This window comes from Pinus tabuliformis, chromosome 6 (assembly GCF_031772625.1).
Source record: "Pinus tabuliformis cultivar Carrire ecotype Pingquan chromosome 6, CPIR1, whole genome shotgun sequence".
Lineage (NCBI taxonomy): Eukaryota > Viridiplantae > Streptophyta > Pinopsida > Pinales > Pinaceae > Pinus > Pinus tabuliformis.
Window position 1 is genome coordinate 105,446,360 of NC_142292.1, and position 58,019 is coordinate 105,504,378.

At 39.4% G+C, this 58,019-nt stretch overlaps 4 non-coding genes across 4 annotated transcripts; all 4 read left to right on the forward strand.

Annotated features, from left to right (window-relative positions):
- Positions 1 to 34,160: 34,160 nt before the first annotated feature.
- On the forward strand, positions 34,161 to 34,232 carry TRNAP-UGG (transfer RNA proline (anticodon UGG)). Its single transcript has one exon. It is a non-coding gene; the product is annotated as a tRNA-Pro (tRNA).
- A 448-nt stretch (positions 34,233 to 34,680) lies between these two features.
- On the forward strand, positions 34,681 to 34,761 carry TRNAL-AAG (transfer RNA leucine (anticodon AAG)). Its single transcript has one exon. It is a non-coding gene; the product is annotated as a tRNA-Leu (tRNA).
- An 81-nt stretch (positions 34,762 to 34,842) lies between these two features.
- On the forward strand, positions 34,843 to 34,923 carry TRNAL-AAG (transfer RNA leucine (anticodon AAG)). Its single transcript has one exon. It is a non-coding gene; the product is annotated as a tRNA-Leu (tRNA).
- Positions 34,924 to 35,004: 81 nt separating this feature from the next.
- Positions 35,005 to 35,085, forward strand: TRNAL-AAG (transfer RNA leucine (anticodon AAG)). The gene has a single exon. It is a non-coding gene; the product is annotated as a tRNA-Leu (tRNA).
- Positions 35,086 to 58,019: the final 22,934 nt, after the last annotated feature.

Below are 58,019 nucleotides of genomic sequence, written 5' to 3' on the forward strand. Positions count from 1 at the left end.
AAATGTTGAATTTTACATTATGTGATTACCTTTTTTCAGTATGTAATAAAATGTTGAATTTTACATTATGTGATTATTAAGATGGTGTTGTTAGATTTTCACACTCAATTAGTTAATAGATCAAGTGGATTAACTGTCACTTTTGGATTCATTCTCACACTACACAAAAGGTAATGATAATGGTTTGGAAGTTTATTAATGTCTTCGGGTTTTGGTGTAATGGAAGACATAACATGGTATCAGAGCCTTGGTCGAGGTTCAATTTTCGATTTACGTTTGAGGGAGGGTGTTGGATTTTCACACTCACCAGGTTGGGAATGATCATGTGGACTAACTCTGGGATCCACCCTGGGACCACTCATAAAGATAATAATAATCGTTTGGAAGTTTACCTATGTATCCACCTTGGGACCACTCAAATAATAATGATAATGGTTTGGAAGGGATACGCCTTGGGACCACTCATAAAGATAATAATACCTATGGATCAACCGTGGGACCACTCAAATAATAATGATAATGGTTTGGAAGGCATCCACCCTAGGACCATTCATAAAGATAATAATAATCGTTTGGAAGTTTACATATGGATCCACCTTGGGACAACTCAAATAATAATGATAATGGTTTGGAAGTTTGCTAATGCTTAATGATTTAGAAGTTTACTAATACTTGCGGATTTTGATGTAATATAAAACCTAATAGTTGTAGAAATAGAATCCAAGCGATTAAGAAATATAAAACCTAACAGTTATAGAATAGAATCCAAACAACAACAAAAAATCATAATATCTGTGTTGTCGCAATAGAACTCAAGCGAGAAAAAAATCATAATATCTTTAAACAAAATAATTTATGCTATTATAGAGACTACTCATCAACATCCATATATTCATGGGATATAACCAAAAGCAATGATCAGATAAAACTTTGCAATTTTATATATTTAAAAAAATGTGTTTTCCATGAAAAATGAGTGAAAAATTAAAAAAAAAAAAACAATAAGTAAAAAAAAAAAAAAATATATATATATATATATATATATAAACATTTTCATTGTAGTTTAATGGATGATTTTTTTTTATTGTTAAATTTTAGTAATATAAATTTTTGAAATTAAATTGAAAAATTTTTAAATATAAATAATTGAAATTATATGTTTTTGTCTATAATTAATACATTTTAATATTAAAATTACAATTTAATTATATCATATTATTGTAATTAAAAATCTAAAATATTATTTTCTTAAACTAAATAAATTTTAAACAAATTTTTATGTGCTAATAACATGAAAGCAACAATTTAATTATATTCCATTATTCCAATTAAAAACCCAAAACGTTACCTCCCTACGCCAAATCACTATTATGTGCCAATTTATATAATACTTGTTACATAAAGAATCTACTTTTTAGTTGTTATTGGTGTCACTGAGTCAGTGAAAAGCTTATATCGAGATAGGCGGGACAGGCTTTTGGCATTTCTAATATATGAATATTTTCCATTTAATAATAATCTCAAAATACTTTTCATTTTATACAAAATCAAGGATTATGTGCTGAGTTTATTCAATAGTATTAATTTTTACACCGATAATCATTCTTAGATTCTAAGTCAAATGTAAAAATTAATAATCTAATAAGCCTCCCCTACAACAATATGGGCCATAAAATTAATAATCTTTGGATATCAAGTTCAATCATGAAGCAAAGGTTAAGAATACTTGGTATCAAAATATGAGATTTAAATAAAATATAATTACAATCTTAAATGAATAAGTATTTTTAACTAAATATTTTTATTATTATTGATAGATTAATAAATTAATTAATTTATATATATATATATTAAATTACAATATATAGGAATTTAATTCTATTATGTAGTGGAAAAGTGTAACAAAAAAAATTCACTATAAAGAAATTTGAATAATATGAATGGTTCATGAAGCACAATACTTGTTAAGGTTTTGTAAATGGGGTAGCAAGTTAAGTGAGTTTGATTGTGGGGAAAACTCCACAGTTAAGCGTGCTTGAGCCAAAGGCAATCTGGGATGGGTGACTTCCCTGGAAGTCCTGGTTACAGGGTGCATGCCCCGGAAGTGATGATTGACACTATGTGATTCATTTCACTAGTTTCAATCTCACTTCTTCACCTCTGTGAGCATCACCCGATGCAATGAGTGCTAATTGGACTATTCAAAAATCATGAGAAATTAGTCAGTTACGACTACCTCTCATGGAAATGGTCATAGATGAATTACTTTAAATGATATCTAATATAATGCACTAAGACCCTCAATACTTAAATATTATTATTCTCGTATATTTTGTTAAAGTCTACACAATAACATCTTAAAAAAATATATTTTTTGTTATTAAATATATATTTCCTATGCTAAAAAATTTAATGGAAATATAATTACATATACCTAAATATCTATATCAAAATTATTTATATAAGTAGAAGGTATCACTACTTCAATCCATCTTAATACATCATGATTCACAATACTATATACTAAATAATAGAATACTTATGTCAATTTATGCTTATGTTGAGAACATATTCTATGTATCAAGTACACATAGTCATTTATTACATTCAATCTATCATAAGATTCTAGCTATATTCAATTTTAGATAATTTGTGTATAAATTTTAAGTTACCTTCGCTTATTGTTTAATAAATTGATATGTACATCTAAGTAGTTTAAATTCATTCAAAGTATTCAAACTATCATCCCAAAACACATTAATAATATTGGGTTTTATAATATTAAAATATTGATGTTATGGATTATAATACTAATCTTAGGATTTAATATATTAAACTTAGGGTTTATGTAACACGCCCCTCCAAATCTCACCACAAACATAGGTTAGAAGGTGGTGGTTATTATGTTGACCCGGGATCCAAGCTAGCATTATGGAAATGTGATCTACATATTTTGATCTTTATCAACTTCCTCAAAACCTCAAATGCATGAGATCTTGTCATTCGTCTCATCAAGACAATTTTGGCGATATAAATTTTGTTGCAATCCGACTTTCGAATCAAAAGATATGGCCATTTGAAAATCAGCCTATCAAGTGGTGCCATGTTGTCTTAACTTGCCATGTGGCATCCAAGTGGCAACCATGTGGCTATCCACGTCATGTGCCGCGTCACACCACTTGGCAGCATTTGACCAATTCATATCGGTCACTCAATATCTCATTATATATACGACTTTTCCCATCCAACGACCCACGCCAAATCGATTATATATATATATATATATATATATATATATATATACACGACTTTTCCCATCCAATGACCCATGACGAATCAATTGATCCACCTTGATCTCAATATTCAATTTGTTGCAATGCGTCCAATGGCAGGAATAAAGCAAAGGTACTCCCTCCCCTTTGTTGACGTCGCCAAGGAGCCCTACTAACATACTGACCATCATTCTCGCAAACAACTCTCAGTCGTCTATTCAAACCTACACACGATCTATCATCTAAATATGTGCAGACCCCTAGAAGCCACGTCATCATAGATATATATGATCTCAGGAGAAACCCATGGCCACAAGAACCATTTCCTCCGAGGACCCATTTTCACCGAGAATCCCTTCCTCACCTACTTATTTTTGTTCAAGGGCCAATTCTCACCCAAAATCCCTTTATTGTCGAAATTGTTTACTCTAAGGGATTTCTTTTGCGGTGTTTCCTTCAAGAAGAGTTATCTCCAAGAACTAATACCACTGAGAATCCCCCCTATCTCAAGCCATTTCCTATGAGGGGTTTCTTCTGAGGTCCATTTCTTCCGAGAAGAGTTCTTGCTGAGAACTGGTACCACTGAGAATCCCTCCTAACTCAAGTAATTTTCTTTGAGGGGCACTCCCAAGTCAATTACAATGACAGACTTTAGAGCACGACAACTGATGGGAACCTTACCATATAGAGGTAGAATTCGGAGGTTGTTTCTCGGATAAAATAACATCAAAATTTTGGGGAAGTGGCACCACCAGGTCTTACAAGGTCTGAGTTTCCAAGGTCTCGATCACCAGGAAAAGATCATATGAACTATAGTTTAAAGGCGCTGAGGGTTAATGATAGTTTGTTCGTGCCTATTATCATGCATACGCTGCACTTGTAGAATTTTAACATATGTCTTGCCCATGGTGGATCTGTGAACATCTAAGTCTAACTCCAGGACTCAACCCGTCACCATAAACGTGTTTACGTGGCTCACTTTGGAGATACCTCTCCTAAGCTTCAACAAGAGTTATCCCCCCTAAGATTTAAATAGGAATTTTCTCGACCCATTCAACCCTTTCATATATATATAGAGACACACACACACACACCTTACGTTATCCAACTTGAGCTTAGTGATAATGAAACAATGCCAACATAATAGATAAGGCAAGGACTTTTCCATTCAATTTCAATGAGACCATTGAGAAAATATCAAACCAATATTCTTGAGCCTAAATCTACCAAGGTTAACGTAACCTAGATTTTACTATCCTCACAGTACCCATAACATATAGAGTGAAATACTTACACTAGGGGAAGAGATATCATTTAGTGTGTGGCCAATATAATGCTCGGTCCAAGGAACATAAAATCAAATTAAAAAGGCTTATGAGATAGTCTCATCAACAACACAAAACTGCAAGGCTTATTTATTCCTAAGCTTTGAGAAAGTGAAAATGCAAACCCAAGAACCTGGGCATGCTTCATTGTAAGACCTTGGAAAGCAACCATACAAAGTAAACAAAACAATATGGCTAATGTGAGGAATCACCATTATTCCTACTCAAAGATATATACAAGAGCTAGTAAGAGCTCACGGTAAAATCAATATTATGTCACTATGAGTGTGATAGGCTTTCATGCTGGTTGTATTGAAATATAACCAATGCACACACACATTGTTGGAATGTGGTCTAAGCTAAGCACCAAAACTATAACCAACGCCTTAAACTGAACTTACCACATCTTCCTGACATGATCTGAATTTAAACAAGACAGCAACAAATTATGGATATAACCATAAATACAGAGATATAAAAGGAATAACACTTCATTTCATTAATATCAGAATATTGAAATATGCTTACAAACAGAATGGAAATAAACTAGCTTGGGCAATGGTAGCTTATCTCTAAGAAGAGATGTGATGTCTAAATGCCTCTGAATTATGTTACAATGAGGCTCAAGGGCCTATTTATTATTAAACAATAATAGAAAACCCTAAACAACCAAAACCCTAACCCCAGGAGATGTAACGCCAAGAGTTTGTGGACCTCGTTGAGGTTAGTTGGGCATCCACTTCCCAGGGTCATAACTTAATCATATTATCTATGTTTGGCACGTATGATACCTTGTTGGAAAGTTCTCTCTAAGTAGTACAAGATTTGTGGTAGGCCATGCCTTTGGCTACAAGTTTTCTTATGGCTATGGGCCTACAACAGACCTCAAAAAAAGGTCGTTTAGGGGGTCAAAACCGCTCCAAAAGTTTAGGACCCAAAAAAATGCTAAAAATAGTAAATTCTAAAATAAGAAAGAAAACAGATGAAACAAACTAGAGGTCTAGGTGGAATAGGCGGGTGGGCACCAATATCCACCTTGATCAGTCCTCCCCCCTTAGGAAGCAATGGTCCCCATTGTGTTCAGAGCCTCCATGAGGTGAGGATATTTCTGTTGAACCTGGTCCCTGGTGAACCACTTGCCCTGGTGAACCACTTTGCCTTCTTTGACAACTCGATATACTTGGATACTTTGTTGGCGAGTGTTCTTGATTTTCATGTCCATGAGCTGATCAGTTGTGGCATGTTCCATGCAGTTTGGGTTGAGCTCTGTTAGTGTGAGTTGTTCTGCAATGTCGGATGTGTCCAACAAAGGTGGAAAGTATGGCCAAAGGCAGTCTACATTGAACACTGGGGGCAGACGAAGGAATGATGGTATGTTGAGCTCGAAGGCATTGTCACCAAAATCCTTGGTAATGGTGTGTGGCCCATATCGGAGCGGGCAAAGCTTACGGTGGGATCCAGTGAGGCACTCCTTCTACAAATGTAGCCAAACTTTGTCGCCCACCTAGAGCTTGTGCGACACTCGATGTTGATCATGGAATTGCTTGTACTTAGCATTAGATTTGCCCAATATATCATGGACCATCTTGTGGATGTGTTGAATGTGCTCAATGAAGATGTTAGCCCTGTCGTCTTCGGACTGGACATGAGTTGAATCTGTCTGAGTAGTTGCAAATGGTATGGCCACATCAATGGGACATAATGGCTGAAATCCTAGCCCTACCTGAAAGGGGATGTGGCCCATTGAGTTGTGGAGAGATTTGTTATAGTTATGCTAGACATAGAGGAGGCTTTCATCCCATGTGCATGGATGCTTCGAGCTGTACATGCACATAATGTGTAGGATCATCCTATAGACAACCTCTGTTTGAATATCAATTTGAGGATGGAAATTCGTGGACTTAGTAAGTTTTGTATCTAGCATCGACTAGAGACTTGACCAAAATGGACTCGGGAATCTTTTGTCCCAATCTAAGACAATGGACTATGGGATCCCAAAGTGTATCCATGCTCGCTCAAAGAAGAGGTTAGCAGTGGCCTATGTTGTGATACTCTTCTTGTAGACTGCCATGATGGTCATCTTAGAGAATCTATCGATGACCACAAAAATGAAATCATTGTCATTCTTAGTAGAAGGAAGGCCCAACATGTAATCCATGGAGATAGATTCCCAAGGTCGACTAGGAGTAGGTAGATGAGTATATAATCCTTACGTCTTGATGGTTGGTTTGGAAATGGTTCAGAAGTGTAGGATCTAATGTACTTCCCAACATCCTGACGAAGCTTTAGCCAATAAAAATACTTCTGCAATACCGCCATTGTTTTCTCTACTCTGAAATGTCCAGCGACCCAACTATAGTGCACCTCCCAAATCATCTTGGCACGTTCACTTGAAGGAACATAGATGTGTCCCATGTGGCATAACAGTGCATCCTAAAGGTGAACATTTGGAACTTGCTTCCCTTCTAGGAGTGTCTGGTATGCGTTATCAAATTCTAGATCGCTCTAGTAAAGATGCAGCCACCTCGAAGTCTCGTTCCCACAGGAGTCAAGCACATTGATCATCGCCATGGCTGGTGGTTAGCTGAGGTAGTGGGCGACATTATTGATGTTGCCCTTATTACACTTAATGTTCAAATGGAACTGTTGTAGTAGGAGGACCATTTATGATGGTGATCATTCTGCAACTTCCCTTGTTTCTGTATGAACTGCATGGATCAGTGGTCTATGTTGATGATTGTTTCCTTCCCCAGAATGTAATGCTTCCAATGATGGCAGGCTTGCACAATGGAATACATTTCTTTGTTGTAAGTGGGATATTTTTAGATTGTGTCTCACTATGGTAAGCCATTGTATGCCCCTACTAAGTAAAAATTGCACCAAGAGCATAGTCGGAGGCGTCTGTCTCAATCTCAAATGGTTGTTGCAGGTCTGGTAATGTGAGCACTAGTACAAAGCACAGGCGATGCTTCAACTCGGAAAATTCCTTTTGTTGGGTTTCAGACCAAAAAAAAAAAAAAAAAAAAAAAAAACTCTCCACCCTTGGTGACTTGACTTAAAGGCCAAGTGATATGAGAGAACCCCAACACAAACATGCGATAGCAACTGGCAAGACCCAAAAAGTTGTGGAGCTCTATTAGAGTGGTTGGGGTTGTCCAATCTCGAATGACTTGTATCTTGGTTGGGTCCACATGCACCCCCTGCTCATTAATGATGTACCCTAGATATTGAACCTGGGTCATGCCAAAAGTGCATTTCTCCAAATTGGTACACAACTTGTGTTATCGCAGGGCTTAAAGGACCTATCAAACATGGTGGAGGTGATCTTCCCAACTTTAGTTGAATATCAAGATGTCATCTAAATACACCAACATGAATGCATTGGTGAAGGGTCACAAGATGTCATCTATCAATCTCATGAAGGCTGTGTAGGTATTCGTCAACCCGAAAGGCATGACCAACCATTCGAAAAGGCCCTCCTTAGATTTGAAGGCAATCTTCCACACATTAGAGGATTCGATAGGCACCTAGTGATAACCAGACTTCAAGTCAATGTTGCTGAAATATTTTCCCCCCTTGAGTTGGTCCAGAAGGTCATCAATCCATGGGATTGGGTACCTATTCCAGACATTGATATTCTTTAGTGGTCGATAGTCAATACAAAGTCTCCACGTCTTGTCCTTCTTCTGAACCAATACAATCGGGCTCCCACAGGGTGATGAGCTTGGCATGATGTTCCCTTTCTGCAATAGCTCATGAATCTACCTCTTGATCTCATCGTTCTCCATAACAGAGTGACGATATATCGGTCCATTGGGCAGTGTCACGCCTGGTGTCATATCAATGGAGTGCTTGACCTGACAGTGCAGAGGTACCCTTGTAGGTAAGGTGAAAATGTCCCTGTACTCCTCCACGACCTTGTCCATCTACTACCGTTGTGTAGAGGATCCCTATCTATAAGTTGTGGCCGCAACCTTCTTCTTTCCCTTAGGGAAAATCATAAGGAAAACAAATTTCCTAATATGTAAAATGATCTTACTGCATTTCTTTGCAGTGATCAAAGAGATTGCAGTAAGCGGGGCTACCTTCGGTATCCTGTACAACTCATTGCCCAAAGTAATAATCACAGAGTGGGTTCTAAACTCATATACAACATGTCTCTTCCACAAGTATAGTTGTCCTAATAATACATCACAAAATTCAAAATTCAAAATTCAAGAGGAGCAACATCACATAGTACCTCATATGTGAAGGGTTTGATGTTGTAGGGAAGGCGACATTGCTAGCTGACGCAGAGATCTCGTCCTTGGTGAAGCCACCTGATGGTGTACAGTTACAGATGTGTTGTCATCAGTAGTCCCAGTTGCTTCATGACCTATGTTGAAATGAGGTTTTTTTGGCTCTCGCTATTGACAATGAACTGCAGCAGAGAACCCTTCACCCACATTTGTGAGTGGAAGAGGCGTTCCCCCTCCTCTGTATCTTTGAGCTCATTCTTCTAGATTTTGGTGGTGACCACGATGGCACTAGGCTTCACATCAATGATATGCTTCCCTTTGTCATTCCCCTTGTCAGGTTCTGACTTAGAGTCGGAACATGGGTCTGAATCGAAAGAGTTCAGCTCAGCCACCAGTGATTGTTTGGCCCGACACTCACTTGTGTTGTGATTGGAGCTCCTATGGAACTCACACCATTTTCCCGTGTCCTTCTTTATCTTTGTGGTGTTTTTCTTTGCTTGTGGCTTCAGTGGGTTGTCCAGGGTTTCCCCTCCTTGGATTTGGCCTTTGCTCTATGGTTTGAGGGCACCTTTTCCTTGCTTCTGATTCACAGATCCAAATTCTCACTTCTATTGTTTAAACTTATGCTCAATCTTGACAACGTATCGGTATGCCGTGCTGAGCAAGGATATGTCCAAGAACTCCATATTTTCGTGGATGTACTTGTGCAGATAGTCGGAATACTTGTGTACCAAATGTCGCTCAAAATCCTTGATACCCAACTTCATGCGGAGGGTATGGAAAACATTTGTGAACTCAAGCACATCTTGGTCCCTTCCCCGCCACAGTGTGGTCCACTTTATGTATTTATCTTCATATATCTCGACCGGGTAACATTGTTCTTTGATGGCATCTCGAAAATAATCCTAAGTGGGTGTGGTTGAAAAACAATTAGGATTCTCTCTCGTCGTTTTGTTCGTAGAACGTTTCCCACCAGTCCTTGGCATGTAGGGCGGCTTTGAGAAGTGAAAAAGTAATATTTTCCTAATTGGAAAAGTCATGAACTAAAAAATGTCCTTTCAATAGATTCAACCATTTATCTACGACGTTTGCATCTATATTGCCCTCAAATATGGGAATATCAAAGGTAACTTGAACCTTAAAAGGAGTGGCGCCTCCAAAGTGGCTACTGGATGAAGATGTGTCACCTGTGGATAACCATCGAAGGATTTGGGCAAAGTTGTTCATCATTGCGTTCCTCTGTCTCTCGAGGGCTTCCTCGAGATTTTTTTTGAAAATATCTCTTGCCCCCTCATCTTTCTTTTCTTTCACCATGAGAGGTCTTCAGGGTTTGCGAGGTTGGTCTTGCAAAAATTCAACCAGATCAAGCCCTAACTTCTTATACCCTGACCTCATTGGGGACATACAAAGAAAAACAGAGAAAGAGCAGATAGATCTAATACCACTGATCTGAACTTAAACAGGAATGCAACAAATTACAGATATAACCATAAACGCAGGGATACAACATAAATAACACGTCATTTCATCAATATTAGAATACATAAATATGCTTACAAACATAATGGAAATAAACTAGCTTGGGTGATGGTAGCTTATCTCTAAGAAGAGATGTGGTGGCTACATGCCTCTGAATTGTGTTACAATGAGGCTCAAGGGCCTATTTATTATTGAATAAGATAAAACCCTAAACAACCAAAACCCTAACCCTAGGAGATGTAACGCCAAGAGTTTGTGGGCCCTATTTGGGTTAGTTGGGAAACTAACTTCCCAGGGTCATAACTTGGTCATATTATCTCTGTTTGGCACCTACGATACCTTATTGGAAAGGTATCTTCGATTACTATAGGATTTGTGGAAGGCCTCAAAAAAACATCGTTTAAGGGGTCAAAACTGCTCTAGAATTTGGAGACCTGAAAAAACTACTAAAAATAGTAAATGCTGAAATAAACAAGGAAACATATGAAACTAATTGGAGGTCTAGGTGGAATAGGTGGGTGGCCACCAATATCCACCTGGATCATGACACCTCTTAAGACAAATGTCAACAACATAATAATCATTTGAGTAAATAATAAAATTACATATTATGTCTCATACAATAATGACTACATTTCAAATAAGTGATGTAAATATATTTCAATGTAAATAAAGAGCATAAGAAACACTTATCTTATATATTGCATAAGTGTTCCAATAAGAGTGGGACTTCAACTCCCTCCCCCAACCATAGTAAGTTATAACAACTATTACTTGTAGTTGTCACCCCTGAGCCAAATTTCAAAGCTTGAGGTAGAGTGCTTCTGAGGCTTTAAAATAGCTGGGGAAAGATGCCACTAGGCCACACTACCTTCATCCACTAGAGGAAAACCTCTGCTCTTTGTATGTTTTTTATGCTTACCAAGCCTTTAAGAGGATTCTTCAATTATTTTTAACTCTCTCCATCTCTTGGTAATACAACTCAAGATGCTACCTTTTCTGACTCCTCCACATCTTTTGCATGCCCAAATAGATCCTCCTCTTTGTGTATGTCTCACGTGTGTCTCTTCGAGAGAGATAGAGCTCATGTATCCCCCTAATGGCCTTCTCTCCCACTCCTCCTTTTCTTTTCTTTCCAGCCAACTAAATACTAATTCTCCCCTACGATTACACAATAGTCTCCCTATTGTATTGCTCAACCCATGCTTCGTTCAATGCTTTGTCCTAGTTTTGCTTGTGGTTAGAGCTAAAGGCCACCTAGACCTGTCTGTATTTTTTCAGTTAATTTATGGCATAGCCATCCGACTCAACCAACTAGGAGTGATATTTAAAATATAAACTCCCTCAATAAATCTCCTACCTCAAGCAATGAATTTGTGTCCCTCTCTTAGCCATTTAAAATAACTTCAATTATTTACAAGATAGAAATATTAACCAAGGGATGTCATAATCCCCTCCTTGTTGGGTGTGTGTTATATTCTTTCCACGACTAATCGCATGCGTGGGGGGGTCACAGGGGGGGCATATCACCTCCCCTGTTCGTTGTGTCGGGCACAATAGGTGGGTCACAAGGAGGGCACAGCCCCCCCTGTCGGGGGGTTTAAGGGGGGCAGTAGCTCCCCTGCACAGGGTCCAGCGCAACACCCCAAGAAATTGTTTTTGGACCCTATATTAGGTGGGAAGCCCTACCTATGGTTTTGTGCATGGATTTTTCACATGGTTTTGGGCATGATGGTTTTCTTCCCATGGTATTTTGTAAATCCAGTCAAGGGAACTATGGTTATGTTCTAATCCAGTGTTAATGGATTGAGTTTTATGAATACTTTGGCATGTATATATATTCATGGAATAGTCTGGTTGTTGCAATTGGTAGTAATAGAATTATCTTAAAGTTTGATGAAATAGTCTCATCCTTGTTGTCAGAGGAGATGAGACGGATAAATATGGAGGGCCATAATGGATATTCCTTTTCTGTATGAGGATAGTCCTAGAATAGAAACAAAAATGAGTCCTCGAGTGGGAGATCTAAATCTAGAGGGATATCTAAATCTCTAGGAAAACTTATAAAGGTGTGTTGGAAATGTGGAAAGGAGAGGAACTTCAAAAACTACTGTAGATCTAAAGCTCGTGAGAAAGTAAATGGATCTAATGATGCTCCTTCTGCAGAGGAAAAAACAACCTCAAATGAAAGTGAGGATGTGTATTTGGCTTCTTCTTCAAGTACACATGTAGGTCATGAGGCATGGTTGATTGACTCAGGCACATCCTTTCAGTTCACTCCCCATAGGGAGTGGTTCAATGAGTATGAGAAATATGATGGTGGTTATGTCTTCTTAGGGGATTACAGGAAGAATAGAATCATCAGACGCGGAAAAGTCAAGTTGAAGCTGCAAGGTGGAAGTATTAGATTACTTTCGAGTGTTCTATGTATGCCTGCATTGGCTAGAAATTTAATTTTTATAAGAAATATGGATGATGCAAGTGCAAAAACAGTGTTTGAGAAAGATACCTCCAAGATGATTCAGGGAGCACTAATATTGATGCGAAGATTTCGGATTGGAACTCTATACAAGATTTTGGGTAGTATTGTTATTGATGGGTACAACAGTTCTGTGGTTCCTGGAAGTGGAGCATAAAATCTAGTGGTCTCTGGAGAAAAGGCCATGCTATGGCATCAAAGGCTTGGATATATTGGATAGAAGGGTCTCCGAAGACTTCATGGTAATGGTATGGTAGAAGGTATGTCGAATTGATCTCTATATTTTGATTTTGTGAACATTGTGTATATCGGAAGCTGAATCAGGTCAATTTCCCCTCTAGTGCTAAGAGGGTGAAATAGATATTAGAGCTTGTGCACAGTGATGCGTTTGGATCTGTGTAGGTTCCATCACTGGGTAAGTCTGTGTATTATGTATCATTTATAGATGACTTCTGAAGGAATACATGGATATATTTCATCAAGAAGAAATTTGAAGTCTTTGATAGGTTTAAATAATTTAAGGCTCTAGTGGAAAACTAGATAGAGAAAGTGATAAAGGTGTTGAGGACAGATAATGGTGGAGAATTCTGCAAGAAGGAATTTGAAGAGTTTTGTAAGAAGTGTGGTATAACACAGCAAAAGACTACTCCGTACACACCTCAACAAAATGGAGTTGCAGAAAGAATAAACAAGGTGTTGATGGAAAAGGAAAGAAGCATGCTCAGTGGTGTCGATTTAGGACAAGAATTATGGGCATAGGTGGTGGAGACTGTGTGTTACTTGGTTAATAAACAACCTTCATCGGCGTTACAGGATAAGACTCCACATGAGGTATGGACTAGTAAGAAACACTCTCTTTCACATCTGAGGGTATTTGGATGTGATGCATATGTACATGTTCCAAAGGAGAAAAGAACCAAGTTGGATAGTAAATCTAAAAGGTGCATCTTTATTGGGTATAAGGATGGTTTAAAAGGTTAAAGCTTTAGAACCTAGAAACGAGGAAGATTGTGTAAAACTGAGATGTGGTGTTTAGAGAGGTGATATATGTTATTAAACATGAAGTCCTACTAAAGGAACCTAAGAATATAAACTTTGAGCTAAAGGAGGAAGAATCAGAAACCTACGTCAGAACAGGAATTAGAAGATGAAGAGCCATAAACTCCAACTGTGAGAAGAACAGTTCGAGAAAGAAGGAAGTAGGAAAGGTATAATCCATCTTCTTTCTGTTCAAAATTTTCTTTATCTATTACTGATGATGATCCCAAAACTATCAAGGAGGTAGTGGATTCAGAGGATGAAAAACTCTAGAAAGAGGCCATTGTTGATGAAATGACATCTTTGGAAAAAAATGAGGCTTGGGATCTGGTGGAGTTGTCAATTGGAAGGAAGCCCATTGGAAGAAAATGGGTGTTTAAGAAGAAGATCAATGCATAGGGAAAGGTGGAAAAATACAAAGCTCGGTTGGTAGCAAAATGTTACTGCCAGGTGTTGGGAATTGATTTTGGTGATATTTTTTCTCCTGACACCAAGGTAGCTTCGATTAGATTAATTTTATTTGTTGTTGTTGATTTTGATTTTGAGTTAGAATAGATGGACGTGAAGACAACATTTCTTCATAGGGATCTAGAAGAAGAGATCTACATGAAGCAACCTGAAGGCTTTGCAGTGAAAGGAAAGAAAGAACTGGCATGCAAGTTAAAAAAGTCTATGTATGGGTTAACAAAAATCACCAAGGATGTGGTATCAAAAATTTGATACATATATACGAGGACTTGGCTTCACCAAAAGAAAAGCGGATAACTGTGTGTATTTTAGATTAATTGGTGACTATGTTATTTATCTGGTCTTGTATGTGGATGATATGTTGTTGATTAGAAATCACAAAGAAATTATCCAGGATTTGAAGACCCAATTTTCCTCCAAATTCGACATGGAGGATATTGGTGCTACAAACTATATTTTGGGAATGGAAATTAAATGAGATCGGGGAAAGAGGAATCTCTCGTTAAACCAAAGGAAGTATGTCAAGATAATATTGTAGAGGTTTAATATGTAGGATAATAAACATGTGAAGGTTCATATTCCTGTAGGTGTAAAGTTATATGTTGAATAGTTTCACAAGACAAAAGAAGAGGAAGAGGACATGTCCGGTGTTCCATATGCAAGTTCAATCGGTAGCCTGTATGTAATGGTTTGTACTAGACCAAACATTGCACATGCAATGAGCGTATTGAGCAGTTTTTTGTCAAAACCAGGGAACTTGGATCATTGGACAACAGTGAAGCATGTTTTTAGTTATTTGCATGGCACCAATGATTATGGTCTGTGATACCAAGGAAGACCAGGATTGGACAATGTTTTGAACATCTTTGTCTTTTTTGATGTAGACTGGGCTGGAGATCTGGATTGAATAATATCTACAAGTGGGTATGTGTTTAACCTATTTGGAGGTGTAGTTAGTTGGATGAGAAAGAGACAATCTGTAGTGGCACTTTCAACTACAGAGGCAGAATACATGGCAGCCACTCATGCAAGCAAGGAAGCAGTTTGGTTGCAGAGATTTTGTTCAAGTATGTAGTTAGTACACCGAAATATAAGGATAGACTCTGATAGCTAAAGTGGAATTTTCTTGGGAAAGAGCCCTTCTTATCATTCAAAGTCAAAGCACATTGATGGTCAATATCACTTTGTGAGGGATATGGTTGAGGACAAAAAGGTGTTGTTGGTAAAGGTGGACACTTTGAAGAATGTTCCAGATGCATTGACGAAGTCAGTGAACACTGAGAAGTTTTCTTGGTGTAGAAAAAAATGGGTGTTGCAAGGATGGACCAATGACTAAGATCTCCTATGACCCCTTGTGTGGAAAAGAAAACAACAAGTGGGAGAATGTTGGGTGTGTGTTATATTCTTTCCCCAAAGAGTCGCACGTGTGGGGGGGTCACGGGGGAGGTGACAACCCCCCTTGTTCATTGCATCAGGGTGCAATAGGGGGGATACAGTGGGGGTGCAACACCCCCCCTTTCGAGGGGTTTCATGGGGGCGGTATCTCCCCTACACGGAGTTCAGGGAAGCACCCCGTGAAAAAAAAAAAAAAACCCTAAATTAGATGGGCGAAACTACCTATGGTTTTGTGCATGGATTTTGCACATGGTTTTGGCCATGATGGTTATATTCCCATGGTATTTTTTAGATACGGTCAACGGAACTATGATTATGTACTAATCCAAGTTTAATGGATTTTGGTTTATGAATGCTTTGGCATGTATATATATGTATTGTAACACTGAAAGGAATATAATGAAAAGTCAATCTAGTAGTCCTGGTTTTGGGATGCAAGGGAAAATATTCGTGTATTTGTTTTATATTCTTGTCATTTTTATTTTCTATTTTTAGAATTCATCTGCATGTAATATATGTATAAGACACTCCCCCTTGAGGGGAACACCATCCTCGGTGTTCAATAACCATATATGACAAAACATGTTGTTAGAACAAGCCTTATTAATTAGGGAGCTTTATATATACAACTCATTTCACCTCTTACAACACATCTTATATGCATATCAGCTTACCAGTCACTCCATAATCATTAATTTATAAACTTAGCCATCTTCCAATGGCCCTTTTTTGAAGTCTTTTGATGCTTTGGAGGTGTTCAATCCAACTTGGATTGTTCTCTTTCGTTGGAATGTTGCATGCCTCCAAGATTCAGTGCTACCATCTTGTACTCCTTGTTCCTTCAGTAAACAATTCTCAACTCATTGTTTCCAAGGCACACCCCAATGTTCTTTTGATTTCCAACCAACTATGCTAATGACCAAAACAAATTTGTTTCCTGAAATTACCTTCTCTGCTTCCTAGTCCCTCAGAAAATTTGGGAACCCCCCCTTCCATGCAGCCACTCACCTTCCAAGTTGTGGCTTCCTATTCCATTTGGAATTAATACCTTGGCAAGGTTTACTTGCATCGAAAGATTCTCAAAACCAGGGCATACCCCTGCCTAAAAACTATCATATCGAGCATAACATGTTTTATGGAAATCAATTCACACCATTGGTTTTAGTGTCACACAATGGCCCCATCCTTGAATTTTTTTCTATTGTATTGTTGCATGGTTAATTATTTTGTTGCTACTATTATTTCTCTTGCAACTAGCTCCAACCGCCCAACCCAGGTAACTTCCATGCTCTCGTACACCATGTCACTCAAGTTTTCATTAGAAGCATCATAAATGGATTAACAATTTAATTTGTACCTCATTTTTAGCTTATCCATGAGGTGAACTTGGAATTTTGCTCGGATTCCTATCACAACAAAACTAGAACAACTCATAATTTAAACCATCATAAATTAAAACATGGGATTAGATTCATAATGTATAAATTCCAAACTAAATAATATATTGATACTTATCTTTAAATTTTTCTCTGCTTTTGTCTTTATACACACCAGATTGGTTACCAAACCCAACAAGCACCCAATGCCTTCTCTTCTCTTTGACCTCATACACACACTCAATCTATCACCAAACCGGACAAGCACCCAATACCTTCTCTTCTCTTTGATTTCAAATTTACTAAGTGGTTCATCAAGCCCAAGGCGGCCACTTAGTAAAAAATAAATACAAATAAGCCCAATCGCTACCACATGAATATGCACTACCAACCTAGGTAGTTACTGCCAACCAGGTAGTCTTCTATCGATAGAATTATAGGTGTATTCAACACCTTCACAGGCCCATGCAACCCCCAATTTGGGTAGTCTATTTGTCCTAATCAACACAAGCCCAGAGAGTCCCATACCTTCCTGTCCTAAACACATTACACAACACAACGGCCCAAACAGTCCTATACCTGCATGCCCCAAAACATTACTAACACATGCACAAATACACAGTGTACAACACAACACATACACATACACACATGATACAACACAACAAATACACTTGTATAACAAAACACATACACAATACACTTGGAACAGTATGATATTTATACAACAACATTGAAATTCAAAAGACCACATCGTCTCTATCCACAAACACCAGGAAACATTGCCTCTAGTGTCTTTCTTTGCATGTCACATATCACATTAATTATTTTCTACTGATATATCATTCAAAATTCCCTATTCATAATATAACATGGGGATACTTTAAGAATCATATTCACATGAAAATGAAATCATACATCAATCAAGGATACTTTTTTCCACTTGATTCCTTGTTAATGAGGAATATTTTTATGCCATTCACATATACATTAAATAAGTTTAAGCAGTCCCTCTTGCATAAGAAGGGCCCCTGACAAAACCCTGTCAAACAAAAAGGCATTTTCATATTTGTATACAAATATTGGCATGATCATGGGCATATAACAAATATATATATATATATATATATATATATATATATATATATATATATATATATATATATAAGGTCAAAGAGCTTCCCTTGTGTCATTCTCATTCCTACCATGCCATTGTCCATTATTTCCCATGGACTAACCAACCACTTGGGCGTCATGTTTTTTCTCACTCAATCCTAATCGTAACAATTACTCACTTATGTAAAATAATACCAGGGTTTAGAGAACTCCTTGCATGCGCACACATTAGTTACTGGAATTATCTTCTAGAATTCCTCCTTTTTACCTTTTTTTCACATTGTTGTTATGTGGAAATTTATATACAGTTATGGTTCCACCTATGTATGTTGTCATTTCCAAGAGTAACTCTCCATTATGTTCCAATATTGGCCTTTTTTCTAGCCCATCTTCCTAGTTTGAAGGTCCTTGTTACCTGAAACTCACTCAGCTAGTCATTATTCATGTCAATTACATGCGACCGTCTTCAACTCTGTCACTAAAGCTTCGTGGCCTCCCTTCCACCTTCAATTTATTTTGACTCAAAACCCTAATCCCCAAGTATGTAAATTAAAGGCTCGTCATAACATCAATAGGAAACACAAAAGTAAAAATAAGAGGTAATGCCACAAAAGAGAATAAAATCCATGATTGCAATCATAGAGGAAAACCACACACAAAAAAGAATAGCATGACCATGCACAAATCTAAAATAAAAATGATTTCAATCATGAAAGCGATAAATTAAAGCCACCTCCTATAGGCGTTAAAATAAAATAGTCCCCAAAATCAATTTTTATGCCCATGAGTTCAACATTCATGGCACTTCCAATCATCATACAGGTGTGCATATTTATACATGTTAAAGACTTCTTTACATGGGACACAACAACCTTGAAGTCTTACATTCACAAAAAGTTCACAGGAGATCTCTTCGATACATATATGTATATATCAAGGAGCTTGAACGGATGCCCCCTCCTCCTTTATGGCAACCTTCATCACTGATTCATGTCCTTGTGTCTCATAAGGGCTATTTTAATTCTTCTTCTGCTTGTAGGGAAAATCTTTTCTCAAATGTTTTTATCCATAGTACTAGAAAGAAAATTTCATCTTCTCCTTTTCAACCTCACGAGGCCTCTTCCTACCAATGCCATCTTTAATTTTTGAGGATTTTGTTTGATATTTCATTTCTTGTAGCTATTTTTGTAGTTCAACATTCCACTCAATAGGTTCTTGTTGTTTCTTGGTGAGCTTTCTAAGTTCTACCATGCATATCTTTAGCTCACCTTCCAAGTCCTTGAGCTTAACCTCCAAATTCCTAAAGGTTTTCTTCATTTGGAGGGATGTCCCTCTTTCTCATTATTGATGGACTTGGTCCATATCCTACTGCACCATGCCTCGATACATGTTTCTTTTCACTGCCACTATGTCTTTCTATGTGCTGCCATATACACTCAGCTATTAGTGCATTAATAGATATAAACAAATATACCAGTTTCCTTGCACTAATGTACCAATCATGCTGCCCTACAACTGCACACATATCTCAATTTGCATATTAGTCACATGTCTCAAAATCCAGAACATAAATATCTCAACATAATTTTTCAAAAAACAGAATTTCTACATGCACATGCACATATCAACTCATTTATACCCATCGTGTTAGAAGATTCCAATTTTTTTGTCAAGTTCAACTATAATTGGAAACCAAATACTATGAAAAAATCATCATCATTAATCTTATTCAGTCTCTGTACCAATACCAAAGCAACAATATTCTCGCTTCCTAGTAGTTAGTCGATACAACTTGTCCACCAAATTAGTGGATTCAACATCATCCACATGTTCGCTAATCTTGGACCTTGATAAGGATCAAGAGATTGTATAACACACATACCATAAACTTCAAAAGTCATAGTCTCTTGCTTCAAATCAATGACTGCATATTTCTCGAAATCCCAGTCAATGCCCAATAAATCTAGGTATGGATCTTTATCCCCAAACATTTCACTCTCGCTTTGATTTTCCAGTGCTTTGTTTCCAATAACTTTGTCCAAAATGTCCTTTGCAATTGTTATTCCTTAAAAAAAGAAGGACCCAACAGAGGTTGAAACTTGTTTTTAGTATCTTGGGCAGCAGAGATCCGATATTGAACTCGTTGCATATCTAACACTTGTTGGCATCGCAAAATCAGTCACAAAGCGTCGAATGGTTAAAGGATTTTTTGACAATCTTGTGTGTCAGATATTCAACATCAATCTCGTCGAATATTGGACACTTTATGAAGTGTTGACTATTTTACACAATAATAGCGACAAAAATTATGACTCTAATGTGTCGGATAGCCCGTGATAATAAGTCGAATATCCGATGAATGTACGTTGGATTTTCTCCCCATTTGGCCTAGTTTTTTATGGTGATTCCTACATAATGCTTAAATCTTATACCATAGATATTTTAGTTGATTAATATGGATTTGTAATGACCTTTTATTTTTTAAAATATGCACATATTATATAGAATAATATCTGGATATATGCAAAAATAATGCTTATATAGAAACACTTATGCATAACATATATACAAAATCACTTCCTTTAATCAAATGAAAATTGATTAGGCCACCCTCAAACTTCAAGATGTCACTTCAAACATTTTGCATCTTAAAAGTAAGTCTATCTCACTCATTATTAAAACCCCAAGTTCTTCGTTTTCTAGCTTTATTTCTCCTTTTCAATGGCATGGGAAAGGATGTTGGTGTTTTGTGGAAGTTAATGAACCTCATCAAAATAACATATTAAAAATTATTTTGCACCAACAAGATTATGTTTCAAATTATTGAGCCACCAACATATTATATCTATCTATGGAATAGATGCCCCTTACTTCCTTAGTTTAGTTGTTTATTTTTTTTGAAGGAAAAGGGATATGAAACCAGGATCAGACAGAGTTTTGGAAATCCATGGATTTGTTGATGCAGACCGAGTTGGAGATATAGATTGAAGAATATCTACAAGTGGGTATGTGTTTAACCTATTTGGAGGTGTAGTCAGTTGGATGAGAAAGAGACAGTCTATAGTGACACTTTCAACTACAGAGGCAAAATACATGGCAGCCACTCATGCAAGCAAGGAAGAAGTTTGGTTGCAGAGTTTTTGTTCAAGTATGGGGTTAGTACAACGATCTATAAGGATAGACTATGACAGACAAAGTGAAATTTTCTTGGCAAAGAACCATTCTTATCATTCAAAGACAAAGCACATTGATGTTCAGTATCACTTTGTGAGGGATATTGTTGAGGACAAAAAGGTGTTGCTAGTAAAGGTGGACACTTTAAAGAATGTTGCAAATGCATTGAAGAAGTCAGTGAGAATTGAGAAGTTTTTTGGGTGTAGAAAAACAATGGGAATTGTAAGGCTGGACCAATGACTAATATCTCCTGTGACCCCTTGTGTGGAAAATAAAACAACAAGTGGTAGAATGTTGGGTGTGTGTTATATTCTTTCCACAACTAGTCGCAGGTGCGGGGGGGAACCTCCCTTATTCGTTTTGACGGGGCACAACAGGCAGGTTACAGTGGGGGCGGTAGCCCCCTACATAAGGGACCTACCTCTGGTTTTGTGCATGGATTTTGCACATGTTTTTGGGCATGATGGTTTTCTACGCATGGTATTTTTTAGATCTCGTCAAAGGAACTACAACTGTGTTCTAATATAAGGTTAATGGATTGGTGTTTATGAATTCTTCGACATGTATATATATGTACTGTAACATTGAAAGGGATATAATCAAAAATCAATCTAGTAGTCCCAGTTTTGAGATCCAGGGGAAAATATTTGTGTATTTGTTTTATATTCTTGTCATTATTTATTTTTTGTTTTTAGAATTCATCTACATGTAATATATGTACAGGGATAAAACCTACACTCCCCCTTGAGGGAAACACCATCCTCGTTGTTCAATAACCATATACGACAAAACATGTTGTTAGACCAAGCCTTTAATTATGGAGCTTTATATATACAACTTGTTTCAGCTTTTACAACACATCTTAAATGCATATTGGCTTACCAGTCACTCCATCATCATTAATTTATAAAATTTTCCATCTTCCAATGATCCTTTTTTGAATTCTTTTGATGCTTTAGAGGCGTTCAATCTAACTTGGATTGTTCTCTTTCTCTGGGGTGTTGCAGGCCTTCAAGATTCAGTGCTACCATCTTGTGTTCCTTCTTCCTTCAGCAAATAATTCCCAACTCATTGTTTCCAAGGCACACCCCAATGTGCTTACGATTTCTGACCAACTATGCTAATGACCAAAAAAAAATTGTTTCCTGAACTTCCCTTCTCTTATTCTTAGTCCCTCAGGAAATCCGGGCACCCCGCTTTCCATGCAGCCACTCACCTTCCATGATTAGGTTTCCTAGTCCATTTGGAAATCCATTCCTTGCATCAAAAGGTTCTCAAAACCAAGGCATACCCCTGCTTAAAAACTATCATACCGAGCATAACATTTTTTATGGAAATCAATTGAAACTATTGGTTTTAGTGTCCCATAATGAGCCTGTCCTTGAATTTTTTTCTATTTTATTGTTGCATGGTTAATTCTTTTGTTGCTACTACTATTTCTCTTGCAACTAGCTCCAACTGCCCAACTCGGTTAACGTCCATGCTCTCCTACATCATGCCACTCAAGTTTTCATTAGACTCATCATAAATGGATTAATAATTTAATTTGTACCTCATTGGTAGCTTATCCATGAGGTGAACATGGAATTTTACTATGATTCCTATCACAACAAAACTAGAATAGCTCATAATTTAACCCATCGTAAATTAGAACATGGGATTAGATTCATAATGTATCAATTCAAAACTAAAAAATATATGGATGAATAGTTATCTTTAAATTGTTCTCTGCTTCTGTCTTTATACAAACTAGATTTGTTACCAAACCTAACAAGCACCCAATGCCTTCTCTTCTCTTTGACCTCATACACACACTCGATCGATCACCAAATCTGGAAAGCACCCAATGCCTTCTCTTTTTTTTTTTCAAATTTACTAAGTGAGTCATCAACCCCAAGGCGATCACTTAGTAAATAAATAAATACAAATAAGCCCAATCACTACCACATGAATATGTACTACCAAACCAGGTAGTCACCGCTAACCAGGCAGTCTTCTATCGATATAATTATAGGTGTATTCCACACCTTCACAGGCCTAGGCAACCCCAAATTTGGGTAGTCTATCCATTCTAATCAACACAACCCCATAAAGTCCCATACCTTCCTGTCCTAAACACATTACACAACACAAGGGTGTGATGTAGGCAAGTTCCCTCTACGGACAGAGGCAACCCCTCTAGCCCTAGAGTGGTTCTAGTCACAACAAGAACAATATCAAAGAAAATTCCCTTAGATAGTTAATGTCATTAAGGCCTACCTTCAAATCCTCGTTTGATGAAGTTCCCATTGTGTTTCCCCAGCTATCGTTCCAATCATTTTTGTACCTAAAACAACATACATAGAACAACAACAAACATAATAGAATATGATAAAAACGATCTACTTAAAGGGTCAAGGAACTTCAAGCTATCAATATGCAATTTGACATAAGATATAAGAAATAAACCGTTGATTTGTATTAATATGAACTGAAGTAAAACTTACAACCATGCCTTGATGTTGTAGGTCTCCTTGAAGGGTCTTGTTAGCATGTCTTTGTAAGCATTCACCCATGAATTATCTCCCAAGAGGATGAATAACTCTCTCTCCTACCCAAAAGGAAAAATTATGATGCTAGAACACTCATACAATCAAGCCAAATCCACACAAAACTATCCCAAGCTAAGTTACATTAGAAGCTACTTCCAAACTCCACTCAAACTCTCTACAAACCAACTGAACTAGCTGATCTTAGCCATGAAGGAGATATTTATAGGAGGAGGAGACTCTATAAGGAATGGGAGAAAGAGCTTATCACTTTGGGAGGTTGTGCAAAAGGTGGAACAACCATCCCAAAGGAGAGAGTCGAGCTCATTTGATCCAACAACCAACCCTAGGACCGTCCATTGACAATTTGTTAAAACAAACTCACCAAAAGTAGCTCGTCGCGAGTGAAACACAGGGACAGAGTGACGATGTCACTAGGCTTAGTTCAATATCGACCATCTTCGCAGGTGGAATAACTGATGACCCACAACAACCCAAAAACATAGGTTAAAAAGGGTCTGCTCTAGGAGTAATGAACTGAGGTATTCTTCCTGATATGACAAGGAAGACATTGACACATATTTTGTAACATGACACATAAAATATGTCAATAACACGGATCGACAGTGTCCGGGATCAGGGAATGTGGGGTCGGTGACAAAATATTGTGTAATAAATGCCCCCTAGTGGGCGGGGTGAAATGCTTTACGAATCCATAATTGAAACAGAACACCATCGCAGAGAACTTGCAAATGCAAGTACAACTGATATCTCTAATACATGAGTACATAGTGAAAGGAAATACATGTGCATAAGGCATGGGTGTAGCCATCTGGAAGATAAACATAAATGATTTGTGGTATGGACACAACCATCCAATCAAAAGGACCATATAAACTCGGGTATGGTCATAGCCATCTAATCAAAAGAGTCATGTATACAATCATGAACCAATCCACACAACCTGGACTTGTGTAATATGAGCCCAGGGTCTTGAATCCCAACCCGATCAAGGTACAAATTCTAATGTGCGAATAGATGTGCTAAAGTCGAGCATACTAGAAAATCGCTTGATTATTGGTCAATGATGTAAACCGTTAACAAGTGTAAGAGAGACCACCACTAATGTTAATGGTTCTCAAGGTATTGCTAGTACAATCCATGAAGTGTGAAGAATGAGCTGAAGTCGAACACCCGTGAAATCACTCAATCAAAGGCTAATAATGAAAGCTTCTCATCGAATGCGAAGAACTTGCCATTAAGGCATACAAGCTCCAAGGTACTAGAAAGGAGTCTCTAGATCAACTTCCCGGATAATGAGCTGAAGTCGACAGGAAGCGATCGGTCGAAGGAGGGCCATAATGTTTCCCACATCATCGACATGAGACAAAGTAACAAGATGAATGTGGATGAGACAGAGATTCTAAAGAAGGTGTAAGGATACAAACTGTAGAAGGATTAAGCTCTTGAACTTATCGGCGACACGACTTCGGAGTTTGACAGCATTTTGGTACCAAGTGATCAAAGGTCGTGATGATGCAACAAGGATCAAATGGAATGAGGCAAAATGGATAACCTAAAACCCTAAAGGCCAATGATAAATTGAGGATATCCGAACCCGGCACGAAGCAGAAAGAGTGTCGATGTTCAAGAGTGACAAGCTGCCATAATACAACCAATGGAATAATTCCAACTTTTCCCCCACCATTTTTGCCGAGTACCCCAATTATTTTTGAAACACAAGCTTGAAGGGGATAGCATATGCTTGTAATATAAGTTTGTCCTTCGAAAAAATCCGACCTAGTAAATTTTAATGAGCCCTAGGAAGGCGAAGCTCGGTCTCGTCATGATGACAAGTCCAATGTCGTCAAGTTTTAACGAGTTTGACATAGGTAAAACTCAAAGTCTTTTTCATATTTACAGAGTTTGAAAAAGACATGGAAAAGAAAACTCCAAAGGGCCCTTTTCGTACATTTGTCCCTTGAATCTGAAAAGGTAGAAAACAATACCCAAGGGAACTGCTTGACCATTTCAGCCAAGGAGTACCTTTTTTGTAAATAGTGCCTCCCAGCCCGAAAAAGGGGTAAACATATATTGGGCACACGACGTTTCACATTTGTTAACGAGTTCGAAACAACAAGGGCTCGACGATCTTTTCGTTTTTAAAGGGTCGGAAAAGAGCTGAAAGCGGACCCCCCATTTTTATTCTCTTGAACGAGTCAAAAAGGGAAAAATACTCGCAATCTTTTCATCTTTTACGAGTCAGAAAAGAGCTTAAAGGTGACCCGTCCTGGAGGAACGAGTGGTATAAAGGGTAGCAAGTGGTTCAGGCAATGGTGGAACTGCTCAAAACATGTAATGGTCAAGAGGCTAGCTAATAAAACCACTCAACGTTGTGGTCCCTCAGGAAAGGAAAAACAACCAAGTGAAAGCATATGATCGGCCAAAGAGATGGTGACGATGGAAGGAGAAAAACCAAGGCTCATCTAACAGAATTAAACTAATTAAAACGGTAATCACGAGATGTAAATCGGGTGTGGGTTCATTTTTACACAAGCTTGAACCATGGAGAACTCTGCTTGGATTCGGTTTCATGTTTACACAAGCTTGAAACGAAAAACTATGATTGTTATAAGTTTGCATGCCGCCTGTATAATGACTCAAATTGAGGTACATTCCCCCCAAGCTTCATTTCGTTCAACTAGGTGGATGGAATGAAGGTTCACTTTCGAGATCTTGGAAAGAGTCAACCGGGATTTTACGAGATCTTAATCAAAGACTCGATTTGAAAAGGGAGTTGCTTCATTTTTTAATGACATTGACACAGTACAAAGAACTATCCTCATGACTCCTTGTTTCATTTTTTAACGAGGTTGACACAAGACCAGGAACTATCCTCACCACCCCTTGTTTCATTTTTTAATGAGGTTGACACAAGAAAAGAACTATGCTCATATCCTTGGTTTCATTTTTTAACGAGGTTGACAGAAGAAGAAATTGTCCTCAACTCAACTGTTCATGGGCCATATGAGAACATGGCTCCCAAGAGGTCTTCACTAGATGAAAGGACCACGCTCCGGGAGGAATACGTCATTTGGTACCAAAGTTAGATCGGGTTCCAATGCCCCCAGTACATAATTCACTATACCAATCTGTGTGATCATCAGCAGACACGGAGACGGAATGGGTAGCCACATAATTGACCTATGGCAGGGAAGGTACTGCTTGCAAACAAGAGCTGATAGAGGATGATGGTTGCAAAGGAGGCGCCTGGTGACCAATGAACGACAATTGATCAATAGTCACAATTCTTCCTTTGTGTGGAAAACAAACCACACGGAAAAATGAAGAAACACGAGCTCCCATGACATAAACATAGTCGCATTCAAGGAGAAGATTGAAATCTAACGGACCTTGGACTACCATCCGTCTATATAGATGGTCTTTCCTCCCAAAGTAATAGGAAACTGCGAAAGAATCCCAAAGTGTTGATTGGTTCCTCCGTTGAAAGCCAACAGATTCTGGGAGACAGGCACAAGCTGTGGGGAGCCCAAAGCTTGCCAAGTAGTAGAAGACATGATGCTAACAGATGCACCTTCATTTAATATAGTGCCATGTACTACCATATTATAGGCTTGTACTGCGATCTGGAAAGGCACATAAGATGGGAGGCAGAAAGCAGTCAAGTGACTCCAATCGAAAGAGACGACAAAACTACTTGGTGGGGGTATCATATGATTTCCCCCATGCTCTGAAGGAATAGAAGAAGGACTCTCCTGAACAACCGAGATGGGAGGGTCACTCTTTAATTCATGAGACTCTGAGGAGACGAGAAGAACATGAGAAGTATGATCACTACACTCTTCCGGAACAGAGTGAGAAACTGGTGGCGAAACCAAGTCGACACTCTTTTCGACCAATGGTTGGTCGGGAATAGGCACAAGAGAGTCATGCCTAGGAAGAGCAGGACGAGCAAGAGACAAACCCAAGTCAATCTCTTTACCAACCGGGAGAGGGTTAGAAGAAAGCCCCTGATAACTAACAGGGAATTGGGATTGAGGAGCTATAAGGTTCTCCAAAAATTTGGAAGCTTTATCCATAAGAGGACAAAGGTGAACAAGATGTTATCCTTCACATAACTTACAGAGGAATCTAATCTTCCCTTTCTTCTTACCATCACTAGCCAAGAGGGTAGCATCGACATGATCTCCAGAGGTCGATGGGGATGATCGATCCAGATTTTGAGACCATACCTCTAAGACTCTAGGAATGCCAGGACAGTCTTAGAGGAGATGGTCGACCTTACACAACCTTCAAGGGAATTTGACCTTCCGTGGAGGATCAAAATGTTTGTCTGCGGGAGGTGCATTTGGAGTAACATTTGCACGGTTGGCCTAACAGAAAATAGACATATGCAGAAAAAATTAAAAGGGCCCATAAAATACACAACTGAATATCATAATTCCCATCCTCCATATATTATTAAGCAACAAAGTTCAATTGCATTATATCATCGCCATTACAACTTGCGACAATTACAGGCTTGTGCACGAATATGAAAACCGACAGATAATACAATAGCAAAACATTGCAGTCTCAAATCTCAAATATCACTTAACACTAAGCTATCAACATAGTCCCAACATATACAAGCATTGTCTATATTCCTGGCACGATTTGAACCTTACGGCACTGTCCAAACTTGTTTCTCGTTGCCTTTTGTCTTCTTTTATAGTTGCGCTCGCTTGATCTAGTCTTCGATACCTCGCTCACTTGATCCATGGTTTTCCAATACCTAGGGCCATTACCTTAATTCTCCGTTGACTGTATCAAAATCAACTCCTAGCTCTTTAACACGTGCCCTTATATTCCGTTGCGCAAGTTCCAAAACATTTCACTACTGCTTTGATTTTCTGGTGCTCTATTTCCAACAATTTTGTCCAAAATGTCCTTCGCAACTGCTATTCCTTCAAAAACGAAGGACCCAACAAAGGGTGAAACTCGTTTTTGATATCTTGGGCAGCAAGTATCCAACATTGAAGCCATTGCATATTTGACGCTTATTGGCATCACAAAACCGGTTGCAAAGCATCAAATGCTTAAAGGCGTTTTTGACCACCTTGTGCATCAGATATTCAACATCAATCTTGTCGAATATCCGACACTTTATGAAGTGTTGACTATTTGACACAATAATAGCGACAAAAATTGTGACTCTAATGTGTTGGATAGTTGACGATAATAAGTCGAATATCCGATGAATGTACGTTGGATTTTCACCCCATTTGACATAGTGCTTGATGGTGATTCCTACATAATACTTAAATCTTATACCATAGTTTTTTAGTTGATTACGTATGGATTTACCATAACCTTTTATTTTTCAATATATACACATATTATATAAAATAACATTTAAATATATGCAAAAATAATACTTATATAAACACTTATGCATAACATACATACAAAATCACTTCCTTTAACCAAATGCTAATTGATTAGAGCGCCCTCAAACTTCAACAAATCACTTCAAACATTTTGCACCTTAAAAATAAGTTTGTGTCAGTCATTATGAAAACCCAAAGTTTTTTTTAGCTTTATCAATATTCTCTTTTTCAATAGCTTTTAGCTTTATCAATATTCTCTTTTTCAATAGCTTTTAGCTTTATCAATATTCTCTTTTTCAATAGCATGAGAAAGGATGTTGGTGTTTTGTAAAAGTTAACGAACCTCATAAAATAACATATTAAAATTTATTTTGCACCAACAAGATTATGTTTCAAATTATTGAGCCACCAACATATTAAATTATTGAGCCACCAACATATTATATATATCTATGCAATAGAGCCCCTTACTTCCTTTGTTTAGTTGTTTATTTTTTTAAAGGAAAAGGGAGGTGAAACTATGATGTTGCAGGGAGCACGGGCTTCATAATTATGAAAAAAAAATGCTTGTAGCTCTTCATAGCATGATTTGAGATTCACTAACATGATTTAAGATTCACTGTGTGCTTATGTTTAGTAAGTACTTTTGTTTTTATATAGTTTTCATGACCTGATCCAACTCTAACACTAAACAAATACATTATAAACCACCACATTATGACTTTTGGTTTTCTTCCTGGATTGCGTGCATATGGAGCGAAGGATGGGCTACTCTTTTAAGTTTAACAGAATTCATCTACAGGATGAATCCTTCAACGAGCTCATAAAATCTTGCTGGAGAGACATTCACCAATCTGAGGGGGCATTTCTATATACATTTCGAGAAAAAATCCAAATGCTGAGGGAGAATGCAAAGATATGGCAGATAAAAAAGAAGAGGAAAGATAAACAGGATCTTCATGAAATAAATCAAGAAATAAGTCTGCTTTCTTCCACAATCCATTATAGCGGCCTGTCGTTGGACAAGAAAACTCTTATCAGATCCCTGGAAAGAAAAAAGCAAGATCTGCTACAAAAAGAGGAAGCAACATGGAGGTTAAAAAGCCGAGCAACTTGGCTCAAGGAGGGGGACCGAAATACAAGATTTTTTCACAACTTCGCCAATGCACGCAGAACAAAGAACTCAATTTGGAAAATTGAGAACGGCAATGGAGAACTTCTTTTCTCCCAACGCGAAATATCTGCAGAGGCCACAAGATTCTTCAAGGAACAATATAAAAGGCAAAATGGTGATCTAAATGACATGCTGTGGGCTGTGGACTGATTACCGGTTATGTTTGATGAAGCTGCAAATGAAGATTTCTTCAGGCCTATTTCGGAGGTGGAGCTTTCCGATACTATTAAGAGTTTCCAAAAAGATAAAAGTCCAGGGCCAGATGGTTGGCCGGTTGAATTTTTCTCTCAGGGAACATAAATAGCGCCTTATCGGCCACCTTCATTGCACTAATTCCCAAAAAAGACAAATCAACATATTTTGGGGACTACAGGCCGATCGCCTTGTGCAATACGCTCTACAAGATCATTTCTAAAATAATTGCGGAAAGAATGAAGAAAGTCCTAAGCTCCTACATAACTAAGGATCAACACGCATTCCTAAAGGATAGACTCATCCTGGATGCTGTAGCCATGGCTCAGGAATGTCTCTTCTCAATATGCACCAAAAATATTGATGCTGCTGCTCTCAAGATTGATCTAAAAAAGGCTTTCGACTGTGTGGATTGGAGCTTTCTCAGAATCCTTCTAGCAAAAATTGGGTTAAGGCCTCAGGCAATTAGCTGGATTATGGCGTGTGTTGAAAGTGTAAACTTCTCAGTTATCATAAATGGCGCCCCATCTACTTTCTTTCGCGCCGAGAGGGGGCTCCGCCAGGGATGCCCTCTTTCCCCTCTCCTCTTTATTTTGGTGATGAATTCTCTTGGTAACCAGATTAATTTTGCTGTTGCTGAGGGAAGGTGCAGACCGGTCAAGCTGTGCAGGGACATCTCTCTTTCTCACAATCTTTTCGTGGATGAAATTTTAATTTTCGCAATGTTATGCAAATGTACATGTGTTTGTCTTTTTGTGCTCTTTCAGAAGTTTCAATCTGCCACGGGCCTCAATATAAATAAAGGAAAATCAGTGCTATATCACAATGGTTCGAACCCTGCAATAGCACAGTGGATTGCAGATCGTTTCGGTATCAATCTTGCACTGATAAAGGATGGATTTACATATTTGGGGTTTCGTTTAAAAGCGAGGGGATATCGCAGCCAGGATTGGCATTGGCTGATAGACCGATTCTACAATAAAATCTCAGGCTGGGAAATGCGTCTTCTGTCCCTCGCAGGCAGATTCATTTTGGTACAGGCAGTGCTCTCCCAACTCGCGGTGTATTGGGGTCACCTTTTCCTTCTCCCGGCCTCCGTCACAAAGAAAATGAAGTCCATTGCTGCAAACTTCTTGTGGGGCGGACGATCATATCAGTCCAAATTTCACCTTGCGAAGATGGACTCTATCACAAGGCCGAAAAAGGCAGGTGGATGGGGCCTTCTTAACATGAAATGTTTTGGAAAAGCGCTCATTTGCAAATCTCTTCACAGAGGCATTTTTGGGAGCAGTCCGTGGAGCACTCTCATCAATCAAAAGTATCTTAAAGGCAGAAATATGGCATACTGGTACAGAAGGTCAACTCTCGGCATCAGAACTGGCTCCTCTATATGGCTTAGTTTCAGAAAGATTCAATCTTTTTTCATGAAGAATTTAAAGTGGACAATCTTTTCTGGCTCAAGTGTTTTCATTGGTATTGATCCTACTCTATACAACTTAGAATCCATGGTCCCTCCGGCCTTACTCTCCTTTTTCCACTCAAGGGGCCTTTTTACCTGGAACAAGCTTATAGCCTCATGGTCCTCTCAGGAACCTATCTGGAAAAATGATCTCCAATTAGCCTTACCCCCCCCCCCCCCCCCCTCCGCCCCCTATGGCTCTCATTTACCAACAGATTCACAAACAGTGGGATCACTCAATTGGGTACAAAGGATGAGCTGATCTGGTCCCTTGATAATACAACCCATCCCATCTCTGTCAGGAACCTCTACACAGTCCTATCATCTGAGTTTCCGCCATCCTCCCCAACCTTTCCCGCCAAGCTTTGGAAAGCCCCCTGCCCTCTCAAGTCGATCCTTTTCTCATGGCTTCTTTTCTCTAATAAGAACCTCACCTGGGAGGTTCTCCAAAAGAAAGGATGGCAGGGTCCTGGCAGATGTCAACTATGCTTAGCTGCGGCAGAAACAAACAATCATATGTTCTTCGAGTGTGCCGCTTCCACTGCAATCTGGTACGAACTTTCTCTGATTTATGGTTTTCCTCACCGGTTTTTTTCTTCTGTACAGGATGGCTTCTTATGGTGGAGCGCCCAATGCCCCACCTGGCATGCTCTTTTCATCCTCACTTGCTGGCATATTTGGAAGTGGAGGAATGGTCGTATTTTCCAGGGCTACTGTCAGCCACTTGATTCCATTTTGATTACAATTTCGGGGTTCATGCCTTCTCTGGACTAAATGGGCCCTCTAAAAGCTCTTTGTCTCCTTATCTATCTTTCTGTTTATGATCCAGCAATGTGTTCCATTACGTAATATCTATATGCTACTTTCTGGATGGTTCTTCAGAACTCTTTTGCTACATTCTGGATAGTTTCTTCAGAACTCTTTTGGGGAATTATGTGTTTCTCCCCATTCATAATGATTTTGCTTAATATGGCTGAGGATCTTGAACTCCTATGTATATTTGATCTTTATATATCCTTAATATAATCTATACCGCTTTTTCTCTCTGAAAAAAAAAAATAGTTTAGATAGAACATATTTATTTTTGCCACGAGACCTATACAATAACAATGTACACGTTATAAGTCCTTTTTATTTGGTGGAAGTATAAGGTAGAACTTCATAGTGATGTCAATTAGAGCCAATAACTTATAGCTTACTAGGTAATACAAAAATAAATTAATTTTAATATAAAATATTTAAAAAATAAAACACAAATATTTAAGTGCTTAAAAGATTTTATTTTTTTTTCTAATAATTGATATAATTGAATAAGCTTATTTTACAGCGAATATGATGTGTAAAAATTTAAAAAAATCTAAAAATAAATAAATAATTATATACAACATTTAAATATTTGGATGTGAAAAAATTAAAACGCATATTAAATCTGTATTTAATCTATATAATATTATATTTTTTATTAAAAAAATTATAAAATATTATTATTTAAATAATTTCAATTTTACATCGAAATATAATGTGCAATGATATTAATATTATAAATTATAATATTCAGCTACTACAACGTAAAATGCATTCACTCTCGCAATGATATCGAGCGTTTAAAAAGGGAAAAACTAAAAGCTCCCTGGAGCGAATACTTTCATTTTTGGCTTCAGATTATGGCATATTTACTCAACTTCATTGGAAAAATATGCAAGGCAATGCTCTTATCAAGTATACCAAAAATGAAATTCCGGCTGTATTCTAATCATGGTGTTCGCGGATAAAAATGATGGATAGGCATTCGTTAGGGTTTAATGACAGAAATCCCCGTCCAAAATAAAATTCAATGGACGGGACTTATTATTTATTATTCAGTCCCATGAAAATCTGGAGAGCAATGGAGTCGACTGCGCGGCAGATTATCAATTTGAAATACAAATCTTTGCTGTTTATCATTGTCGAATGAAGCTGTGCAGAACAAGGGAGTCGACTGTGGAAGTAGGTTATCAATACGTAGTATTTCTAATGATCAGGTTGAATTCCGTTTAATCACGTTTATCACTGAAAGCGGGCATTTGGTCTAGTGGTATGATTCTCGCTTTGGGTGCGAGAGGTCCCGAGTTCGATTCTCGGAATGCCCCTTTTCCTCTGGAACTTTATTCATGAAAATGTAAAGTATGCCTCCCCTCTTGGCTGTCTGTTTCGTAACCTTCTTAGTATTCATAAAATGTAAGTGTGCCTCCCCTGGCTGCGAGAGGTCCCGAGTTCGATTCTCGGAATGCCCTTAGTATTCATGAAAATGTAAGTGTGCCCCGCCGCCCCACCCTCCCCCCTCCCGCCTGATTCACAGGAACGTTTACTTTCTTTTAACCTTCCAAGTGCAGTGGACGGATGGGAAAGAATGATTATCAATTTGCTTTCCCAGCTGTTGAGATGCCCTAGTTGGTCTAAGGCGCCAGATTAAGGTTCTGGTCCAAAAGGGCGTGGGTTCAAATTCCACTCTCAACATTCCCGTTTTGTCCAGTTTTTTTAATTTTCCAAGTGCACTGGACGGATGAGAAAGAATGATAATCAATTCGTTTTTCAGCTGTTGAGATGGCCGAGTTGGTCTAAGGCGCCAGATTAAGGTTCTGGTCCGAAAGGGCGTGGGTTCAAATCCCACTCTCAACATTCCCTTTTTGTCAGGTTTTTTAAACCTTCCAAGTGCACTGGACGGATGACAAAGAGTGGTAATCAATTCGTTTTTCAGCTGTTGAGATGGCCGAGTTGGTCTAAGGCGCCAGATTAAGGTTCTGGTCCGAAAGGGCGTGGTTTCAAATCCCACTCTCAACATTCCCTTTTTGTCAGGTTTTTTAAACCTTCCAAGTGCACTGGACGGATGAGAAAGAGTGATAATCAATTTTTTTTCCAGCTGTTGAGATGGCCGAGTTGGTCTAAGGCGCCAGATTAAGGTTCTGGTCCGAAAGGGCGTGGGTTCAAATCCCACTCTCAACATTCCTCTCTTGTCAGGATGGCCGAGACTCAAGTTCTGGTCCTCGATTGAGGGCGTGGGTTCAAATCCCACTTCTGACACTTTTTTCCTTTGAAGATAAGGTTCTGGTCCGAAAGGGCGTGGGTTTAAACCCCACTCTCAACATTTCTCGCTTGTCAGGACGGACGAGTGGTCTAAGGCGCTTCTGGTCCTCGATTGAGGGCGTGGGCGTGGGTTCAAATCCCACTTCGGATACTATTTCTCTGTTTTTATTGATATTATAAAGCACTTCCACTTTCCTGCCCAGTCACTGTATTCCCTATTTTTATGACTTTCAAAGATAACAGTTCCGCTTTCTTCCTCTTCCCTGTTTTTATGACGTTATAATTTTAAGGTTAGCCGTTGTACTAAGCGTAAATGTGTTAAGGATAAACATGGTAATTATATGTCCAGCCGTTGTACTTAGTTTAAATGTGTCATGTAGGTATTCAGAATTCTCCTTTCTCATTTGCCGTAAGCCCTTCAGTTGGTGACCGGCATGAACATGGTAATTATTTTCCAGAACCACCATATTGTGCAATGTACGATAGCATTTTGTAAAAAACCAAAATCATTGGAAATGTACAGTAGCATTTCATACACACATATTTTTTCTAAATTGTTTAGATATTCACCAACTAGATTAGGCCAAAGATCTTTCAGTACTTCTAATAATTATCAGGCCATACGCGTTTTTTTTCCTGGAAACATAGCGGACAATGGTCTAAGTCATCGTGACCGTTTATCTGTCATATAAGTTTTTGAAAATGTTGGGTTGATTGCAGTGGTTATGTTGTCGGCATTGGGTTGATAGAAGAGGGAGAATCGATTATGAAAGAGAATAGACAGATAATCACCAACTAGAATAAGCTAGAAGACTTTCAATAGCTCTAATAATTATCATAAAGTAGGTTCTTTTTCTCGGCAAACACTCAGCAGACCACTGTTTAAATCATCATCACCGTTTATTTGTGATATCCTCTAAGTCGTCTATTTGTCATTGGAAATGTCGCTTGATATGGGATGATAGCAGTGGTTATGTTGTCAGCATTGATTGGGTCGATGGAATAGGGAGAGTGGATTATGCAGTAGCCAGTGGTGGAGGAAAGCTTTTATATCATTCTGAAGGATATTACCCTGGCAATCAGTTGTCTGTGCTTTGGAAAGATATGACCAAAAGGATATATTTCTTAATCAACCTTTACCCTCTTGTTAATGAAACGCTGAAACCTAAATTCAGTGAACCAGGGAGGTGTCTTCCACTCAAGGGTGGGGATGTTTTTGTCACCACTGGGCTTTCCATTGCCATTTTCCCTCGAGCAATTATTTTGGAACATATCTCCAGAAAGATTATTGTTTTTCTTGCATTTATTTGAACCCGATAACTTCGGCATGTTTGCTTGTTTTGTTTTCCTAAAGATTAAGTTTATTTAGGGTCGGACTAAATTAACGGAGAGTGTGGCCCTTTTAGATAAATCTACCTGATTTTCCATTAAAAGAAAAACCTACCTTGATTTGCTTAAAAAAAATACTGAAACCCAAATTTGGTGAACAACAAAAGTATGTAGTGATGTTTTCGTCACCCTAGGGCTTAGTATTCACATTTTTTCTCAAGGTGCCACTCTGGAACACGTCCCCAAGGTAGCACTCTTTTTCTTCCATATATTTGAAGTAATTAACTTCTGTTTGCTTCCTGTTTTTTTTCTTTTCATATAGAAGTTTCAAAAAACATATCCCGAGGGGTTGTAGCCTGTAGGGCATAATATGGCTTAAAAGCCACGAATGAGTGTTGTCTATTCTTCTAAAACAAAACCATTGGGGATGGATTGACGACGTCCTCCTAGGTGGGGTTGGCCATCATCGCTAGACTTGCTTCCTCAAAATGCAGATTCCCACCAGGGCTAAACTTGCAGTACTTTTTGCTCTTTGTTTGAATGGATCTTTGCAACCATTTTCGACTCTTGAGGATTTGGCAAACGGATTTTGATGTTTTGAGGCCCTCTTCATTCACTTGTCTCACAATTTCATGTCACATTGGGTTTATATCTTGTGCTTTCTTTTCCTCCCATGTGGTCTTCTGCTGATGTGTGAGATTCTAGGAGTTATTTTTCTTGTTGGGTTATTGGTCTAGGTCTTTCGCTGTTGCTTCCCTTTTTTCCTTGTTAAGTTCTTGGTCATAGTTGTTGCTATTTCAAATATTTGATTGGCTTGTTTTCTTCTAGTGGTCTACTAATCTAACCAGGTCTCAACTTTTCTCCCTCTCCGTTGTTTTCGTAATTCTAGTTTCCTTTCTTTTGGTTACCTTGTCGTATAATGGTATCTGAATTTTTCCTGTTATCACCTTTTTGAAACACATTAAAGGCCACTTATGAGAAGATAAGTTATGACTTTTAATTACATTCCATTTATTCTTCTAGTCCAATGGTTGGGTCGATTAAATTCTTTCACATTCTAGGTTAATCTAATGAAACAAACCTTTGTTTAAGTTTAATTTTATGCATTTTTATATATTAGTGCAATCACATTAGTAAATGTGGCTGATATATACAAAAGGCGTCTTTTTCCATCATATATATGGCAATCAACATTTATAAAAGACCAAAATAACGTTAATATTAATAAATAATATTAAATAGTGCTTATTGGCATAAAAATTATGTAAAATGATACCTTCAACTATATTTGGTTGTGCTAGTAATAATTCACTATTAATATTTCTCAATATTAAACAAAAATATATATAAACGAATAAAAATATCATACACATTCTATAAGATTAACGACATACAAATCAAATTAATACCAAAACCATAAAATAAACTTGAATCAGTGAATATGTTCTAAAGTATGATTCAACTAATCCCAATTCTAAAGATATACAAATTTCCATAATTAATTGTAACCTATAATTTTTTTAAAAGAATTGTTAACATGAACCATCCATAATTTTCATGTATAAGTTTATAACCTTATTTAAAAAGAAAATCTAGGTTGGTTAGAGCAGAGTAACAAGGAGCGGAGCGGTGCGTTAATAAAATGGTAGTCAATTTCGCTTACTACATTTTTTGTGGTTGACTTTGTGTGTGTCTTGGAGACATGAGGGTGCGGAATTGATCTTCAACAACCTAGTTGCACTCACGATTTTTACAGAACGAGTTTTTTTCTATTTTGGTTCATTGGGTTGTTTTTATGTTTGACATGCTACGGGCGTTTTGGATTTTTGTGATCTTCATATTTGGTATTTATATGACTAGCCAGACGGGTCCTTAGATTTGGTAAGACCTTGGTGCTTCCTGGGGTGTCTCCTATTTTTGGGTCTTCCTCAGGAGCGCGTTGTTCTGTTCCATAAGCGGTGGGCATTCATGGTGTTGGGTAGGTGGGAGTTCCCTCTAACTGAGACTTTGCAAATTTTTCTATTTCTTATTTGTGCACTCTACATTTTGTTTAGGATATATGAGGTGCACTTGAAACCATCGCGAAAGGTGCCAAATGTGTGGGTGGCGGGAAATATTTATTAGAAGCTCTCACGTGGAGGATGTAAACATTGGTGTTCATCTAGAACGACACAACTTGATTTTCCTATGGCGCAAATGGATTAATTCATTCATTGTCTTGCGCCCATGCAAGGCATTCCGCATTCGTATTTGTGATAAGTGGTGGAATTTTTCCAGATGTTGGTGCTGTTGTTGTTGCAGTTGTCTATAATGCGACTTTTTGGAAGCTTTTCCGGTGGGTTTTTCCGGTCAAAATCCGGCAGCAATTTATTGGAATGGCAAGTTTGATAGCTAGTTTCTGCACAATCAAAGTGTCCCAAGGGTTTTTTAGCGTGCTAAATCCAAATATGCAGTTAAAAAACCATTTTAAATAATACAAATCAAGATTTAACCTCAATTTTTTCTGCCGGATTCCGTCACCGGAATCTCCAAAAAGTCGCATTATAGACAACTCCGTTGTTGTTCTTGTGAAGGGTTGAGTTTTTTTTTTGCCACATAATTTCCAGAATTCTATGTGTTTTAGGAATCTCCCTATTGGTTTTTCTAGTTTTGTTCTAGTGTTGGTGGGAGCATTTTCGATCATCTCCAACGTTGTTGTAGAGCAGCGAGGGTGTCTTTGGTGTGATAGGGCTTATTTGACGAGGGTTTGGTGGATTTTTCGACGATGACTGTAACAACTGTGGTGAAAATTCCATGTAATAAAAGTTAAAAAAAAAATAACCATTATCGATGGGACACTTATTCCAAGTTGAATGTTGGGAAAGACATCCTAGGGGGTGTTCATTTGGTTTTTCATGGCTAAGGAAATTGGCAAAGGCAGTGGCTAAGGCTTTGGAAAGACAAAAAGGCATTTTGGCACATTTATTTATGAAAATAATGGAAATTAGGATAAAAAGGAGGTGAAAAGTCACAGGTTACATGTGAGGAGGAAAATGAAGGAAAATAATAGAAAACAAAGAAAATAGAGGCCTCATTCATAAAACGACTTCTGAGGATCAGTTGGTAACCTTTTGTTAGTTCAGTGTTGGAGTTCTCTCTCATTATTTTCTCTCTCATACTCTTGGACACTTTGAGTTTTCTTAGAGCACTCTTGGAGGGTGTGGCATACTTGGATTCTTGGAGAAAGAAGGCAAAGGAAAAGCAGGAAAGTGCAAGGAGGCATCGGGATCAACAACTACATCAAATTTGTTTGCAGGCACCGAGTTGCATGTATGTTTCCTTCACTAGTTTTGGCATGCATGGCACACGCATGTGGTTTCTTGGTTTTGATATGTCATTGGCATGGAGGATTGCCTAGCCTTTCCATTTCTTGGATAACCATGGTGATTGTGGGTTTATATTCATTGTTTGTTTTTGGTTGGTTCTCATGTTTCCGTAGCTTGGGTTGAGTTATTAGTTCGTGGAAGCCCTGGTTGGAAAAACGCTCTGGAAGCCCTGTAACAACTTGGGTTGAGTTACTAGTCCTGGAAACCTTGGTTGGAAAAACGCTCAAGAAGCCCTTGGTGGGTTGATGATCCGAATGGAAAATGGCATCAACCCATGGTAGTCATCCACCCATGGTATTGTAAATGGCATCCACCCATGCTATTTATCCATCGATGGTATTGTAAGTGACATCCACCCATGGTATTCATTCACCCATGGAATTGACCCATGGTATTGTAACTAAAAAATACTATAAGTAACAAGTCACATTTTGTAAAAGGACAGATTGTCCGCCACAATGTAGCCTTTATAGTTATTATCGGTTTTAATAAAAAGTTTCTTTGTGGTTTTATTTACTATGTGTTCTGTCATTTTCTTTATAGCATTGCAATTCTTCATATTTTAGGAGACTCCCCCACAATATCCATTTCAATATTTTAGATCTTGGAGGCCTCCCCCCAAGATCCGGATCATGGTATCAGTGCCTGGACCCAGGTTCGATTCCACCGAGTTGCGTTTGAGGGGGGTGTTGGAAGAATCACCGCACCTCTATGGAATCCGTAATTTCCACCCTGGGGATCCTAGTTACTGGTTTGGAACATTTACCAAAACCTGCGGGTTTTGGTGTAACGGAAAACCTCTTCATGGTGTAACGTTTACCTAAACCACAGAAAAAAGGACAAAGCCAAGGCGGGGTGGCCCAAGACAACTCACCAAAGCTGCAAGCAAAGAACAATGTTGTGAAGCCAAAAAAAGGACACCGGAAAGTGGTGTGAGTTCCATAAGAGCTCCACTCACAACACAAGTGAATGTCGGGCCAAGCAGTCACTGGTGGCCGAGCTAAATGTTTCAGAATTAGATGCATGTTCCGACTTTGAGTCAAAACCCGACAAGGAGAATGACAAAGGGAAGCAGATTATTGATGCGAAGCCCAATGCCACCGTTGCCACCACGAAGATCCAAAAGGAGGAACCCGAAGATCCAGACGAAGAGGAGCTTCTCTTCCACTCCCAAATGTGGGTAAAGGGCTCCCTGCTACAGTTCATCATCGACAGCGGGAGAGCCAAAAGAACCTCATTTCGACAGAGGTCGTGAAGCGGGTCGGCTTACCAACCACAACACATCCACAACCGTACACCATCGGGTGGCTTCACCAAGGACGGAATCTTCGCGTGAGCCAGAAGTGTCACCTTCCATACAACATCAAGCCCTTCACGGATGAGGTATTGTGTGACATTGCTCCCCTTGAAGTTTGTGATATATTATTAGGACAACCATACTTGTGGAAGCAGCATGCTGTGTATGAATCAAGGCCCCGTGCTGTTATTGTTACTTTAGGAAATACATTGTACAGGATACCGAAGGTAGCACCGCCTACCGTTATCTCTTTGGTTACTGCAAAACAATGTAGTAAGCTCATTTCCAAAACCGGGAAATTTGTTTTCCTAATGATACGCCCTCAAGGAAAGAAGAAGACGGTGGCCACGACCTTCAAACAGGGCCCCTCCGCACGACAACTACAGATGGAAAAGGTCATGTAGGAGTACGAGGACATCTTCACCTCCCCCGCAGGGGTTCCTCTGCACTGTCAAGTCAAGCACTCCATCGATCTGACCCCAGGTGCGCCACTGCCCAATGGACCAATCTAACGACACTTCGTTTTGGAGAACGATGAAATCAAGAGGTAGATTCAGGAGTTGTTGCAGAAAGGTCACATCCATCCGAGTTCATTGCCTTGTGGGAGCCCGATCGTGTTGGTACAGAAGAAGGATGGGACTTGGAGACTCTGTATTAACTATCAGCTGTTGTACAAAATATTGTCACCATGACATTCTGCAATCTGTGTGAGTCTATCACCACTCATACTTTCCTCCTTTGCAAGTCTTAAACCTCAGTTCTTCATGTCAAGCCTTGAAAAATGAGAGAAAGCCCTTAAAAATCTCTAAAACTCTGGTTCTACACTTTCTCTTAGCATTACCTGTGGTCCCGCACCTATTGGTCATGTCCCCTGCGTACCTGACCACTCTATCTCTATGTAATGGGTGTGGACCCCTGTAAAAGTCAAAAAGGCGCAAGTACATTCTTAAAAACTCACTTTGGGTTATTTCTGGAAGCTTCTAGAGGGAATCTTGAGGTGGCAAGTTCACTCCTTTAAGGTTCATGCATCCCATACCTTAAGGAGCTAACCCCTTGATGTGAGGAGCTTATCCCTTTGAAGGAGGACTCTATCCCTTCATAGGTGGACCTGTAACTTCCTTCCTTTGCACTATAAAATGAGGCATTGGGCTGGTTACTGAAGAGGTTGAAAGTTGAATATTTTTGAGGTGAAATGCTGTTGGAATTTAGTCTTCCAAATTGAGCTTGAGAGGAGAGATTGCATACCTTTTTTTATCTCATTGGGAAGACTGTGAGGCTTGTCAAAGTAGAGGAGGTTCCTGCTTGGACCCTGGGAGGAGCTTGTACAACATCAAGGCACCAAAGGTTGTAAAGTTCTTCTATTTTCAAAGTTAATACAATCAAGTTTATTTTTCTCAATAAGCTGCGTTTTATGGTTTATTTCATGGATTCCTTGATCACCATGATGAATATGATTTATTATATTAGCTATGCAGGTGTTATTTGATGTGTGCTTGTTTGTGATTGCAGGTTCTTAAAAGGAAACTTGTTCGGACGGTCAAAGCGTTGCTGCCACAAACTAGCATTGGACTTAAGGTAGGGTCTAAAACACCTCTTAGTTTTTATTAATGAATCGCAATATATTTAGAGAAAGGTAGATTTTCTTGTCCTGCTTGTTGGTAGATATCTGTTGATACTAGGGAGATCGGTCTTGTCCGCAAGAACAATTTATCCGGCCGACATCGGGCGTTGAACAAGATTATTGTCCGTAATAGGTACCTGATTTCACGGATTGATGACCTCCTGGACCAACTGAAGGGGGGAAAATATTTCAGCAAGATCGATTTGAAGTCAGGATATCACCAGGTACTAATCGAACCCTTCGATGTGTGGAAGACTGCCTTCAAAGCCAAGGAGGGCCTTTTTGAATGTTTGGTTATGCCTTTCGGATTGACGAATGCTCCTGCAACCTTCATGAGGCTAATGGATGACATCTTGCGGCCATTCACCAACTCATTTGTAGTGGTATACTTGACATCCTGATCTTTAGCCAAAGTTGGGAAGAGCACCTCCACCACATTCGACAGGTTCTCCAAACACTGCGGCAACACAAGTTATGTGCCAGTTTGGAGAAATGCACTTTTGGCATGACCCAGGTTCAGTATCTCGGATACATTATTGATGAACAGGGGTACATGTGAATCCAGCCAAGATCCAAGTCATTCGGGATTGTCCATCTCCAACCACTCTAACATAGTTCCGCAGCTTTCTAGGTCTTGCCAACTTCTATGGCAGGTTCGTGTTGGGATTTTCTCGTATCACTTGGCCCTTGAGTTAAGTCACTGAGGGAGGAGCGAAAGCAAAATTCTTTTAATCTGAATCTCAGCAAAAGGCATTCATAGAGTTGAAAGGTCACCTATGCTCGACACCAGTGCTCGCATTACCAGACTTGCAACAACCATTTGAGGTCGAGACAGATGCCTCTGACAATGCTATTGGGGCAGTCCTTACTCAACATGGGCATCCAGTGGCATATCACAGTAAGACACTTTCAGACACAGTCCAGAAGTATCCCACTTATGATAAAGATATGTATTCCATTGTGCAGGGCTGCCGACAATGGAAGCATTAAATTTTGGGGAAGGAAATGGTCATCCACACAGACCACCGACCCCTGCAGTTCATACAAACCCAAGGGAAATTGCAGAATGATCGCCATCAGAAGTGGTCCACATACCTGCAACAGTTCCATTTGAATATCAAGTATAAGAAGGGCAGCCCCAATAATGTTACAGATTGCCTTAGTCAACCATTGATCATTGCGTTAACCACTGTGCTCAACTCTTGTGGGCACGAGACTTCTGATTGGCCACTTCTCTACAAAAGCGACCCAGAATTCGGCCACACATACCAGACACTCTTGGAGGGTAAGCATGTTCCAGATTTTCACCTCCAGGATGCCATGTTATGCCACCTAGGTCACCTTTGTGTTCCTTCAAGCGAGCGTGTCAAGAGGATTTGGGAAGCACACTACAGTCGGGTTGTTGGGCATTTCAAGGTCGAGAAAACGGTGGCAGTACTGCAAAAGTATTTCTATTGGCCGAATCTTCGACAGGATGTCAGGAAGTACATCAGATCATGCACTGCCTATGCCATTTCCAAACTGACCATCAAGAAGCAAGGCCTCTATACCCTGCCGCCTACCCCTAGTCGACCTTGGGAATCCATCTCCATGGATTACATGTCAGGCCTTCCTTCCACTAAGCAAGGAAACAAATGTGTTTTTTTTGTCGTCGATAGGTTCTCGAAGATAGCCATTATGGCGGCTTGCAAGAAGAATATCACAACTGAAGCCACTGCTAAACTCTTCTTTGAACGAGTGTGGGTACACTTTGGAATCCCACAGTCTATCATCTAAGATCGGGACAACAGGTTCCTCAGTACATTTTGGTCCAGTCTCTGGTCGATGTTGGAACCAAACTCACTAAGTCCACAACCTTCCATCCTCAAACTGATGGCCAGACAGAGGTTGTCAACAAGATGATCGTACACATTCTGCGCATGTACAACTCAAAGCATCCACGCACATGGGACGAGAGCCTCCCCTATGTTCATCACAACTATAACCGGGCTCTACATAGCTCGACTGGCCACAACCCTTTTCAGGTGGGCTTGGGATTCCAGCCACTATGTCCCATTGATGTGGCCATGCCATTTGCAGTTATTCACACAGATTTAGCTCATGTCCAGTTCGAAACAAATAAGACAAAAAAATTCATTGAGCACATCCAACATATTCGCCAGCAAGTCTATGACATTCTGGAGAAATCAAATGCCAAGTACAAGCAGCGACATGATCAACATCAGGTGCCACATAAGTTTTAGGTGGGCGACAAAGTATGGTTGCATTTGCAAAAGGAATGCCTTACCGGAGCCTATCGGAAACTCAGACCACTCCGATATGGTCCTTACACCATTACCAAGGCTGTGGGGGACAATGCATTTGAGCTTAGCATTCCCTCATTCTTTGGCCTGCACCTAGTGTTCAATGTGGACTGCCTTCGGCCATACTTTCCACCATTACTAGTCACATCCGCCATTGCAGAACAACTCACACCCACAGAGTTAAATCCATATTGCATGGAACACGCTGCAATTGATCGGATCATGGACACATAGTTCAAGCACACTCGCCAACAGAATATCCATCTGTATCAAGTTATCAAAGTTTGCCAACTCCTTCACCAGGGAAAGTGGCTCACCAGGGACCAAGTTTAGCAGAAGTTTCCTCATCTCATGGAGGAACTCAACGCAATGGGGACCATTGCTTCCTAAGGGGGGAGGAATGATCCAGGTGGATATTGGTGGCCACCCGCCAATTCCACTTGGACCCCCACCATTTCTTCTTTCAGTTTTTCAGTTTCCTTAATTGTAGCACAATTTACTATTTTTAGCAGTTTTTCGGGTCCTAAACTTCCAGAGCCGTTTTGAGGCCCTAAACGACGTTTTTTTGGAAATCTACTGACAGCGATTAATTGTTATAAATTGTTTTTCTATCATATTCCTTAGAGATATCTTTCCAACGGGTTATCATGCGCGTCAAACAGAGATAATATGACCAAGTCACGACCCAGGGAATTTGGTTGTCCAACTCACCCCAACAGGGCCCATAAACTCTTGGTGTTACATCTCCTCGGGTTAGGGTTTTGGTTGTTTAGGGTTTGCTCTTATTGTTCAATAATAAAAAGGCCCTTGAGCCTCATTGTAAAACTATTCAGAGGCATGTAGTTGCCACATCTCTTCTCAGGGATAAGCTACCATAGTCCTAGCTGGTTTATTTCCATTTTTGTTTGTAAGCATATTTCAGTGTTTTACATTAATGAAATGAAGTATTATTTCCATTGCATCTCTCTGTTTATGGTTATCTATGTAATTTGTTGCGTTCCTATTTAATTCATGTTAAATACCATGGGTGGATGAATACCATGGGTGGATGTCACTTACAATACCGTGGATGGATAAATACCATGGGTGGATGCCACTTACAATACCATGGGTAAATTCCATGGGTGGATGAATAACATGGATGGATGAATACCATGGGTTGATGCCATTTTCAATTCGGATCAGTTGAGTTACTAGTCCTAGAAGCCTTGGTTGGAAAAATGCTCTGGAAGCCCGGTGACAGCTGTGGGTTGAGTTACTAGTCCCGAAAGCCTTGGTTGGAACAAACGCTCTGGAAGCCCTGGAAGGCTTGGACGGAGACCAATCTGATGAAGGTTTTGTGATGTCTGACCATGACCTGGAATCACTGTTTGATGGGTTGAGGTGGACGGCCTCTGGAATCCTAGATGAGTTTTGATTGATGTGTTCTATGAGATCCCACATTCATGCTTGGAATATGGCACAGGGGTGAAGGATTGAAGAGAGATTTGGCTCAACCATTCTATGGTCGGGTGGAACATGGAAGTCACATCTCGGGTTTGCATTTTGCATCATTAATGAATGGTTATTTCTGTTTTTGATATGTTTGACGAAATGTTTGTCATGGCTAGTAGGGGTCTAGTCAAAGTCTTGGACAAGTATTTGTTTTAGTATTGTCATTTTCATGTTATCTTACTGATTTGAAGAGATGGGTCTGTTAGCCTCGCTAGAAAAAGGCCCAAAATTTGATCCATATATGCTCTCAAAGTTTCCAAAATTTCTTAAAATCATGCTAATGATCAATTTATACTCTTGAAATCTTCAATTTTTGCTTAAAGATCATCCAATGATCAAAATTCGCGCAAGAGGAGAGCCCTTGGAAGGGCGGAAATAAACTATCGGGAGGCAAAAATGCTTAAAAAACCATGAAAAACCCACAAACGCAAGCTTAAACAGTGAATGAACAGTCGTCGTTAGATCTAGTTGATCAACAACCCAGATCTAGGCGGCTAATCGCAATTAGTCGAGCAGAGGGGACAGTCTAAAGGCGGGTGCATGACACCGCCGATGATCGGATCGGCGGGTCACTTCGGCAGGAGCATATGTTATATATATAGAGGCTCGAGGATTGAGCGACTCGTGATTGCGATTTATCGCATCGCCGATATCGCATCGGCGCTATACCAAGGGTCGGGGCCTATGCACATATGTATTTGCGATGCGATAACCGGACCCGATGGTTATGTAATACAATATTTGATAATATTCGAAGTCCGCGCCCAGGCCATTTTTAATGTATTTTCCCATGTATTTCGTTATGTAACGAAATACAAAGGGAAGCAGGGACAGCGCCGATGCGATATAACCCGGACCCGAAAGGGTTTCGGGAAGCAAAGTGGATATATTTTCAAGTCCGCGGAAGGCCCATTTTTAATGTATTTCATATATTTTGTTGTATAACGAAAATATGAAGGGAGCATTGGCCAGTGCGATTGCGATGAGCCCCAGACATGTGGAATATATGATATTTGAAGTCCTCCAGGGCCGTTTTTGATAAATTTTAAACGATTCGACATATTTCCAATATAAAGGAAAAATAAAAAAACAGGCAGGATTTCGGGTGGGCCATGGGCCATAAGTAGTTTAGGCTGAGCTCCGCACGATGCCATACAACTGCTACCACATGTCCAAGACAAGGAGAGTAACTCTAGTATAAAAGAGACACCCGAAATGGATCATCACCGTTGGATCTAGGACTCCCAAATAAACGGTGGAGATGTGTTGTCACTGCAAAGGCGGACCCAAGAGGAGAATAAGCCATTTCTAAGGATTTCTTAAGTCCTAAAAGAACAGAGGTGGGCGAGATTTTCACAGTGTCACTGCGTTTTCTGTTTAAAATAGAGAACAATCATGTATTAACAGAGGGGGGCCATTTAAAGGGATTATAAGGGCCTGAAGACCCATTCCACCATATAACAGAGCCCGGGAGACATATTGTCGAGAAACAGGAGCCTGGAAAGGGAAAGAGAAGGGCCACAGCATGTTGCAACCCGAATCAAACAAGATTAGGGAGCATCAACATCGCAACACATCCACATCACCAAACATTATGGAGCATCTCTGGCACAGGATAACTCACAGACAGCGCAACAAGCCACCAAAAATATTTGAAAGCGGTTACTTTGTTGTCAGAAGCAGAAAACTATGCTCCCATGCTTGCCTAGAGGGCATCAAATCACTTAGCAATGCATATCAGACAGATTAAGACTCTGAACCTCTTAGAGCTCAGGAGCATTGTAAACAGACTATAAATAGTTGAAAGTAAGATGTAATAGAGGTTCAAGTTCTGGAGATTATTCCTCCTCTGTTCCTTCAAGCTTCTCATATTCATTCTAGCAATATAAGCTTCTTTTGCTATTATATGTTCAATGTCCATTCTCTTTGCTATTTTATGCTTGCACTTGAACAATTTGTTCATGTTTTCTTTTGTGTCTAAGGCCAGATAACTGTCATCTTATCTCTGCTTTGATAAATTAGATTTGCAAGATTCTTTGCTGCCTGTAGCTAGCCATCCATATGTGGTCATATATGCATCTGCCAGTACAGTCAATATTCTCTTTTTCTACCTGTAGCTAGCCATTCATTTATGTTTATGTATGCAATCTGCTGGTATAGTCATTGTTCTCCATCTATCCATTGAATTTATAAATTATTGAGCATTAGTGGTCTAAAGCATTGTATTGGTGAGAATGTTCATGCATATCTTGAGTGAGAATAGAGTTGAAATGGTTATCTAACTTGATCCAAACCCTCATTTATTCCAATAGTTCAGAGAACAATATTGAAGATTATATGTTACTAGGCATCTCCGAGCTGCAACCTAGGAGACTTTCCTGGAGTGATAACATTAATTGGCGCCCTTGTCGGGGAGAGGAAACTGAAGCTCAACTTCCCTGGGAAATGACATAGATCCAACTTTGATGATAGACAAAGTTTGGGCACATTTTTGGTTGTAATAATCTATCTGCCGACTCTACTGGAGGCCGCACCTCTTGGCAACTCCACTTCATATTTCTGGCTCAGTTTGTGAGGCATACTCGGAGAAATCCTCAGAAGCTACAAGCTGACCCAGTACCTGACCCTGAAAAAATCATCAAAGAGAGAAAGGTATTGCAGAAAGGAGCATTAGGTTCAGGTAAACCTAAACAATCTCCTATATCTCTTCAAGAAAGGCTTGTAATAGAACAAATACATGTTGAGAGTATAGCATCTAATACTAGCAGTGAAGAAAAACTCTCAGAGATTCATAAAGCTCCTTATTCTTTAGGTTCTCCTTTTGTTTTAAGCCCAAAGGAAACCTCACTTCCTACCCATCATACTCCTTTAGTCCTGTCAGTCACTCCTCAACCATCTATCATTCAGACTGCCAGTACTCTTTTAGCCACCACAGCTATGGCAGTTCCACAAGGACCTACCAAAATGGAAAGAATCATAGCTACTAAGTATGGACCTCTAATATTGCCCACTCCTTTGAATGTTATGCCTACTAGAGAGTATCAGAAGTATATGCCTAAGTTCACTGGGACTAAAGCTGTTTCAGCTAAAGAACATCTTGAGTCAGTCTATAGCTATGCTGATAACCTAGACATTAGTGAAGATGATGTCTGCATGAGAGTCTTTGTCCAAAACCTAGATGGAGAGGCTAGAAAAGGGTTCAGGGAACTGACCCCAACATCTATAGCAGATATTGAGGCCTTAGATGATTCATTCCTAAAGCATTGGGGGGATAAGAAGGATCTCCTTTACTACCACACTGAGTTTGGGAACTTACAGAGGAAAAATGGTGAGCTGCTGTCTGATTTTAATAAGAGATTTAATCGCATGTACAACAAGATACCATCTAAAGTGAAACCCACCACTACCTCTGCTAGACTCATCTATGCCAATGCCTTTGATTCTGACTTATGTTTACTATTGAGGGAGAGGTGATGTGCTTCTTTGGCTGATATGAAAGATCCAACCCTGGAAGTAGAATCAAACATCATGGCTACAGAAAAGCTCAAAGGTAATGCTGATAGAAGGAGACAGAGGAGCGAACCTTCATCATCTTCAGATCCCAAGATCGATAAAATGGCCAAGATGATAGAGTCATTAGCCTCTGAAGTTTCGAAATTAAAGGTTGAGCAGCATTATGGGAAAGGAAGGGTTCCTAATACCTTTTCTCCTCCAAATCCAAATCCATATAGAAGAGAAAATGAGCAGTTGCAGATTTTGCAAAGAAACAAAGATGTCAATGAAGACCAAAGGGTGAAGACCCCTTTTCAAAATGTAGTCATGGAAGAAGAGAAGTTTGAAGAAGATGATGAGATCCATTGTATGGAAGACAAAGGCAATGCCACTTTTTTAACCAAATCTGCCTATGAGAAGTCATTATTCAATGGCCAGATCAGCCAAGAATGGGATGGTGAAGCTATTCTACAAATTGTAGATCAGCACTGATATAATATGAGGTCAATGATGAATAATGTCAAAGAAACTCCTGTTCATAAAGTTGTTGTCCCTGCAGAACATCAAGCTAATAAGCAAAAGCAACCAGCAGTTGATCCTATCATCCTCAAAGCTCCAACCATAAAGGTAAGAGGCCTTGACAAGTCCCCTTCTTTCAGTTTTCAATCAGAAATTCAGAAGCCAAGAATACCTATGCCTTTGATTGAACCAATCAAGACTAAGTCCTTCAAGAAATCTATCCTTGAGGCTCTTGAGCCTAAAACCATCCAAGCCTCCATTGACTATGTAAATCTGCAAGATGACCAACTAGCTGTTATTTTCAGCCCAATGATTGAAAATTATGAAGACAGCTCCCCATCATTCTATGTTTCTCTGTCTATTCATGATGAAATACTTCACAATTTACCTCTAGACACTCGAGCCAACCATAATTCAATGCCCAAGACTTTCATGGATAAGCTCGGTCTTGACATTACCAAGCCTTATCAGTTGGCCTCTACGTAACTTAAAAAACCAATTTGCTAGATCATAAAGGAAGAAGACCCACAAATTTGGGATGTGTTCTTTTATGGGGCTTGCTCTGAGGAAGTTGTAGGAATAGGTGAAGTCCTTGTGTCCCCCACACAAGAATGCATTGATTCATGTTTCATATTAACTTTTCAAGTCACAAATGACACAGCAAAGTATGAAGCAGACCTTATTATTCAGCAGGTGTACAAAACCTCCCAATCAAAACATCCAAGGCTAAAAGCATACAGAGAGGAGTCGAAATATAATATCAAATGCTAGAAAGTTTTTGAAGTAGAGGATAAAATCAATAAGCTTTTGCAAATCTTTGATGAATTGGCTGATATACACATTGACCAAGAGAAAGAAACCTTTCATAGAAAGGTAAAAAGGGTTAATTTTCAGTTGGTGACTGTTTTCTCAAAGGAATGCATCAAAGGAAGGAGGAGATGTTTTTGATGGCCCATTCAATGGGTTTTTCTTCAAACTTTATTTCAGTTAAGGCTTTCAAGCCTTGGTATTGTAAATATGTTGTTTTCGAGTTTTTATTTCATGCTAAATAGACTCCATGCCCAATGCAACACTAGGAGGAAGATTTGATCTTGTTTTTACAAGAAAGGAATTGATCTGTAGTTCTTGAAACCTCACAGGGAGGCTTTCATCCCCAGAAGGAGCCAATGTTAGCCTCGCTAGCAAAAGGCCCAAAATTTGATCCATATATTCTCTTAAAGTTTCCAAAATTGCTTAAAATCATGCCAATGATCAATTTATGCTCTTGAAATCTTCAATTTTTGCTTAAAGATCATCCAATGATCAAAATCCACGCAAGAGGAGAGCCCTTGGAAGGGTGGAAATACACTATCGGGAGGCAAAAATGCTTAAAAAACCATGAAAACCCACAAACACAGGCTTAAATAGTGAATTAACAGTCGCCATTAGATCTGGCCGATCAACGACCCAGATTTAGGCGGCTAATCGCAATCGGCCGAGCAGAGGGGACAGTCTAAAGGCAGACTCATGACACTGCCGATTAGCGATCACCGATGATCGGATCGGCAGGTCGCTTCAGCGGGAGCATATGTTATATATATAGAGGCCCGAGGATTAAGCGACTCGCGATTGCAATTTATCACATCGCTAATATCACATCGGTGTTATATCAAGGGTCGAGGCCTATGCACATACGTATTTGCGATACGATAACCGGACCCGACGGTTATGTAATACAATATTTGATAATATTCAAAGTCCGTGCCCAGACCATTTTTAATGTATTTTCCCGTGTATTTAGTTATGTAACGAAATACAAAGGGAAACAATGGCAGCGCCGATGCGATATAACCCAGACCTGAAAGGGTTTCGGGAAGAAAAGTGGATATATTTTCAAGTCCGTGGAAGGCCCATTTTTAATGTATTTCATATATTTTTGTTGTATAACGAAAATACGAAGGGAGCATTGGCCAATGCGATTACGATGAGCCCCAGACCCAGGGCCGTTTTTTCATAAATTTTCAACGATTCGACATATTTCCAATATAAAAGATTAAAATCACAAAACAGGCAGGATTTCAGGCGGGCCGTGGGCGATAAGTGGTTTAGGTTGAGCTCCGCCTAATGCCATACAACTATTGCACGTGTCCAAGACAAGGAGAGAGGAAACTTCCCTCATCGGGTGGTTAACTCTAGTACAAAAGAGGTGCCTGAAATTGATCATCACAGTTGGATCTAGGACTCCCAGATCAATGGTGGAGATGTGTTGTCACTGCAAAGGCGGACCCAAGGGGAGAATAAGCCATTTCTAAGGATCTCTTAAGTCTGAAAAGGACAGAGGTGGGCGGGATTTTGATAGTGTTGTTGCGTTTTCTGTTTAAAACATAAAACAATCATGTATTAACAGAGATGGGCCATTTAAAGGGATTATAAGGGCCCGAAGACCCATTCCACCATATAACAAAGCCGAGGAGACATATTGTCGAGAAACAGAAGCCCGGAAAGGGAAAGATAAGGGCCACAACACGCTGCAACCCGAATCAAACAAGGTCAGGGAGCATCAATAGCGCAACACAGCGACACCAACAAACGTTATGGAGCATCTCTGGTACAAGATAACTCCCAGACAGCGCAACAAGCCACCAAAAATATCTAAAAGCGGTTACTTTGCTGTCAGAAGTAGAAAACTCTGCTCCCATGCTTGCCTAGAGGGCATCAAATCAGTTAGCAATGCATATTAGACAAATTAAGACTCCGAGCCTCTTAGAGCTCAGGAGCATTGTAAACATGCTATAAATAGCTGAAAGTAAGATGTAATAGAGGTTCAACTTCTGGAGATCATTCCTCCCCTGTTCCTTCAAGTGTCTCATATTCATTCTAGCAATGTAAGCTTCTTTTTCTATTATATGTTCAATGTCCATTCTCTTTGCTATTCTATGCTTGCACTTGAACAATTTGTTCATGTTTTCTTTTGTGTCTAAGGCCAGATAATTGTCATCTTATCTCTGCTTTGATAAATTATATTTGCAAGCTTCTTTTCTGCCTATAGCTAGCCATCCATATGTGGTCTCATATATGCATCTACCAGTACAGTCAGTATTATGTTTTGCTACCTGTAGCTAGCCATTCATTTATGTTTATGTATGCAATCTGCTGGTATAGTCAGTGTTCTCCATCTATCCATTGAATTTATAAATTATTGAGCATTAGTGGTCTAAAGCCTTATATTGGTGAGAGTGTTCATGCATGTCTTGAGTGAGAATAGAGCTGAAATGGTTATCTAACTTGATCCAAACCCTTATTTATTCCAATAGTTCAGAGAACAATATTGAAGATTATATGTTACCAAGCATCTCCGAGCTGCAACCTAGGAGAGTTTCCTGGAGTGATAACAGGATCAATTCTGGGCAGTGACTTGGGCTCTGAGCCTGAAAAAGTGGCTTAAATCCCGGGGTCGCTGGAACAACACAGAAAATTCTAGTCCATAGTCGCTGGCAAGTAGGCAGGCTTGTGAGAGAAACTTTAGGTTGCTAGTCGCTCCATTGCCCATAGCATGAGAGTGACTATGGACCAAGAGACCTAAAACAACAGTGAGACCCAGGGATAGGCTGTCTGAGTGGTTGGCTAGTCCTATGAGGGTTCTGTTGATGATGTTGGATGCCTATATGGTGTGTTTCCGCCAGTTCCACTTCCTTAATGTGACTTAGGAGGTCGAATCATATCATAGTGGCCTCTTGTCGCATGTTTACCCCAGTTGACCAGTTGCTTGGGCAGATGTGGGAGGAGGGTGTTACAATGACGCCCACTATGATTCTAGATACTTTCCTTTTTTGAAATACTACCTGACATAAATTCTCCGGTGGCTCTGTCCTATGTACTTGGTCTGTACATCTCAAGGTCTGGTTGGGGTGGACCTATGTTCTTAATTTATGTTGGGACGTGCGTTTAACTACATTCGGGTTGACTTTTTAAGGATAATATTTTTTTTACGTCCACATTTATGGAAGGGTGAGGTGGATTGTACTGGACATCCGGGGAATGATTATTTTTTATAATTGGTGGTGTCCTGCAACATATTCCTTGGGATTTATTTCCATGCCTAGACTTGTAGCATTAGGTGGGATTAGACACTCTCTTCAAGTTTACATTTAAGGAGCTTTGGAAAGTGGACGTGTTTCTTTTATCTAGGCGGTAAAGATGCATGTTAGGGACATAGTGGATCGAGCGAGGACACTCTCGGGAGACTCTTTAGATGTTGACATTTCCCTACATGAAGCCCACATTCAAACCAAGATGGAGGCTAAACAGATGATATCTCAATGCTCGGGTGACAACATAAAAGGCTCACATGGCATCCTCCCCCACCCAACTCTTGGTGATAAGGTGCCACTTGCCATACATGCAACTATGGGACACATGGTTGTATCAATGCACATACCCGGTTGCAAACGCAAGCCCATCCGCAAGTAGGTGGAAACAAAACTCCTTAGTTTTGGGCACAATGTATTGTGGGACAGAGTAACTAGCTTACAAAATCAGGCTTTAGTTGGACGATGGCATTGCTATGAGATCAATGACTTGGATATGGTTGGTTGGGTTGTTGCTCAATGGACTCCACTCCTGGGGTATACTCCAAAGGTTAGCTACTTACTCAATCATCGGTATTCGTTTCCATTTTTACACCGAGAAGATGTTGAGTGCATTTTATTGAGACCATGAGTCCGCAGAAGGGGTTTCCTACAGTTTTGTCAGTGGCATTTGGGTTTCAATCATTGCTGGACACCCCTCAAAACAAGTTGGTCTGGGTAAATATTTCGGGACTTCCCCTTGAATACAGGACCAGACATGCTTTGATGGCGATAAGAGACTCTATCGGTAAATTCAAGTACAGGGACCCTCACATCTTGGGAGTTAGGGACAAGAGGGTATCAAGGATCCTAGCGGAGGTCAGCTATTCTGGAGGACTTCCGGGAAATATTGAACTTTAATGGAACTCGCGTCATTTTTTCCAGCAGATAGATTATATGGGCATCCCTTTTCGACGCTTATTATGCCATCACACGAGACACTTATTGGACCAATTCCAATGGAATTTTCACTGTCGAAACAAGAATATGGAGACGAGATGAAAATATTTCAAGGGAAAACACCTTGGCATAGACCGCTGGATAAGGACCCAGGTATTTCTTCCTCCCCTGATGATTCTTTTCTACATAAACTTTCAACTCCTGCAGATCTTTTGTCTTCGCCACCCATTTATACTCATCAGAGTTTGTCGTCTTACATGGGGGGATCATCTAAACTTACTGCACCAGATCCTCCCCCCACCTCGACCCCCCCGACATTTCCCTTGCTAGCCCTTGGCTCGCTGTCAAATCCCCCTCCTCTCTCATCCTAGGCTCCACCATCTCTTCCTCATCATAGTGTGCCTCCTTTAATGATATCCCCGGGACTTACCCCCCCTCCTGTGACATCCATGTCACATCCCTCCAACCTTCAAATGATTTCTTCCATCCTCCATCCTCGCATAATTTTGTCGACAATGATTTGGAATTTATTCTTTTGATCCCAACCATGAATCTCTCTTCCCTCATGGTTCATAAAGGAAAGGGCCCATCATCTCTTGTTATCAGCACAAACTTAGCCCAAAACGTTAATACCCGTGAGGAGGTGGGAAGGGTTGTCATCTTCATGGGGGGCTACAATCGAGTCACCAACTATTTGATGATTTGAATGGTGAACTACATGGTTTACACAATGTGCCAATCTTAGACTCTTCTTCCTCTAGGGACCTTAGAGAATCTGTGCCCCTGGGACCAAGTTCATAATGAATAATATTTCTCTGAACATTCGAGGATTGGGGGACGCCTCGAAGAAGCTGTCCTTTCGATTTCTTGTTAATACTATTCAGTTGTTTATGATTCTCATTCAGGAGATGATGTATAATGTTGCTCGTTCCATTTCCTATTTTCTATCCATAGCTCCAAATTGGCATGTGGTTGTTTTTTATTCCAGTGGACTGTCTGGGGGGCTGGTAGCACTATGGGATCCATATTGGGTTAACTTTAGAGCCCACAGATTCTTTGTCGGGATACTTCTTTCTGGACACATTCGAGGTTTGGAGGAGAGAATTCACATCTGCAACATCTTTGCACCTTATGAGAATAGATGAACTTTTTGGGATAGGATGGAAGCAAGTGATATAATGAAGATTGGTTGTGTCATTTTTGGTGGGGAATTTAACACCATTTTAAACAATGAGGAGTTCTAGGGAAAAAATGGTCGTGGAGACCCCAGGGCCGTTGGACTGAATAACCTTTTTGAGGAGAACCAATTGATAGATATTTTTCCAAATCCGGTGGTACCCACCTGACGCAATAGAAGGAGTGGAGATTCTTATATCGGTGAGAGGCTTGATAAATTTTTGGTTCATCAAGGTTTGTGTGAAGCTTTGGGGAATCTCAGGTCACGTGTGGAACAATCCTATTTTTATGATCACTATCCAATCATACTAAAATGGTGAACAAAGTTGATTAAAAGAGGGTTACCTTTCAAGTTCAATCAAACATGGCTTCAGGATGACTCTTTCATTAATATGGTCACGAATGTATGGAATTCATCTTTTAGCTATGAACACAGATCAACCATGGGCAACATTACACAAAAAATAAAATTCCTTAAAAGTCGGGCTAGAAATTGGGAGAGGAAAAAAAGGATGCTTTATTACAAGAATTAAAAGTTTTTATGGCTAAGATCTGTGAGATTGGGGAGTTTTTTTCTACTCATATGCCATCCGAACAAATTTTGAACAGATTAAAACATTTGGAGACTAGGAAGAAGCACATTTTGGAAATCCAGGAAGCCACTTACAAATTAAAAAGTAGATTTATTTGGATCCGGGAAGGGGACCGAAACACAAATTTTTTCATTGCTATGCAAATCAATGAAGGAATCACAATGCCATATGGAATATCACAAGGGCTAAGCACAACAATGTATACTTTGATGAGGAAATCCGAAGGGAAGCAGTCACATATTTTTAAAAGTTGTTCAAAGCCAGGGAGGTGACACAATTTGAAGAGCTTCTATGGGGTTGGAGGAATACCCCACTATGTTCTATGATGAGGTAAATGAGGCATTATACAAACCTGTCTTAATGGAAGAAATTCACTTTGTTCTTAATTCATTTGCCAGAGACAAGTGTTTAGGCGTGGGTGGCTGGACGATGGATATTTTCTTACACTTTTTTTATATTATGAAAGATGAATTACGGGCGATGGTGGGGGAATCCAGAATCAAGAGGTCCATTCTCAGAGCCATCAAATCCACCTTTATCGCTCTGATTCCGAAGGTATATTCTCCTTCCACTTTCTTGTATTTTCGGCCTATCTCCTTGTGCAACATCACATATAAACTCATATCAAAGATCATTTTGGAGTGGTTAAAAGTCTCCC